Source organism: Dermacentor andersoni, chromosome 3 (genome assembly GCF_023375885.2).
Source record: "Dermacentor andersoni chromosome 3, qqDerAnde1_hic_scaffold, whole genome shotgun sequence".
NCBI classification, from domain to species: Eukaryota; Metazoa; Arthropoda; class Arachnida; order Ixodida; family Ixodidae; genus Dermacentor; species Dermacentor andersoni.
The window spans coordinates 166,043,053-166,115,141 of NC_092816.1; the positions used below are offsets into that span (position 1 = coordinate 166,043,053).

General features: G+C 44.9%; 2 protein-coding genes across 2 annotated transcripts in view; one reads left to right on the forward strand and one right to left on the reverse strand.

Annotated features, from left to right (window-relative positions):
- Positions 1–990, reverse strand: part of LOC126524507 (neprilysin-1-like) — an 80,230-nt gene extending 79,240 nt beyond the window's left edge. The window contains exon 1 of the mRNA XM_050172808.3: positions 860–990. Within this exon, the coding sequence (XP_050028765.1) occupies positions 860–877 (18 nt within the window). The 5' untranslated portion in view covers positions 878–990. The remainder of the gene's footprint in view (positions 1–859) is intronic.
- A 7,918-nt stretch (positions 991–8,908) lies between these two features.
- On the forward strand, positions 8,909–24,559 carry LOC126524505 (uncharacterized). The gene is made up of 5 exons (XM_055067342.1): positions 8,909–9,032; positions 14,493–14,563; positions 18,104–18,217; positions 19,912–19,941; positions 23,882–24,559. Exons 1-5 carry the CDS (start codon positions 8,987–8,989, stop codon positions 24,026–24,028), a joined length of 408 nt encoding a protein of 135 aa, XP_054923317.1. The 5' UTR covers positions 8,909–8,986; the 3' UTR covers positions 24,029–24,559.
- Positions 24,560–72,089: the final 47,530 nt, after the last annotated feature.

Sequence of the window (72,089 nt, forward strand, 5' to 3'; positions counted from 1 at the left end):
TTTTGCCTGATGCCGGCAAAAGATGAACTGCCTCCTAGCACTGACTCGAGTGTAATTACAGCCAAAGATATAAGCAGTCGTTCCTGAACGTAACGAGTTGGAGAGCTGCACGTTTTGCTGAAGCAAAGCGAATGTAAAAAAAAGGCAGCGCACGATTGCTGTTTGGTATCAATGGTCTTTCGCTTAGACAACTAGAGCATAAAAAGATCAATGCAGGCCGCATAATAATGCATATTTAAGCATCTCGAACACACTCAGCTGCCAAAGATAGGCAACATTTCTTCGTATAATAACTAATATACAATATGTCCTCGTCGGCATGATATGTCGCAGATTTCGAAGCGCTAAGCTGTGTTCACAGCACGCGGCGCTATTGGAAACCTTCACCATTTTAAATTTAAAATTATTGCTATACTGCTACTAGTATCTCAAATGGCAAAATGGTAAAAGAGGCCCTCCAACAGGGGACATGCGATTGCAAAAGCATAAAATTAAACTTCCATTCCGTACGAGAAAGCGAAATCCCTTAGCCTACGAAGATGCCCTAGAAGGCTTGATTTCAGTTACCGAAGTAGGCAGTTCGCTTTGGCTATCTGCGAAGCAAATGAATCATCCGCACAAGTTTCAACAAAAAGGCGTGCTGAGAGTTGGTCCGAAGGCAACGCTAGGGATTGGACAAACTGTTGTATGCTCAGTGGCATGGCCAAAGCATCTCGGGCGTGATCGCGACGTAGCGGCACAGCTGCCGAAGCAACCGCGAGAGTGGTGACGGTGATCGTGGAAAAGATCATCGGAGGCTAAAGACAAGCGTCTAAGCGAATAGAGCGTATGAGAGGCCACAGTGGGCTGTGGTACTTACCCCGGAGTAAGGATTCATGGCTGTTTATTGCATTTTTTTCCCGGCCCGCTACTCAAGGGCAGCTGGTTCTGGATACCACGCGCGCATGCCCCGGTCCACGCACGTGACGCACACTTCGTCCTCGCAGCCGTCGACGGCGGGCACGTGTTGAGGCGATGATGATGTTGAGACGAAGAATACGGCTCGACTGACCCGTCTAATTTGTTAGCTGTGCTACCTGCTGCCGCCCGATTCTCGGCCTATGCCCCTTAGTGGTTACGAGCCATAATAGAGGTCTGTCATCATCATCATCAGCAGCTGCAGCTTGCGTCGCAGCTTAGGAACACAAATGAGAAATGTTAGTCGTATTGTCGAAATACATTGTGGGATATCATTGACGTCAGCATACTGTTGGAGAGCCAGAAGCAAACAAAAATACCGACATGACTAAAATTATTACCTCGTTAAATTTCGGAAGGAATCCATTTATATTTTTATTTTATTTCTTCGTCTGAAATTATATATCTAAAATTTCATTATTGCTTTCTTCTCATTTACAATTTTTTTCTTCTCTCGGCCGAGCTCTAACATTCAAAGCTTTATTTTGTTTACAATATAGCTGAAAACGGCTGCACAACCAACGGCTTCTTGAACAAGTGCCGCGCGAGCTACTCATCACGTCTCCAGGTATAAAAGTGTCTGCTGTGGGCTTCATGACTACTAACTGTTAAGCATAGACTGCAGCGTAATCGCAAGAAACAAATAACTAAATTAATTAGTGCTGAGAACAATTAAAAAGAAAAAGAAACCGTGGCGCGCACATGAGAAGACACTAAAGATTCTTGACGTTACACTAACGCGCCCGAGCTTCCACTCTGGCGCACAATTAGAAAACGAAAAAAAAAAAACTTGCTCCTTTTTTCTCCCTCGATAAATTTTTCAAAGAAAAATCAAGCATATTCTTGGGCAATAATTTTATCCAACTTAACTGGTTCGGTATGACTCCTTATCGACCGTCCCAGCGCGTACTGCGTGCTCCAGTTTAAATGAAGTTTTGTAACGCTTATAAACGCGAACTCGAGATAATGCTGTTCCTTGGTTTTGGCGTCACGGTAATATTGCATATTGCTATTAAAAGTTGTGCCCCAATAAATGGTCAGCTTGCTTATTGACTGGAATTCTCAAATTCATGTTTCAGTTATTTACGTCAGAAAATATGTCGAAACAGCAGACGTAAAGACTGTACAGGCTTCACGACTTGTGCACTTCGCGGAACGTCTGCGGCTACCACTGCTTTCCAGATATGTGTCACAAATATATTGAATAAGACAGTATTACACCCCAACCTTTTTATGCAGGGAGCGAGGTAAGCTTTCAGGTATAATAAGAAGGGAAACTTGACAGCAGATCGCTGTAATTTGGCAGAGGAAACTAAAATCATAACTGTTACCAGCCACACAATATTTTAAATTGGAGTGGCTTGAGCACTGAGCGAGATCCGTTTCGCAATTGCAATATGTGATTAACGTAGATTGTCAGCACTGCTGTCATTCTTTTTCGCTGACAATAAGTACATTCCCGTTCGTCAAAAGTCATGCCGCCCTTAGAGCTACAGGATGCCATAGAGCGAAGGCAGTTCTTGCCGCGCTATGCCGTCTTTCCCCTAAGTTTCGTTGCAGCTGTATAGCAGAAACTCTTCCAGAGCAAGAATTCGAATGCTCATTTGCCTAGCAGCTTTAAACCATTGGAAGTTAGTTTTCCTCTTATGGGCATTTTGCTGAACACTAAAGCCAAAGTAAATAAAACGCCGCATAACCTAATCCTTGACACGATGAATAAAAAAATCTCATCGATGAAGGAAACTAGCTAAAGAAACTGATGCCTAGTATTCTCCGTCAACTATTCAGGAACCAGCAATACTCAACATGTTGCATGAACAAATAGAAGCACAAAGCTTGGAACTTTGCTTATTAATCTTAGAGGTATATTTCCAGTTGAAATCCTGCGACTAAATGTAATCAGAAGTTACCTGCATGAATCAAAAGTGTTATTTTACGAAGGCTGTTCTGAGCTTTTTTCAAGCAATAGTGCGAAATGCAAGCTGAAGTGTTACTTATTTCTTCCATATTTCTCAGAAAACGACCCCAGCGCAGCCACCTCTGTATCCCCTGTATCGCTGTCTCGTCTGTGTCACGGTAACTCTTTGGTAGCAATGTGTGGTATAGAGTGTCAAAAATTAAGCTTCATGTTTTTTTTTAAGTTAAGCACTGGGAGGCACGCGAAGACCAGCTTTTCAATTAAGTTATGTGGCCAAGGGTACACAAAGTGAGATGACAATTATCGCTGTCAGCAGCCCAATGAACTAAAATTTAACAATAACCTTTTTGTTCACTGCAGTAGGTGGGTATTTTTTTTATTTAAACTTAGAGACAGTCGTATTTCTACACAGTATAAGACGGAGGAATTCTTCTGGAATATATGTGCTCCCAGATATCCGACTCCAAATTTTAATTGTCGTTCGCATGATTACGCATGCAAGAGAGCGGATATCGGCGCAGAGCTTCTCCCTGATGTGACGCGGATGTTGCATGCGGCGTTTAGTCTGACAACGGGGCGGAGGCATTGGCAAGGACGATAACTGTCCCCCTTCCCCACTCGGCTGGCGAAATAAAAGATCGAAGAACCCGGAACCACTTTCATAACACACGACCGCGGAGTCTGTAATGATGGCGGCAGCTGCCATGCCGCGATAACGGCGCAAGCGAAGAAGCCGGAGGGCAGTGCGCGTGCGTAATGGTGACTAGACGATCAGCCATGGTGCTTGGCTGGGCTTCGCAAATAAAGGGACTGCTGATTTCCAAGCATTGTAAGTTCTATTGAAATCAAGAACAACAAGTGCACGGCACACCGCGTTGTCATATCTTGATTTCGCCAGCCAAGAGGGGAAGGGGAACAGTTACAATCATAGCGTAGGCCTCTGCCCTGTTGTCAGACTACATGCCGCTCACAACAGCCGCGTCACATCAGGGAGGAGCTATGCGCCAATCCTCACTCTCTTGCGTGCGTAATCATGTGAACAACAATTAAAATTTGCAGTCGGATATCTCGGAGCACAGACACGCTAGAACAGTTCTTCCAACTGATGCCGTGTAAAAAACACGACTGCCTCTACTTTTTCAACGCAAACATGCCCACTTACTACAGTCAACAAAAAAAAAGTTAATTATTCAATTTTAGGTAATTAGGCTGCTGACAGCGATAATTATAATCTCACTTTATGTACCTCTGGCTACATAACTTATTCGCAGAAGTAGTCTTCGCGTGCCTACCAGTGTCTAACTTAAAGAAAACCATACATTTAAATTTTGAACACCCGATATATACGTAGCATAACATGAAAGATGTTTACGTATTTGCATGTAGAGGACGAGCGCTGCTTGGTTTTTGCAACTGCGAGGCATTCATTGCGCATGCATTCATTGCGCTGCTTTCTATAGTGGGTGTACCGAAGTGAACTACACCAAAAAGAGTCGCAAGATTTCAAATCCTTATTTATTCACCCAGAAAGAAAAGTTTAGAATATAGGGGTTCAGTGCAAAAAGAAGCTGTAACGAGCATTTGTTTTAAGAAAACAGGAACATTTTTAATACTTTATGAGCAGTTCACATAAGAACTGGGTCGGCATTCAACTCACGTGATCTGCACACTTAATGCAAATATGTTTTGCACCGGCTGTTTGCACGCATGCTGGTAATGTTGCCCCGAACTATTGTTTGTCATGTGGGTAAAGATGGGTGCGTTCTGCTCTATATTCTGCTTTTTTATAGACTCCAACTGAAGGCCAGTTCGCCCTACTTCCCCGTTGCATTAACCATCTGGCCTTGCTTCAAACGGCACTATGGAGAGGCATTTGGTGCGTTCTGAAGCATTCCGCCAGGAAATACCACATAGGTACACCAGTTTTGTTGGCGGTTTTTCATGGATCTATTAATTCTGTTAGCTATGTTTTGTTGTAGCGTGAAACGGAGGCTCCTCTCTCCGTTTTCTATAAAGAATATTAGGTTGTTTGCACGACAATCATCCAATGACATCACATGCCCGATCTGGAATGCATTGCACATACGTGGTGATGTAACATGTAAACAATGAGTGAAAATATTGGATAGCCCAGAGCTAAACGCCTCATGCTACTTTTGACAAGAAGGGCCATAGCGCATAGTTATGATGAGTAGAGCTTCCTGCATCTAACTAAGCGTAAGGTTCTGAGGTCCTGAACAGATTATTAAGAGCGTTTTTTTTTTTTTGTGACGGTGCACTAGAATTTGACATTGAACAGACTTTTAATTTCGGGCTTCCATAAAGCTGAAGCGATATCATATGGCATGCATTTGTCGCGAATGAAATTCGCTTTAGAATGGAACATGACACTGAGAATAGATGGGACGCTGCGCTTGTCCTGTGTGCCTATCTGTAGTGTATTCCCTTAAACAGCGTGCAACTTTGGCGAAAATTTGCTTATTAGCCCAACAAGCTGTTCTAATGATGTACCTACGCTTAGAGGTTCTGAAACGCCAGAGCCACGGCAAAAGCGGGAAATATACACACTGGAGCCAGCGGGCGCCATCAAACGACTGAGGAATGGTATCCAAAAGTATCGCAAGTGAGCGAAGTTGAAGAGCTGCCGAAAGATTACCACGGGGGAAGTACTAGAGAAGTTGATGCAGCATGTGGACCCCGAGTTCTACCAACTATTGGGGAGCCACCTGGCACTCCATTATTGCAAAAGAAGGGAAGGATACGGAGAAGTGTTTCTGGAGCACGTTGGCGTGGTGGCGGTGTGTCCACTGTAGTGAAAGATGAGCTTAATAGCAGTCTATTATGAGAAATATTTCTCTCTATTAACTATCGCATAGATTAGCTGCAGCAATTCTGCTGTGCGTGCCTTATGCTGCACGTAAATGACATAACCTCGATCTCAAAAAAACAGCCTGACAGAAAGTGTGCTGCAAAAAGAAAGCTGCAGACGTTTGAAAATTAGGAAACATTTTCTTAGTGATATTTTATTTTATTTTTTCAAATTCTAATAGTTCCTAAGGCAGTCTCCTAATTAGCCTATCTTTACAATATACCTCGGCACATTTCATTATCTGCATAAACATCACGCAACGTATTGTCTTTATGCAGACAATCATTGATCGCACACTTGCACCCTGCGCGTTTAAAATTATTACGCAACCACGATATACGGATCTTGGGATATTAGCAGCTTTTAGAGCTTACTTGGTTAATCTTGTGCAAGTGCTAATGTTGCTCGACACTCTTGACTTCAGTGGTTTCATTCATATGGCTAAAGTGGGGGAAGGGGGGCTGCTTTCGGGAAAGCCTCGAATAATCTTAATACGCAAACAAAGCCTACTGTGCCAGAAACGAGTGTTCTAGGAAAGTTCAAATGATTTCTGAGCTCAAAACATAGCTCTGACACCGGGCCTATGCTTCAAACAGGTCGCACGAAACTGAACATATGGGCTCTCTCAAAGGAAGCGCATAATGCACGCTCAGCGTGTTAAAGGAATGTCTTCAAGGCCATTCAAAAGAGAATTGTTCTGAGCAGGTTGCCCTGATGCATTTGTAGCAACCGTCCGTCACAATATGTTGTCCCTGCTTCTTGGAAATCCAGTTTCCTCGCCTAACCTCCACGTGGGGTCATTGGCCCCTGCTCTTTCTTGGAAGTGTGTCTATCCGACCACTGCCACTTGGCAAACCTGCTTTTACTCTGGAATAAAGCTATGCGACACTCCGTTTTCAACGTGTCAAAACGTGTATTACTTTCCTCCGCTAAACCGAGCTCCCAAAAAGCCGTGATCTAGGACACTTACGTTTTTTGTTTTTTCAAACACTGGCCACAGGTGGCGCTGCTCCTACTCCTGCTGACGGCGAAGACGCCGCGATTACGTCTCCTGCCATCGCCGAACAGCTTCAGCTTCCCAGATTTTCGCACAAAAATCCTCGAGTTCGGTTTCGGCAAGTAGAGGCCTGTTTTCAACTCCGGCGTATCACTTCACACAAACACAGCATACGAAGACCTGAAACGCACGGTCCTGCAACGCTTCTGGCCATCGCAGCAGAATAGGCTTCGACAGCTCCTCTCCGAGGAACTCGGCGACCAACGACCGTCACAACTCCTGCACCGGTTGCATTAGTTGCTGGGTGGCCACTCGGCAAACGAGAGCCAGCTTCCAATTTTGTGCAAGCTGTTCTTGCGGCGCCTCCCACAATGCAGCCTATTTGAATTACTTTTAAAAACATTTATCCATGTCCCGAAGCTACGCGTTCCCTAATACCTTTGTGCATCATTCTTTCTTGGCCCAACCTCAAGTGACTATGAACCGCCGATCGACACACACTTCTTATACATTTACTGTTTCTTGAAAAAAAAAAAGAGGCTGTGGCTTAGCTAAGGTTAAGCCCAGGATGCGAAGCATACTAGCCTTTATTTTAGTTGTTGAACCACTGTTTAGCCTGGTGAACTGTTGCTTGATTATATTTGGTTCGGCTAGACGAAGAAACAACTCATGCGTTACTCTGCTTCGCCTTCAAGAGTGGAACGCGACAGCGTTCCCGTCGACCCGCCAAGGGGTGTAAGACAATGGGCTACAGCGCAGCGACTACGCGCCCCGCATTGGACGCGGTGAGCGTCGAGCAGCGCAGCGTTCGGCGCGGCAACGAAATGTGCGCCTGAGAAAGCGACGCACGCCTGAGCCTTAGAAACTGCTAGTTTCTAAGGCAACACCGCATTCACTAGAGGCGCTTTTGTATCGCTTTGAAGCATCGTACTCGTGGCTCAGTGGTAGCGTCTCCGTCTCACACTCCGGAGACCCTGGTTCGATTCCCACCCAGCCCATCTTGCAAGAGTTGAGCAAAGCCACCTAGAAACAAGCGCAGCTGCTTGTATACCGCCGCGACGGCGCGAGCGACGGCGCGAGTTGGAGCCCCGTTTCTACTCTGTCGTGACGTCACGGTGTCACGTGTTCATTGAAGGTCACTAAAGGTCATTGAAGGCGACACCGCCGCGCCTGAGGAGCTGGGTTGAGCTCTAGTAATATGCTTCGCATAAAAGAAAGCTCAGTGCTAGTTGCTGTGTCTTATAAATGTGCCATTTATGCCTAGATGATGATAGAACAAACTAGGTGCATTACGAATTTCAATAAGCAACAGCAATATGGGCGTAAGGAATCTTTTAATGATACCTAGATAGCAATGTTACAGCTCTAACTGAAGCTCTACTGGTCTTACATGTTGTATCACGAAACAAAAACAAGTATGAAAATACTATAGCCATACGTGAAGCGTCTGAAAGTTGCAAGTCCAATTGCCTTGACATAAATGCGGCGAGCTGCATAGCATCACCTCACTATTCTTTACATGCAACGGATCTGACGACGTGCACTAATTAGAATACTTGGCTCGGAGCCGAAATACCGTGGAAACACTGTGTAACGTTTTACACTGGCGAAGCCAGACTGGACACGCAACAGCGCAGGTGTGTGCCTCCTCTGTCGCCTTCTGCGTAAAAAATTGAGCTGTTTAATTCCACCATGTATCGATAACAGCTCGCCCAAATGTCGGCTGTCGCAACCGCAGTTGAAAGTAAGTTCGGTGTTTGAACTCCGCTGGAAGTCAAGAATAATTTTTTGCTGACAGAAGGTACAACTGGCCAAAGAATGGAACACGTTCCACAAAGACCAGGCTGTCATAAGCTTAACAGAAACCGACACCTAAAGGAAAATTGAAATTTGATTGACAACCATATCTTCATACAACTGCATAAGGGCCCCAAATGTGTTTATTATGCCCCGAGAAAAACAAAACGAACAAACGACTCTAAGCAGCGTACCATCTTCCCAGTTGAAGATCTTGTTTGTTTGGCAATGAACTTGAAACAAGGACGTAAAGCGCAGCTGCTGCTTTTCTTGTGGCTGGGGTTTTCCAAGCTGGAACAATACATGGTCAACAATAGGAAGGATGATGTCAGCCAAAAATACACTCTGTTTCGGGAGAAGCTTCAGACGCTGGCTAGATTGACAGCAAACACAGCTGCGCGTCCACCCCAGCTATATACGGGCGCAATATGCCTCGAGTTCCGTAACCATGGCTGGTACAGGGTGGGTTCTGCCACTATTCTACCTTATTGGCGGTAAGAGCTCAAATGTAGTCACCAATATTGTATTTATGGTAGGAATATAAGGAAAATCCCACACTTTAGCACAGTTTTAAAACCACATCCCAATTTTCAACGAAGCTGTCTTTCCAGCCGTCGCACTATAGAATTATGTTGCCTGTAATTAAACCACACGCTTTAAAAACTGCCCGCGAATGACCCACACGTTTGAAACCTCGGCAGTATATGACGTTTTCGAGCACATGCTAAACATTTTTTTTCAGAAATGGCACAATGTAGGCGCATGCGCTTAACTTCCTGTGCCGATTTGCCATAAAGTTATCCCATTTTTACAACATTTGATCTAGGGGTCGTTAAGAGTTCCAAGGCAGCGGGCTGAATTTTGCGCCATTCATAGATAAACTTGCAGTGCTCCTGAACACGTGAATAAGCAATTTATCACAAAGGCTGTTATACATCCGCCGACTCTGAACACATCGTCCTGGACATTCGCCTTATATTGGGCAAATATAAAAAAACTCCCTCGCTTAGGTCACGATGGACGCCGGCACACGTAACGCGAACCTGTCATTACGCTTTAAAATTGGGTAAAAAAATGGGGTTTCGGGAACCATTTGGATAGACCCTAATTAGGCCAAAACGCTAAAACTAGACCACAGATTACACTTAACATGCCTAAATGTAGGCTCAGTGTGGTGTTAAGCTCTTTAAGAAGGCTAAGAAGCCTTGAGTAAAACGGGTATATATTACGCTTTTTAGCTCGTCTTAAAGGAATATTTTACAGAATATGAAAGTAAGAGGAAGCTTTAGCTCTGGCGCGACTGCGCGCGGCCTATTCAGATACATGTAAAACGCAGAAACGCTTTTATGAGATAACCCCTGGACCAATTTTAATTCAATTTGTTGTATTTAAGATAGAAACTTATATTTTAGTGGTTGTTGGAAGCGGAATTTAGATTTAGGGCCAGAATGTTGGTAATATGATCTTGAAAAATTCGAAAGTTCGAAAAAAATAGAAGCACGAAGTTTACAAATTAGTCGTTCTGTATCAAGAGCAGATATACTGTAACAGTTACCGTTTCAAGTTGCAAGAACAGATATCGGGGTTCTGTAAACGGCATCCATTAGATCATTTAAAGCGGACAAATTTTATATGTCAATTTATATGTTAAGTGAATTTGTTACGTTGTGCACAAGGGTTCTGAAAATGTTGTATTCCAATAATACTAAATTTTTTTTTTTTTTCAGATTCATGGGTAACATATCAATTTTGTCCGCTTTAGGTGTACTATCAGATGTAATTCACACAATTGTGATATAATTTTTTATTGCTGAATTACAGAGTTTTAAATTTGATAGTTCCGTTTTCAGAAAACTTGCGATTTCGATAATAAGAAAAAGTTGACGACCTCAAAAAAAATTCAAAACAGTCACTATACTTTAAGTTTTTCTTTTAAATGCAACAAACCACGTCAAATTTGGTGCAGTGCTTGCCGAGCAAAACGAATTCTTTTATATGTCTTTAGATTGGAGCACTTGAGATAAAGCTTCCTCCTAAGCCGTACACTTTTAATATCGCAAACTGATTTACCACATTACTTTCCCCGTAGTGACAGAATTTGATCTTCGTGACATTTAGAGTTTCCCAGGGTGTGCAGGCTAAATTCCACGCTGTTCGTAAAGCATGCCTATAACCCTTTGGATCGTCTGCATACAAAGTTTATTGCAAAGGCTATAAAAGAAACACCGCACGCTTTGGCCTTCGCCTATAAATAATTTGTACATTGTCCCTGACTTTCCTAAAATATCAACTGCAAGCCTTGTTTGGTTCACCGAAGGTGCCTAGGAGATAGGTAGTTAATTTCGTATAACTACCGTTTGTGTTGTTTGTTTTCATTTTGAACGCATATTTTCGGTGTTAAGGGTAAATATAAGTACAGCTAAACACGTTTTCCTTCTTTTTTTACAATTATGCGTTTTGGTTAACCATGAGTTGCTGGTAAAATTAAATGACGCAGAATGACAGGCATAACATTGACACATTTGTTTGGCCAAAGTGGAACAGGATTGAGAAACGCGCACACGCAAGTGCAAGCGAGCGATGTATTGCGCTTTAGAAGTAAGGCTTAACGTTGATGCGTATACGCGTCACGACTATGGGGCCTTCGACGCCGGCGCAGTCGTCCGCAGTCCCCAAAACAGTAGCCAGTTTCTCAACGCACCTTGCCTTGTCGACATCCGTTAGCCTTGACGCGTTACAAAGTGGATCGGTGGTCATAGTGCATCCGACGGTTGAAGAAAATGAATACTTTTGCGACTAGAACCGCATTCGGCGATATATGTTTGGGAGACTTGTCTCGACTTCTTTTGGTTTAAGCCAAAAATGCTGAACCGTACGTGTAACGAGAGAAAATGGGAAAAAGAGAAACGAGGGGTCAGTTTCTATTTGGGGAAACTCTTACACGCGCGAGGAACCCTAAAGCTTCACCGTGCATTACGCATAACATATTCCCGGTTTTTACAGATTGTGAACACGATGCCATGTGTGGTTCCTTTAGGACTGTGGGTAACATTACGGATCACGGCCATATAACCCTCTGGAACGCCTGACGAACAATTTTTCTAGAAAGGTTTTAAAGAACTTACCTACAATATACATATACTTTACGTGACCGACAGCATGATTCCTACTTCAGCAAAATCTAAACACGTTAACTTGCACAGTTATCAGAGGAGACCACGGAAACCAGGAAAAGCAACGACATGTCTCTACACCGCGTAAAAATTGGGAGATAACAAATATTCCATAATTATTTATAAAGCACCATGTTGCACCTATAGACTTCAAACTTTCGCAATGCACCACCCATAGCGTGGCCCCCTTATCTTTAAGTATTAAATTACTGTTGTCTTTGGTCTGCTACGAGCAGTGGGAAACTTTATAAACCTTTCATAAAGCATCATTATACAGGCCGTAAACGAAGGTTTAGTTTACCGCATATTGCGCATTTTTTCGAAATACAAATTTCATGGGCGATATTTCATTTTTTTTTTGAAAACCTTGAAAATTTGCATATTTTGCTTTTGATCATTTGCAGTCGCACAAATAACATCGCTGAAAAATTAACGGCTAACTGTGCGTCAATGCTGGCCTTCCGATCAAATTTTCGCGTGAATGGTCCTCACGGCAGCCATGAGTATGTGGCTGACCACCAAGCTGCACCATCATTTTTCTAACGCTACACAAGGGCACATGTATTCTTAGCCCACCTGTATTCTAAGCTTGATATCGTCACAGCCTAGTAGGAGACGGGAAAGCCGGTGTCGAGGACGTGTAAAAGCACTTTATCAGCGCAGTCAACGCGACGTCGTTGTCGTCTCTGTTTTCCTACTCGCGCGCTACTTCCGCGTCGTTTTCATCGCCTGGCACATACCCGCGGCGACCATAGAGGATGTGGCAATATATCTATCTAGTCAAACACTATCTGCGAATCCAAAAGACTCTGTTAGCACCAAAAAATTTGTTCCGGAATAGACTACACACATTAAAAATTTCATCTGGTGCTTCCAAAACTCGAAAACTCACACAAGTACAATAAACTACTACCTTTTGACGTTGTTTTTTTAAATACCTTGAGAAATTGACACAATATATCAAAGTATTCAGTAATGCCGTGTAAAATTTGCCAATAATTTTCCGCCGAAGCTTTACTCATTATTGTCTTATGGCCGCAACTACAAGTATATTTTTGAATTGCGGAAACTACAGTGCAACTCATTTATACTCTTTGACTAGATTGGCAACAGTTTTCTGAGCTGCAACTTCATTTGTTGTCCCAGCCCTGCAACTCGCGTATAATAGCAGCAACCAGAAGCATGGTCCAACATAGAACGCCTTTACGGAAAAGGGGACGAAGCACCAGCAACAGTATTCCGCATGCAGGGCGGCAGCTTTTGTGCTGCTTCGAAGAGAATAAAACCGGCTCCTGTTCGATCTATTATCAACCCGAAGCACGACCTCAAGCTGCAGCTGTTGTATTGCTAGGCTTAACCTAGAGCTGGCTCCTCTTGGGTCCATCATGAGTAAGCTTCGCTGTATTCGGTTTAAACCGAAAAGAGCCAAAAAGGCCTCCATCAATAAATGTCTAGATGATTAAGTTTTATACGAAGAACACAGATTTTCGAAAGACTATTCAAAGATGACTGCTAAAAGGGATTGAGTCCACCGAATAATGTATAGAAGCTCACTTGTTTGGTTTGGTGTTGAAATCGTTAATCCGAATGTCAGGAGACTGAGGTGCCGAGTTTTTTCGCACACAATGAGCAGCTTTCTACGCTGTTGCTCCGTGCCAGGAATGATATGCCGGAACTCATGGATTATTTTTGAAAATAGCAAAGCTGCGCGGATGGGAGCAGTGTTGACCGCCTTTGATTCTGGAGGCTTCATGCAGCGCACTGTATACCCGGCTGCGCATTGACGCTACTAGCTTTATCTGTTTCGGACGCCAATGTGCAAAGGGAATTTCTATGGTAGGAGTAGTTATTGCAGAGCAGCATGCTGTCATCAGTGACATGAATCTCGTGAATTATTCCTTTACCTACTACAATTAGCTGTAATGCGCGCTGTAGGGTTGTACTTGTGATGACCCACCGGCATTGTAAATCTTACACCTGAATAATGTTGCTTTCAGAATACTGGAGACGTTTTCGTGTGATTTAAGTCCCTGTTTATAGCGTGATACCAATCAAAACACGAAAAATAAACTCCGAAGTTTGGATAGCTGGAAAGTAAGAAAGAATAAGCGCCGATGAGCACCAAGTTCTTCAAAAAGTTTAGTAAACGCCAGAACACATAGACCAAGTTCGTCAAAAAGTAAACACCGAAAACGTGGAACACTAGTTATGAGACCGGCAGGTCTCATAACGGATCCAAGGAGAGCCGGCTTTAATAAGTTCACTGTAACAACACGATAGCTGCAGCATGACGATGTGCATTCGAGCGTTTTGCACATTTGCGTCGAAGAAGCTCCGGTTAGCTTATGTGCGTTTGGGACCTGCTGTTCCCACTCCGTTACGTGGTCAGAACTCGCAAATAGCTATCGGAGGTGCATGTACCCTTAGCAAATTCAGGTATTGGTGCATCGTCTCACAAAACAATATGGCTGACCCGCTGTTATAATGATTATTCATTTAAATTGTTCATATCATATATGTGGTAGAGTTGCGCAGTATTGGTCTATTTTAGTAAACAGCATTCAGAATTTTAAGATGACCTGGAGGCCACTATACTTTCCCCAAGTGCTAAAGGAGGATATATTTGGGATGCTCAAGATGCTTATTTTGTTGTTTGGGCTGCTTTGGGACGCAATGTGTCTGGGACCAGGGGCGGTGTAGCACACGCTCCTGAGCGACTTCATTTGTGAACCGTCCGTGCGGCATATAAGAGATGCTAAGTACTTTGCCTTTTCTTTTCAGTTGTGATGCCCGAGGTGCACCACTTCTCTAGAAGCCCTTGGCTTTGCCATCGATTCATGTCACTGGTACCTGTGAGTGACATATTTCGCTCATCAGCTCAAATCGTGAGCGAGAGAGTGTGCTAGGTGGAATTGGTGACATCCACCGCGGATGATATCTTTGCTTTAACCAAACCATATACCGACATATATTGAAGATGTTCGAAACACATTTCGTAAGGTATAAAGTATTATTAGTTGATCTTGAAATACGTTGTTGGTGGCCTTTTCAGAAGCGGCTGGTTACACAGCTTGCGCTCGGTGGCGTGTATGCTAGTATACTCTTATGTAGTACATATGTCAGAGTTCGCAAATATATATTTATTTTTCAAAATGTCTTGATGACACACATCGACAAGAACACAACAGTAATAGCCTGCAGGAAAAATGTCAACTGGGAACGGCAGAAACCTGGTACTGGTGGAACGTTGCTTGAAAAAAAAAATAACACTTATGGGTAGCAATTGACAGCTCATAAAGAAAAACGACGTGTTGGCAGGCTTCAGAACGATTTAATGTTCCTGGGCTTCATTAGTGTGCCCCGAAAGCAAGGCACAAAAGCACTTTTGCATTCCGCCGCAATTAGTGTATAGCAGCTGCGCTGGGTTTTCAAACCCGTGATATCTGCTAAGCAGTAGATCGGAGTATCCACTAAGCCGTTCAGAATGTCCAGTAGAGCCAACACACAGAATGGGCGTGACGACATGGAGCAAAAAAATTGACAACGACAATAAAACAAAAAAAAAACGGAACAAGTTCACCTCAGGCATCCAACCATCGCAAGGCGACCTCCTCTGACGCCGTTCTCTATCCCCATCTACTTTTGGAATATTGGGAAATGCGCGACTCGGCCGTGGAAATCTGGGAACAGCACACCGTACGTGACTCCGTTTGTGGTTGGTTTAAGAGTCGCTGGCCGCTGCATTTGCCGCCCGCTTTTTGCTCGACGTACTTGATGCCCGAGATTCACGGCCTCGGTACCTATAAAATATTGTTTGCGTTGCAACGGCAACAATATCTCCCGAACGTGCACACGATTAGCCACCCTATTACAACCTCCGAGCGGACATGCGAGCGGCGCTGAAGACATGGGGACGACGAAACTGTCACAGCCATGCTGTATGGCTGGACAACGCCGCTTTCCATCGCCAGCTTGGGTGCTTTTCCCAAGATCGCTCCGTTCTAAACTCTATGATTTCCTCCGCTTCCTCCTAGTTCTTTTTTGTTCATTCCTGCGCGAGGAGCACATGTTTTAACCATGTTGAAAACGAAGAAACTCAATTTCGGGATTTTACTTGCGAAAACAAGATATGAGTATGACGCACACCGTAGTGGGGGACTCTAAAGTAATTCTGACCAGCCCGGGTTCTTTAACATTTTCATAAATCTGGGAACACGAGCGTTTCAGCAATTCACCCACATCAATGTACAGCCCGCCGCGTCCGCGTTTGAACCCGCGACATCGAGCAGAGCAGCGTAAGGCTTTAGCTACTAGGATGCCGCTGTGGGTCGGGCCAAAGTTTTCATTGGCTGTGTGTTGAGAAGTGGAGAATGGATCAAGCCGTGCGACATGCCCAACTTTTCCCACTCTTACCAACTTGTCGTTATGGCCACGGCCGCTTGACATCGAGATACAGAGAAGAATATTTAGTGCGAATAACAGCTGGGATGTTTCACGGATAAGCGTGTCTCGGGCCTGCTACTGCACACTTTGGTGACCGGGAAGGGGAAAACAGAAAAGTGGAAGGAAATGATGAATGACGATGAACAAAGTGCTTCAAGTATCTCTCAAGGCCCTCGCACGTAATTATGATATTGCAGCCTGTGTTACCTTGCAGTTCTTCGTCTAATTACTATCGCGATTACGAGAAGCCACCCCTTTAAGGGCCTAAGGCATTTATAGAAACACTAAAGAGAAACCTAACTTGTTCTCTACCGAGAGATTACCCTTATACATTGCTACAATTGTCATTCTTACCGTTAGAAGAAGGTTGATAATTAAGCCATAAAATACGAAGCAACAAAGGACTGCTGGCCATGCCGCCTCGAAGTTTCCGCACAAGCTAGCTAAAGGCACGTTCACACCGAAGGCGGAGCGGACAAGCGGCCAAGCGGATCCGGCCAAGTGGCCGCGGATTTTCCGCTTTGCGGAAAATACGCGGCCGCTTGGCCGGATCGCGCCCGGACCGATTTTTTCCGCGCGGACAAGTTGGCCGCTTTGGCCGCAGCCAATCAGAGCCCGACGCTGAGGAAGCGCTGGTGAACGAATGTAAACAAATGCATTTCTCTGGGCTTTTCGCTTATGTTCTTGAAAAGCGTAAAAAAGGCAAGTTGGGCCAGTTGGTTGGGATTCATAGTAAGGTTTGTTAGAGCGCAACACAAGACAAGGACAAAAGAAGGTATAAAACGACGACACGGCACCGTGTCGTCGCTTTATACTTTTTTTTGGCCCTTGTCTTGTGTTGTCGCTTTTCAATATTTGTAACAGCGCTACGCAAGGGGCGAGTAAAATGCCAACGATCTCGTCTTCTTCGTCTGAGCTCATCATTTTGCAGAAGTAGATAGCGGACGGGAGCGCGCCAACCCACGACGAAAAAAATATCGAAAGTGCGCGTACAAACAGAAAGTGCCGCGAGATGGCGGCACGTCCCTGACATTGCTAAAGAAATTGCGAGATGCCCCGCCTTCCGTGCGACGCGGGACGCCAGGCAAGCTTGTCCGGTCTGAACAGGCGTACGCGCTCACCGCCTCGCCGCGTTGAAAATCCGCTTGGCCGCTTAGACGCGCCGCTTTCGGTGTGAATGTGCCTTAAGACGTCATGGATTCTGCTAGCGTGTGCTCGCACCTACGTAACATTTTACAGGAGAAGATGGACTGTAATACTATGTAAGAGCCGCATGCAGAACTAAATAAGTTTCACGAAATTTTATATAGCCACAGCAGCGGATATACGAAGGAAATATTTTCAGTTTTCTCACGGCAAATTGACAAACCTGCGCAGGGCTTTCGACAGATAATCCAGAAAGTAAAACTTTTACTTATATTTTGTCTTCGGATAATGAACCTGTGACAGCGAAATTCTCTAATATACAGTTTAGAAAGATTAATTTATCACTCCAACGAATTTTAGTATTTATCTTTAAGCTCTCCTTAAGACCACTACCTATTTAGTTTAAAAACAAATAAGGAAATGCGCATTTCATATCCACTGACACAATGTGCGAAATGGAAGCATTTCCATTCTAAAAGGAATTTCAGGGGCCGAATCCACTAAGCTTATCCTTCGTAAGCGCACTTTGCATCCTGCTGCCTCCTTCGCTTACGGAAGTCTAGCTTCAGCACTGGCTGAAAAAATGCTGTGATGGATAATTATATTGTAAGAGCTTTTGTTTGTTTTATGTATACGGGCCCAGATTATTGCATACTGAAAAGATATTGCACGCCACATTATCCACTCAAGACTCGCGAAAGAACATACGTTTAGTTGAACATCAGAGCTTTCATTCTAGAGGTGCAATTTTCTAATCTTTTCAAAGTCGCTTATATCTCAAACGTAAATTTTCTCTGTTGCAGACATTTTACGCAAGACAGTGCACTTTTCCGTGCCGCCTGCTTTCCGAAGATGCTCATTTCCGTAGCACACCTCCAATAATTTTTCGGATGGAGCAGGACGGGACGCCTTGCACTGTGGGTGATATTCTTCCATCTCTAGCAAAACAAAACATGAATGAATGAATATTTCAACCAGTGGCGGAAGAAAATTTCCTGATATATATGCGACGAGGTAGCCATATTTGTTCTCGACGTAGCTTCAAAGAATCGCTTTTCATCTGTTAGAATCATTGCAACAGCGTACGCTGTAGTCATAGAAAGTGGATGGGTTGCAAACAAGGAAGAAATTGAAACGAGAGCCTCACATTCGAACACCTTCGCCTCCATGTGGATGCTAAAGTTTAGAGCACCAGAACTCAACGTCAGACTAGAGTAATTGCTTTTATTGTGAGAATAACTATCTCGGCCTAAATGTGCATCACAACCACTTGTCACTGCTAAAGTAACGCATACTGTGCGACAGTGTTTTAAGAGAAGTGACGCGTACGTCCGTCTTCTTTCTTTATTTTTCTTGTTTCTTTTTGGAATTTGCCGGACAAAAGGCTCGTACAAAAAGACTACAGCTACCTTGTGAAATCACGAGCTAATATCCCGCGAAATCACTGGTTTCGAGCGCCTGCGCGAGTAACTTTTACGAGGCCCGTAACTAATACAGATAATTTTAATTTTAGCTATCGTCTCAGGCCGACGGCAGCCTGGACTAGGGACACGGCACCGCCCTCGGACGATTCCACTGTCGGCTCATTTCTATAAATAAAGTTTATTCCGCCTGCTCCCCTTACCGTCCATAACATACCCTCGATATCCTCTGTTGTAAAGTCGCTGCCACATCCGAGTCTGCCATTACACACGTCAAGCATTCTGCGAGCGTAATGAAACACGTGTAAAACGCTTACAATAGCCTGAAATATTTTTTTTTTCTAGAAAGCCAGTAATTACCTTCCGCATTTGAAACTTGCAAGGCCAGAGAATATTGCTATGAAAATTGAAAGTCACTGCCGTGTTTCTCTCCAGTTGTCCCCAATATTCTATTTATTCCCATAAACATAAAACTTTTTTCGCCCACACCAGCAATACCATATTACCTACTTGGCCCTTATGTAAAATTGGTGACCCATCCTGTTTTCAAAGGGCACCTGGGAAACCTGCTTGCAACATCTTCATGTGCTTATGCACTAGCAGCTTTGCTTTAATATACCGCACATCTGTACCAGTACAGAAAACGATAAAAGTATGGTAATGTAATAATAGGCAGTACAAAATACTTAAAGACAAAACTTAAACAAACCAAAGTAAGATGTTTTTTTTTTCAGTGAATATATCTATTTCTTATTTAACTAGAATACTTCGCGATATATTTACAAAAGTATACAATTATCGAGAAACAGGGCTTGCCCAAGGAGGTTCAACAGGAGAGAAGAAAGAATGGTCACTGAGATTACTAAGATTTATTGAAAACTTGTAGTTTTCATAAATACGCGGTCGTGACAGGGATGTGTAGTATTCTACTTGTCGTTGACCCGTGACACTTGCAGTTTCTTCTTACAGTTATGTCGTATAATGCAGTCGTCTGTGTTTTATGGGTGAAGTGACATATTCTTCGCTTTCCCTACCTTACTATCTGCTTCACTTCTACGTAGAGCTCAAATTTTATGCACTAGTCTAAACTGGAAAAGCAGTTATTGATGTCACTACCTTCACAATACCAAGTTTTAAAAGGTGTTAGTGTCAGTGTGCAACATCGTAGAACTGTTTCTTTCTTTTTTCAGACCTTCAGCGAATTCACCGGGGAGCACCAGGTAATTACGTGGTTTTTACCATTGAGATTCTTTGTCACAAGTTGTAATGGTATTCATGCGACGTTGGCTTTTCTTAGTAAGTCTCATTTGAGAGCGTATGTTGCGTATGTAGGCGCGCTCTCCTCAACACTCCTGCTAGTTTCTGCGTCGCGAAGAGCCTCTGTCTGTCTGTCTGAAAAACATTTATTTAGATAGGTTTTGCATCAACACTAGGTGGGCTCCCCCTTACGGGAGCCCATTGGCGTCGGCCGCCGCCCGGGCCCGCTCGACCAAGGCCCGTTGGGCCGTCAGGTCAGAGCAGCCGAGCAGGGCTGCCTCCCAGTCCTCCCGGGAAGGGTTGGATAGGGGGGTTAGATTTGGGGTTTTTTGACATGCCCATACCATGTGAAAAATGTCTGAGGACTTTTCCCCACAGTGCGGGCACTCCCCCGTGCAAGCGGGGTCAAAATATTTTAAGGCTGCCGGGCACAGCAGAGTTTTGGTATAAAGGCGAAGGAGAATGCGCTCCTCCGCCTTTGTGAGGCCCTTACAGGGCTTGGGATAGATGGCATGGCCAGATTGGTAGAGCTGAACGATCTCTTTGAAAGTATAGGCGGGATTGGGTTCGGGGTCCGGATCGGTGGGGGACGAAGGTGATGCCCGGAAAGTGAGCGCGCGGGCGACGGCATCGGCCGTCTCGTTTCCTTCGAGGCCCGTGTGAGCGGGAGTCCAGATAATCGTACGGTGCGAGGGGGCACCGAGATAGTCGCTGTTTTGCAAAATTTTGTAGGCGAGGTACGGTATGTGCCCCTGCTCAATATTGCGGCAAGCACCCCTCGAGTCGGTGATGATGACCCGCGAGTGTTGATCTGCGGCGGCTAGCGCGATGGCAACCACCTCCGCGTGTGTAATGTTGTGTGCACGGAAAGTGAGTCCGTTTACTGCTGTGTTTTGGTGGACGACTGCGGCCGTGTACCAACCCCCATGGTTTCCGCCCGCGCGAGGCGTCTGCCACTATGGTCCTCTCGTATCATGTTGACCGGAAGAGGGCGCACGTGCAGGGCATACCTCCACTGTGATGGGATATGTACGTGTTCTTCCGTATGTATTGAATGATGGATGTGTAGTCGGGCAAGGAGGCGGCGACCCGACGGCGTTTTAGAGAGTCTCGTGTATTGGTTCATCAAGTGTGCCTCTCGCAGCTCTTTAAAGGTGTTCACCATCCCCAGGCCCAAGAGGCGCAGGTTGGAGGTACTGACCGGGAGGTCGAGGGCACGCTTGTAGATTTTACGGAGAATGACTTCGAGTGCATTCTCGTCAAGTTTGCGTAGGTGGAGGTATGGAGCCGAGTAAAGGACTCGACTGGTTACAAATGCATGCGCCAGCCGCAAGGCGTCTTTGCATCGTAACCCCCCGCGCTTGTTCGAAACCCGGCGGACCATCCGGCCCACCTGGTCCCCCACCTTACGCAATTTGGCCAATGTTGTGTCAGCTTTGCGATTTTTGTGAATAAAGAGCCCCAGTACTCGGATCTCGTCGTGTTCGGGTATGGGTCCACTGTTAAGGGAGAGGTCGATTTTGGTGGTGCACTTTGGTGAGGGGCGTATGTGCACAAATTCAGATTTGGACGGGGAGCACTGAAGACCGCATCGACGGGCATAGTTGTCTACGATGTCCGCCGCTTGCTGCAGGTTGGCCTCCATTTCTCCTACCGAGCCGTGTTTAGCCCAGATGGTGATGTCGTCGGCATACAGCGCGTGCTGGATGCCATCGATCCTCGCCAGCTGAGCGGGAAGTCTCATCATCGCCAAATTGAATAGGAGGGGCGAGAGGACCGCTCTCTGCGGGGTCCCTCGCGTGCCTAATTGGTATGGGCCGTGTTCGCTGTCCTGAATCCGAATGTATGATTGTCGGTCAGTGAGAAATTGCCTAATGTGGTTAAAGGTGTTTCGGCCGCAATCTGTTTGGGAAAGATGTGTTAGAATAATTTCGTGGGTCACGTTGTCGAAGGCCCCCTTCAAATCCAAAGCGAGTACTACTTTGTCACTTAGGGGATATTCGATCGGGTCCAGAATTTCTCGGTCAAGTTGAAGCAAGACATCCTGTGCGGACCGGTGTGGGCGAAATCCGAACATGGTGTCTGCGAAAACATTTTTGTTCTCCAGAAACTCAGACAGCCTGTCGCGCACCATCGTCTCCATTAATTTTCCCACACAAGAAGTAAGGGAGATGGGGCGGAGGCTGTCTATGTTGATGGCTTTACCAGCTTTGGGAATGAAGGTGACCAGAGCGGTCTTCCAGTCAATTGGGAGGGGTGTTTCCCCGATCCAAATGGAGTTCATGTAAGCGAGGAGTGTGGAGTAGGCAGAGTCGGGAAGGTTGGCAAGTAATTTGACTGTAATTTTATCCCGTCCCGGTGCCGTTCCTCGCTTCATTTTTGCTAGGCCCGCCTTCAGGTCGTGCAGCTGGAACGGTTGGTCCATCTCCGCGTTCTCGGAACCTGCATACGAGTACGCGGGCCCTCGGGGGTCCTGCTGAGTACAGAGGTATTGATCTCGGAGTTTGCATGCCAATTTTGAAGTGTCTCCATCGAAGCAGTGAATGGCTCGTTGGAGATGTTTTTGTGTTTCTGCTCGAGTTTGGGTTCGCGAAGAGCCGCCGTTATAGAACAACAGTGAATTGAAATAACACTTGGATAGGTCGGTATTACATGTGTCCACTTAACCATAGCTGTAGGCATGATCCGAACATATGGTCAATCACGTGACCTAAGGTTGCCTGCCTGCAACTCTGTAATTTTCCATGACCGCCAGTCCTACGGCCTCAGATTAAAATATGTAAAAACTCGCTAGCTTTCGTAAAATGTTAAACGCAAGCAAAAAAAGCTACCAGAATTGTAAGTGTGGAGGTCAGTAAATGTAGGAATTACTATACCATTTTGCAGATTAATGCTAAATCTTCCGCGGATGGATAGCACATGTATATTTATGTGCTCGTCAAAATTAATGCGAGCGCCTTCGAAATCATATCAGCAGGTAACAGTAATGTGTACGGAGATTTAGCGCACATTTTCGAATTTATGTGCAGCGGAGCTTTCCTAAGACAGTCAATTATATGGAATACAACTGAAGGCGATGCTCACAATTGTCTGTATTTGCTGGAATTTAGCGTGCAACCTCCCGCAATGTTTATGCACCGCACGGGTCCCGACTTTAATGCTATGCAGTGTTTACGCTCACGTATGCACTACACCGGACACGAGTCCTGCCGAACAGCAAAGCAGTTCTCGTGGATGCACACTGTGAAACACCGACGCAGTCCCGCTACGATGACGAAGCAGCTATTTGATGTCTGTGGAGGGAAGGAATGTAAGGCGCGGTGCTGGCGGAGAGAAGCATGGCACATACGTAAACGTAATTAGGGAGTCTATACCCCTCGTGTCCCAGCGGCCAGAGGGAACACTGCCCAAAACTGGACTCATACCCCGTGGCACATACTTAACTGCCCAAGAACTGTCTAGTATAAATATACGAAAATCGCAAAAATCAAAGCCTTGCGTTTTATGCCATGTCCTAGCTGGTTCATTAAAAGGTGTTTCTACTTTGGGGATACCCGCGAGGAGACGTCATAATACGCAGTCACAGTCGCGCTCACTGGGATTATTTGGTGGGGAACAATTCCCACGCTATAAGAGCTGGAGCACCCCGCGGCAACTTTGACAATGTACGCTACGACTTCTCCACATTTGAACCTGCTGGCACCGGGTCACGTACTATGAACATTAGTTTTCACAAAGTATAGTTTGGCAAGTAGGCGAACTCCGGTATAAAATAAAAGTTCCAGTGCAGCACATCACAAATATTTCGTTTAGGGCCTATGGGCTGCGCATGGGGACAGGAGGGGGATTGCATGTGGAAGCTTATGTTATTTTTTATGTAGCATATTTTCTTTGTTTCCACAGGTTGGTCACTGCATTAGTGGCACCTGCGTGTCACTGCAAGCTCACCATGCGCTGAAGCGGCAGAAGCGGTCTTTGCTTCTCGCTCTCACAGCAGTTCGCGCGGTAAAGAGGCTTAAACAAGCGATTGGCAGTCGCGGACAAGTGTAATATCTGGACGTAAAGACAGGCGCTCCCAGTGATGGTAAAAGTGAAAATAAATTACGTGCAATTTACAAAATGACAAATACTTTAGCGCAGGAGAGGAGGCGGATACAGCTTCAATAGCGAAGCAGATTGGATTCATAGATAAGCTGAACAATTGCTATCCGAATGTAATTGTATGTACAGACAGTAACTGTACGTAACTGTGCAGACACCACAATGATAAAAATAACTTTTGCACAGAAAGGCTCGCATTCATGCAGAAACAATATGCAGTCCGGGACACGGAGATGAGATAAAGAAAGGGAGATTAGAGATAAGGACCAGGAGATTAGACAGGGAGATGTCGGTGCCAAGGAAAACTTGGTTCAATTTTCCCTTTGACATTACGTGTACTGGGTGATTAAGTTCTTTGAAAGCCGAAGATGAACACAGCAGATAAACCACCACAGTGACTTCCATGGAGGTGGAGTAGCAGCAGCTTTGTCATAGTAACGAAGGCATTACAATAAAACTTTCGAAATGCTTATCAGTATACTTTATGCCTCTGTGTTTCTGGTTTAACCTGCATGCATTGTTACATTTCTATAACTGACAATTTGAACTTCCCTTACCTTGCGGCTTTCCGCATAAGTCATTTGTCATATGCTGGGTACCTGGACTTGAGAGTTATCAACTTACCTTCCCCAGCTCTTAAACCTTGCAGCCTTCTGGTTGGCTCTCATCGTAGATCGACCACGCAGGAAGGACAGGTCAATGAGAATTTTTCGTCTCATAGAACGTCTACTGCCTCACAGTTCTTTTTAGAACTGATTTACTAAACCTAGAAGTATTTGAAATGACTTCACATCAACTCTTATACAAGGAAATGAGCAAAAAGAACGAGGTAAAAACAGGAGCCAACGTAATGACAAGTGGACTTTTCATTCTGAAGGCAACATAATTATTCCTCGGCACAGTATATATATATATATATATATATATATATATAGGGTTCTTCTAAAGGGGAGGCGGGGTAATTGGGTGGGGTAGGCAACGACTGAAAGTGTGTTAGCGGCAAGGGTATAGAACTGAAAAGAAAGGTGTGTTATTCAACGTCGGTGGAGGAATTTGAGGAAGCGTCGTGTGTCAGCCGGTTGAAGTGCCGGCGACTGACACACGGCTGGCGACACGGCTGTTCTTTTTTTTTTTTTTCGTTGAAGGGGTGGGGATTATCTGCTCCACTGGAGGTTAGTGAGCTATCGTCTGAGAGAGAATGAAAGAAGCGACAGAAAATGGCGCTCATGGCTGGAAAAAAAATTACTAGGATGGAACAAATATATAAATAAAAGAAAAACAAGGCAGAGATGACAGAAAAGAAAAAAAAAGAACTAAACGCTAGAGCAAGCCAATGAAAAAAAGAAACTAAGTGCTGTTGTCTATGGCTTAAAACTTAGCATAGCGAATAGTTTCTAAAGCTGCCGTTGCAACGTTTATGCATATTACTCTCAATGTCCTGAACTCATGGATGAGGTATGATTCTCTGTATTTTCCCTCTCGCGGAGAACGGTAATTTGACTGTAGGATGTAGTGTTTAAGTTCATCAAAGTTATGACCTGGTTGGTTGAAATGCTCGGCGACGGCTTTGGGAAGCTTTCTAGCTGTGTCTGAGCGATGTCCTTTAATGTTCATTTTCATTGATTGTTCCGTTTCACCGATATATTGTTTCTTACAGAAGGAACGTTCAGGTATGTAAATCCCATCGAAACTAGTCCAAGTAAAACAAGTTTTCACTTCGACTGCATAACTACTTGCGGGGCTTTTAAGTTTACTCTCACTTTGAAGATGCCTGCAGATTTAGCACCTGGAGCGACAACATGCTTTTATTGCGGGAGAATGACGCTGGCTTCCTTTATCGTACACTAAGCTGTCTTTAAGGTTTGTGTTGCGGCGATAGGTCACCCTTGGTATGCCATGTATGCCAACATTTTCATGGGACAGCTTGAAGCAGAATAGTTAAAACGCCACACCTACCTGCATTTCATCGACGACCATGGGAACAGGGCACAGGTGCGCTAACAGACCTAATTAGCCATTTCAACAGCTTTCACCCGGCTAGTAAATTTACTGCTCACCACCCTCCCAGTGAAACAAACTTCCTGTTTTCTATGTACACGACGGGTCTACATAGAAAACGGAAAACTGAGAACGACACTTTACCGGATGCCTGCGGATAGCCAGCAATATTTCGACTAGCACAGTCATCATCCCCTACACTGCACGCAAGGAATTTTTGTCGGACAAGCGAAATGAGTAAGAAGAATCTGCAGTGAAGACAAGAATTATATCCACCACCTAAATGATCAAAAGTAACGCTGGCAGAAAGAAACTATCCACAAGTTCCTCTCGACGGAGCTTATGACGTCGCGTCAAGATTGGTGAGGCGGTAGGAATTCGTTAAGAAACAGCCTAAACCACAATCTGAAAAACCACCAGCCTTTACAACAAAATGTTGTGATGCCCTCTCAAACATAAACAAGATCCTACGAAAACACCACCCGATATTATCAAGTAACGAGCGTCTGAGAAAAGCATTCCCAGTGGTACAAAGGGTGACCTATCGCCGTAACAGAAACTTTAAAGATATGTTAGTGCACACAAAGGTCAGCCAACACCATTCCTCCGTAATAAAAGCATGAAGTCGCCCCAGATGCAAAACTGCAGGCACCTTGAAAGTGACATTAAAATTAAGCGCACCGCACATAGTTATACACGCGAAGTGAAAACTAGCTTAACTTGCAGTAGTTCCTATGTGATTTATACAATTGAATGTTCCTTCTGCAATGAACAATATATCGATGAAACGGGATAAGCAATGAATGTCATGTTAAACGGACATCGCGCCGACACAGCTAAAAGGCTTCCCAAAGCCGTCGCCGAGTATGTCAAGCAAGATGATCATGACTGGTGAACTGAAACTCTACATCCTACAATCAAATGCCCGCGAGACAGAAAATACAGAGAATGGTACCTCATCCATAAGTTCAAGACATTATCTCTAGGTTAAATTTCAAAGGATAGACATCACTTAGTTATTTCTGATTCAGTTGCTTAGTGTTTTGTTTTTCTTTTCTTTCCTTTCTGCCCATCTTTTTTTGTTTATATATTTATTGAACTGTAGCGATCTTTTTTCCACGAGCGCCACTTTCTGCCGGTTCTTGTATCTCTCTTAAACGACAGCTCCCGCATTTCTAGCGGAGCAAATAATCTCCACTCCTCCTCCTCCCACCCCGAGCCGGTAATCCAGGCCCCTTCACGAAAAAACACACGGCGTCTCCTCAAATTCCTCCACGACAATGAATAACACAGCTTTCTTTTAAACTTTGCAACCCCGCCACTAACACACCCTCGGTCGTTGCCTTGCCCACCCGCCTTAACCCTTTGCCGTTTAGAAGAGCCCTACCTGTATATACAATACTAGCATATGTGGTCCACCCTATATATACTAGTATACCTATATATACTAGCATATGTGGCCTTGAAAAGACCACTTGTCGAAACGTTGGCTGCCGCTTTTACACGGCCCTCGTTTTGACCATCGTTTTGAATTTCCCTCTCCCGTCTTCCCCGTGTATTCCCTTATACAAGAAAGAAGCTTGTGGTACACTCTTTCGGAGATTGGCATACACAATCAAATAACAAAATGGGAGGCAGAAACACTTGGTAAGTCACTCGAGAGGGTATATTTTCCAACCTTTATTTATTTATTCCTGGAAAAATATCAGTCAATTTCGACGCGGGTATTAATTTCATATTCACGAAACGTGCCTACATGCTCATTGGCACTAACGTGTAGAACACCGTGGCTTCTTGACCGCTGGTCAACAAATGAAACATTGATTTTAGTACATTTGTGTTTACCACCAATATTTCACACAAGTTTGCTGGTAAGTGGGGAGGGGGGGTAGAGGCTGTAGGCGCGTTGTCTTGGGCGTGATCCGAATCATCCACGCTTGAAGGACTCTGCTTTTTCCCTTGAATGTTGAACAAAGCGAAGGAGGAAGTATGGAAAAAGTGAAGAACATCCAGATAGCGTAAGGGTCTATAATAATAATAATACTTTATTGATGACTTGAGAATCATACAATGGAAGAATCGGGCCTGCCAAAGCCGCAGTGGGCTTGAACGGCAGTACCTGGCAGACAGCGATAGAGCCATCAGTAACACGCTATTACATTGTAGACAACAGTGGGAAACACACACACACATGACAGGCTTCCGATCACGCATTAATGTGTCTAAGAGCCTTTCTGAGACCATATTTCGTCTTCACATCTTGTATGCTTTGGGGAAGTAAATTAAACAATGCTGGGACATAATAGTTACGGAGTCTTCGACCATATCTCGTCTTACCGCGGGGTGTAACATACGGATTCTTTGGTCTCAGGCAACGAACAGGCACATAAGGAATTTTATACTGGCTTATCCAAAACTGCTTTAAGGCAACAGTTTCTAGCAGTAAAGAATTGAAATCTGGTAAAGACAAAGTTTTGAACACATCAGATTTGGAGGGGGGGGGGACATCATAAGCAACATGCTTCAGTATAGATTGAGGCACTAATCTGATAAACAGCAGATACTCAAAGATTGAGATGTAGGTGTGTGAATTGACTTGGAAGCAGCAAATACCGCCACGAATGGTGGAAATACAAGAACTGGAATAAGAAAAAGCCAGCAAGAGGCGAGGAACGATATCTCGGCGGAGGACTGCTGTTTTATTCATGCAAAGCGTCTCACCTGCTGACAAATCTGCGCTGGCATCGCAGCAAACATGCCACTGATATTAGAACGAATTTGCTTTCACCGCAAACCCCGTTAGGATAAAGCGTCTTTTTTATGTATGCAATGCGCTGAAGCAGTCTCCGAGAAAGGGTTTGGTAGCCTTGTGCTGCGCCACACCTGCTGTCGAGGAAAGGGCATTATCATGGAGACGGACGCCTGATTTCCTGTAAGTATTCATGAGGCGCCTACACAAGCACCTCGTAAGATGGCCTATACATTAGGTGTAGTTCTTTTGCTACTTGACTCCACCGTCCATCACTACTAAGCGCACGCTTTAAGTCGGGTGTGACGGCAAGAACCTGACTGCATCTGGAGTCGCACTTAGCCACCGGTATTTACGGCCCTGCGGTGAACCTCATTCAAGTTCTGAAGGGCTTCGTTACCCTCGTGTCGAGCGTGTCTAATGCATCAAATAGAATGAGAGAAAGGAGCTAGAAAACATTTTGTCGGAGCATAAAGACATTCCAGTAAGAAATAAGGGTATGCTACGTGCGACAAAGGCATTTGTATACGTTTGAATGAACGGGTCGAAATATATTCAAGGCAAGACCACTGTCATACACAATGAAACAAGGTGATAGTATTGGTGTCTCTTGAAGTTCGGCATGCGTTCTCCTGCTGCTCACTTCAATTGGTCTATACTGACTGCGTGAGCGTACATGAAATATGGATTCGTTGCAATATGTGGCGAATAAAAGATAACGGTGGACACACCTTATAAGGGAACAGTTTGCTGTCTAGGCAGTCTATGATCTTGCTTGTAACTTGACGCAAGACGAACGTCTAGAGCAAGCCATATTTAAAGGCGTCCGTACGAATTCCCCCTGGGTGAAATATACCCACAGCGAACGACCAGTACACCCCACCCCCTTCCCTGAAGAAGGCTGATTGGTTTAGCGGTTTTGCATCTTCAAATTTTTACAGCGAAGCTCTATATGGCTCGCCGATTGGTCCGTCCGTCGCCTGTCGCCGGCACAAACCCATGCGCACGCAGGAAAAAAGGAGAAAGGCGTGCGATTGGCTGCGCCAGTAATGACGTCATTGCTCTCCATCGCAGCCGAGCGCGCGCAGCATTTTCTCTCCAGCACTGAAATGGGTAGGCCACGCGTCAGCTGCCTGATCCTGAGGAGCAGGCAGCTTTCGATCAGCAACGCAGCGAGCAGAAGCTGAACGAGCTCGTCTACTACGTGCCGATGCTGCAGCCCAGGCACAAGAACGGCTCGTGCAGCCGAACATAAGCAGCAACTGCGCACCGAGGATCCGGCAGCCTACCAAGCCATCGTTTAATTAACCGTCTGGATTATGGCAGTGGTAAAAACCGGGGCCGCACGTTTCAGTTTGCTCCTTAGCCATGGGCACGGAGTCCTTGGGCGGTGATTTTTTTTATTAGTACAATGGGTATATGCAACTGGTTATAAAAGCCGCACTTGGGGATCAACCGGTATATGAGTGTACGTTGACTTCGTCCTGTAAAGGTGATACTGGAAAGAAATTTCTAGAAGGTTCTGCGGCGCTTCTTAGAAGTAGGTACGAAACTACCGACAGAAGTGCTTCTTCAGGAGACCACAAGCTTCTCATCTGGGACATAAGAGCCGCAAGCAGAGACAGGGATCATTCGGAAAAGTTCTGTATTATGGGATGAATCCTTAAAGCTATAAAACGTTAGTGAGCTACTTCCTTACCTTTGTTTTGATAATAATTTATCTCCCTCGCTTCTTCTCATTAATGTTATGCTGGCTACATCAATATACGAAATTCCAGAACATGACATTGGGTAATCGTCGCCTGAACTGCATGAGATATTTCAGAAATATAGGAAAGCATTTCGGCCAACCAGAATTGTGGCACACTGACTATAACAAAGCAATGCGCTTTGAGTGCGGCGTGACAGCGCATTACCATAGGACCGTGAGGAATAAGTGAAGCCGAGCCTAAAACACTGCATTAGTGCCCATTGAGCACCAAGAAGCAAGAAAAAAGGCTGCAACCGCGCGATGCTGTTAAGCATGTTCGCAAGGGAGACTAGAAGCATGGCTTCGAAGAGCACGCGCTATAGTGCGGCCCAAATTCCGATCAAGAAATTGAAATTACCAGCCAAGCGCGCAATGAAACAACCCCACTCAAGACAAGAAACCCACAGAAAGCGAATCTTTATACGAGTGAGGTTCCGCAAGACACCACCACTATAATAGTAAGACCCAAGACCGCAGCGTCGATTCTGTCGATTCTAGACACAGTGCTAGACGTCTGTCTCAAAAGAGAGCACCATAGCAAAACATTGATAACTATTCGCAAACAGCTTCACGCAAACTTCATTGCATCGTATATTCCTGCCGACGTAGCAACAGAAAAATTTCTAAAGATAGAAAATCTTGGTCATAACCCAGTTAAAGCTTACACGTCACTGCAATAGAAGACGCGGTCAAAGGTGTCATTTATCGTTTGAGCACATAACTTATAGACGAAGGCGTTCGAGCTTCGATTCTCCGCCTGCAAATCTGGGTAAAAGATTTGAATACATACCGTCTTAATAAAATAAAGCAGATGTATAGATGGATGGAAAGCATTATTAAAAGTCCTGAGATACGATGTCATGTAAAAATAAAGTATATTTCGGTTCAAATGCAACCTGTTCGGCCATCGCCCATTTTATGTTCGCACTGTCAAAGGATTCGTCACAAAGCACACGTTTGCCCGCACGAAGCAGGATATGGCAGATACAGAGGGATGCAGAGGAACGCAAAGGAATGCACACTGCAGGTGAAATCTGGACAGCTATGCAACCGCGCTCCCTACATTGCCAAGGCGAACATGTTACGGGAGTTTCAAGGTGTCCACACAACAAGCCCGAACTGCTCATCTACCGCAAACAAGATACGCAGCTGTCACTCACATGCAGGCAGTCAAATTCTAGAACTAAGACTGAGACAGACGTGCTTCAACAAATCGCCATTGGATGCCGCGGAACCAGAGAAAGAAGATAAGACAGATGTTCAAAAATTACCAGAGAAAGTTATAGATTCGCAGGCCCACTCAAAATGCAGCAGAAAGAAAATACAACAGGTTTGACGTGCGTTTGCCCAAATGTACGTCCACACAGCTGAGAAGGAAGCACACGGAGGAGAAATCTCACCGCATGGTTCATACACTGGGGATAAAAGAAACTCTCTACAAGCAGCACTGTGGGAAATAACGACCAAACACGGAGCCGGACAACAATTTGCCCACTGCTACCTTATCACATCCAGTGAGAGATGTAACCGAGGTTAAGCAAATGTGAAGGTGGGTCACGCCACCCATACGATATTCAAAGGCAGGAGCTGCAACTGCTATTGGAGCATATACAGAATGTTATCATAACTATGCACCAAACGATAAGCAAACTGGCAGCTCTTATTCAAGCGCTAGAGAGACAGGCACAACCCCGCGCGCTTTTCCAGTGGGTCTCGAAGGAACAGGAGGTGAATCAGGGTTAGTCGGTCATCTGTAACCTTATCTTCCGACCACTGTACCAGCTTCAACATGAATGACGCTCAAGATACCGTTCATCGCTCATCACAATTGTTGCAGTGCAGCTGTCAGAATATCACTCTCAAACATGCAGAACTGTGCCTACGTCTTCAACCTAACAGAAAGAATTGCCGTGATTATCCCTCAATGTATGGACGCCCGACCAATAATGTTGTTGTCTGGCTATAACAAATACCTCCAACACAGTACACTACGCAAACTGAATAGCCGCTTAGCAGCTTCAAAGGTCAGTGCTAGAGGCTTAGCTGGCATCTTCTTCGGCAGTGCTAAGATCGGCACGCAACATTTGGACAGCATTCCCCCCCCCCCCCCCCCCCGCTCCGCCCCGTGACATCGTTCTAGTTGCTCTAACGTTACAAGGTTCTGACTTATACTTGCTTCAATTTAAATATAGCCGCTTATTCAGACTGCAGAAGCAATGAGTTTGAAGTTGAGACTAGAACGGATGTCCCACTAAACATACAATTGTAGCTGGCACTGGGTAACTCTGGGTTATCTTCGACGGAACTTGCGTAAATCCCCTGCTACAGTTCGTAAATTAGCATATCAGACTTTTGTTCGCCCACAGTTAGAATTTGCGTCATCAGTATGGTCACCACATCAAAATTATTTAGTTGATATGCTAGAAAAAATTCAGAACAGGGCATCGCGCTTCATCACAAGTAACTACGACAGAACTTGCAGCGTGACCAAGATCAAAGCAGATATTTCGCTCCAGCCACTTGAAACTCGTCGCACGATAAGTCTTCTTTGCCTTTTCCATAGATACGTCCATGGTAATAGAGCTCATGTGTTGCCGCTTGAAGTACCAGCGCGCACGTCACGTCGCCTTAACAATAGCCATAGTTTCATGCGCATATTCGGTAATACACTGTCATTTAACGCATCAGCACTGCCACGTGTCATAACCGTATGGAACAGCCTTCCTGATAACATTGCGAGCATAACAGATCGTGACGCTTTTCGCGAAGAATTGCTGAATTTCCTGTAGAAACATTGTATAAGGATGTTATTGACCTGCTTTCCTTCGCTGTTTTTCACACTTGTATTTTTATATTTTTGTGAGCATGAGTATATTACTGTGTTTACGCTCTCTAAAGCTTAGCCTAGACAAACATTTATTGAACTTCGCTTTACTTATCTTGTGAATGCATGTATAGATATTTATATTCTCCACTCCTGTACTGCTTTACTTATCTTGTGAAAGCCTGTATTGATGTTTATATTATTTACTCCTGTTGTAACACTTACTTTGTGTCCCCCCTTACCCAATGCCCTTAAATGGGCCTGTAAGGTATTTTAAATAAATAAATAAATAAATAAATACACGCGGGGCTACCGAATAGACACAGAGCTTTGCCGCGCCCTTATAGATACTACGAAAAATAGCGACTTCCACATCGCCATTCTCACTGCCGTCTGTGAAAAAAAAAACAGCCCTGTACGCAGGCCTGCAAGACAGCACATTATATTTGACGTCGATATCGCAATATTTCCGCTTACGTTTTAAGCGACAAGACAATAGAAGCGCATGTCAGCACCAACCAATTCTGTTGAGCATAAAGATTATTATTTCGCCTACTGAAGCACTACGGCCGCAGACACGACAAAGTGGTACGTGGATGGCACATGTTCTTTCCTGGCCAATCTAAAAAAATTTGCAGAGCCTTCCTCAAGGTGAATTGTCGAATATATGCGTAGCGTTATATGGCTGTCGGTAAGATGCGCGAAATGTTTGTGCGTCGTACTGATGTTGGGGGGGGGGGGGGTTAAGATTATGCATTATTTATTTATATATATATAGCAGAGAGATGCAGATATGTACATTGCGGAACATGTTCATTCCGCAACAAGCCAACTGCCATATAAGGTTACGCATACCTCCGATAGTTCCCGTTCAGGGAGGTTCCGCTGAATCTGCTTGCGCGATGACCTGCGTGGCATAACGAACGCATTAATACCATCATGGGCACCGCACGCATGACAGTTGTGTGGGTATACGGGCACGTATATACCAACTAGCCCGCCAACATGTTTTTACGCGTTTACGTATATAACGGACGAGCATCGCATAATGTCATTTTGCGTTCCCTTTAGCCACCTTCCACCCTTCAGCCACCTTCCATCCTTTTTGTCGCGGTGCCTGATGCCGTTTGATATCGCCCTTTTAGCATAGGATTAGGCAATTCTGGCCTAGGTTCAGCGCTTCCTTTTTGCGTATGACGTATGGAGAATGGCGAAAGCGGATGGGCTCGTCGAATGTATTGCGCCAGCGCGCCTATTGTTATCGCGGACAATGGATCCTTTGGGAACGTACTCCGGAGGACAGCTATCAAGCCCGCACACAATGGGCTTAAGCTGCACATTCACGTTCTGTATTGAGAAAAGGGTTTTCTGGCATCATTCAAAGTTTTCAGACCCGCTCGCCATGTCTATATGGCGAGTGGTTCTCAAATTTCGATCTAAAATGTTAAATTTTCCCGTCTAAAATATATCAGTGTAAAATTTCTAAATTCCAATGCGTAGCACTGAAGCAGAAAAAGTGAGGGCTACAAAGGTGACCAGACTACAAAGGTGACCAGGCTACAAAGCGAGGTTACAAAGTCGGGCTAGAAAAGGTGCATTTAGACCCACTCGCCATGTCTACATGGTGAGTGGGTCTCCCAGTGGGTGAACTTGAAATTTGCGCCTGGGGAGGTGACCCAACTGAATTTTGGGGTGGGCCAACCTCAATTTCGGGATGAACCTACTTGAAATTTGGGGTTGGCACAAATGAAATGTGGGGTTGTGCCAACTTGAAATATGGGTGTGGACCAACTTGAGATTTTGGGTTGGCCCAATGTCCAATTGAGCATTGCTGAGCGTCCTTCGAGTTATGATCATCTCTCGAGCAAGCGAGCACGTTGACGCGCTTAGCACGTTTTCATTGGGCCTTACCGAGGCGCAGCCAGAACGCAGGTGAGATCCTGCATGGACAAGGAAAGCGCGCATAAAACAGGCCTTTGAGAGCGACATCGAAGGTGACATGGCATCGCGGCGATGCACTGTCCCCTCACCCAACGCCTCCTGCGCTACTGCGGCAGCGGGTGTTCCTGTTCACCCACTCTTCTACGTCAAGGCGAGCTCGGGCCAGGGGTTCCCATAATTCTGAAGCTTCTTTTTTTCGGGTGTGTGTAGCGCTCCAGCTGTTTAGTCGTCGAGTACCAGCCACCTTGAGCTTAACCTTCTTCTTCTAGTTTTAAATGTGTATGAAGGGCTTACAGAAGAATGTGGATGGAAAACGGTGATCTAAGCTAAGGTTGTCGCCTGTTTTATAGCGTTCATTGTCATCGCTGACGAACGTCACTCGAGAAATGTGCTCGCTACCCACGCAGGAGCAAATAAATGGTTACACTGCGCCGACTAACTTGCAGGGGCAAGCTGTGTCACTATAGAAGTACTTCAGTGTAATTAAAATTATCTTGCAAAGGTCAGCACAACAGCATAAGACTACGTAATACTGTTTTGCCAATTATTTCTAGCCACCCTTCCATCTGACGTTGCAGAGCGCATTTTGGCTCATTGCTGTTAAAGCAGTGAATACATCAACGCACCGCAGCGAACACCTCGTTTCCTGAGAATGGCGCCAAACATCTTTCGCGATGCGCTTAACCCGTTGGGCAGGAACAAACTTGAAAAAAAAGTTATGGGGTTTTACGTGCCAAAACTACGATTTAATGATGAGGCACGCTGTAGTGGGGGACTCCGGAAACTTGGACCACCTGGGGTTTTTTAATGTGCACCTAAATCTAACTATACGGGTGTTCGCGCATTTCGCCCCCATCAAAATGCGGCTGCCGTGGCCGGGTTTAGGAACAAAATTGGAATGTATGTGATCAACAGAGCGGGAAACCGAAGACGCAGCCAGACTAACACAGTATTAAAGCACGGACGCAGTAGCTGAATGCCAAATGGTGCAGTTCATCATCGAAAAAGGGTCAACAAGTAATTATCAGTGCTCCCTGATAAAGGAACACCAATGACGAGTAACCAATGCCGTACACGTACGTGCACGCATTGATGACTTTAGCAGACGATGCCAGGCGCAATTGACGCTAAGCATGGTGACGACGGCACCTCCGCTCGATTTCGCAGGGAATAGTGTCCTGGAATATTACGTATATACTGTTCTTAAAACATGCAACAAAAATTAAACCTTAAAAATAAGAACTGAGCACAGCAGGTCGCCCGACATCAGCAATTTGCCTTCACGTAGCGAGTGCGCGCCCAGCGGGGCAGCGGAGTGACCCCTCTGACGTCACACGCGAGAGGGCGCCCCTCAAAGGTCTCGGGCCTAATACATGGCTCATTGACCCTTCCCGCAAAAACTACTGCTCTCGTAAGTTTTAGAATGTTCGCCGCTATTCGTGTCGCGCGCGCAATTCATTACAAGAGGTTCGGCGACAAAACAGACCCCAGACAGAATGAGCTACAAGAACAGAAAATATTATCAGACATGCAGCCGTGTCTTGCGCTCAGCGATAACGCTAAACATCTGTTAGCCGGCGAGACGTGGTCACCAAAAAAAAGATAAGTACACGCGTCACTGCTCTCCTCTTATGCATCGAAATATATTCAAGTTTCAAGTTTATTAAAATGGTGTTGCACACATTTGTTTTTGTTACAAAATAAATGGAATACAGTAGGTCCCAAATAGAAACTTTTTGAAGGACCTCCTGTTAACACGTACAAAACATAACATAAGGTTTGAAACAGCAAAATAACACAAAGCAACATATGAAAAAAAAAAGCTCTAGTGCCTTCCGCTGTGTGAGGAAGGATGAGCACCGAAGTTGTTTACGTGGCCCCCTAATGGCGAACTGCACCTCCGCGGCGCGTCGGTCCGGCATTGCACTATATTCGGGATTCTGTTTCTACACACGGAAACAATTCTGGGGGAACTATCCCTTAACAGCCTAGCTGCAATTCGTTGTAAAAGGGGTTACGTATTTGTGTTCCGTAATTTATTATTTACTTATGATGACGGACGCGGGAGTAGCGGGAGTAGCGCGTTCGCACGGTAGCGCCGAGAAGGGCCAACAAGCCATGCTGCGGAAAAATATCACGACGCTGGACTCAACAGTCACGATAGTTTTGTTAACACACGGACACGATCCTCGGGGAACTAGCCCTTAGTAGCTTCGCTGTAAAAGCATTGTCCCAATGCTGTAAACAGAACACGACATCGAAAATAAATGGACTCGTAGTATAAAAACGAAATAACGAAGCAACAAATGAGAAGAGTGTCAACGTTTATTAGCATGCCTGGAATGCCTTGAATCAACACGTGAATGACTTCAGGTGCGGCGCGGCGCCGCTGTAATTGCTTAATGGCACCGACACAACGGAAATAACGTTGCCGTAGTTTTTCACTGTGTGCACATCGGCATAATCATCATAATTCTGATCACCAGCCTATTTCTATGTCCGCTGCCGGACGAAGCCCTTCCGTGCGATCTTCAATTACCATTGTCTTGCGCTTATTCCAACTTGCGCCTGCAAGTTTGACTATGTTTATCACCCTAACTAATCTTCTGCAGTTCTAGACTGCGCTTTCCTTATCTTGGTACCGATTCTGTAACTAAAATGGTCCACCGATTATCTGCCCTGCGCATTACACGGTGAGCCTATAGCCTCATTTATTTCCCTTAATGTCATTTAGAATATCAGCTATCCCCATTTGCTCTGTGATGGACACCGCTTTCTTCCTGTGTCTCAACGTTCCACGTAAAATGTTTCGTTCCATCGCTCCTTGCGCGGTCCTTAACTTCTTCTCATGCTTCTGCGTTAACCTTGACGATTCTGCCTCATACGATACTACTTGAAGATTGTATGAGTTTAAAGCCATTACCCTTGTTCGTAAAAAAACATTATGTGAAAGATTACACGTTACATACGACGAAAGTGGAACAGAAATTGTACGCATTGACAACAGTTTCAAAGTATCCAAAAATGCTGTTGACGTGTTGATAGTAATGAAGCATAGCATGCGACATAGAGACAAGATTAAGCTAGAGAAACGCGAAGGATCGCTTCATAATTTTTGTATATTATAATTTACAGAACACTGCAGCACAAATTGACACGATGCACTGTAAAAGCAACTTTATTCAACCTTGTCTTCCCATACAGGCAGTCTACACTTGCGTTCAGCACTTATTGATGGATATATAAATATTTATACTGTTCAAGAATATTATGTAACTGCATATCGAAGCATGAGAACACAAAACGGATACTACTGAAGACACAGCAATGAAAACATTGGTTGTAGGCAATAACAAAAAGGGAAACTTATAGCAGCTGACATAAAGCAGTTCTCATCACTCAAAAATGCGCAAAATGTAAGATAAAATTGTACAAGGGATGCCGTGTATGTAGAAATATTGAACGCTCACCTACGAACACCTTCCGATCTGAAACACTGATGCAATCGCAAATCGATGCACACGTTCCGAGTGAGAAGCAGTAAAACTGAAGGCATCGACAAAGAATTCAATAGAACATTCTAAAGTACAGCCAGCAAACAGCACCTGGAAAGAATGCCGGGTCACCGCTGGACGACGGTGACTCCTTCGTTAAAATCTCACCGAGCCCGGCACGACTCTTGGATCATTTCGTGTCTTCGTCAGCTGTGCAAGCAACAGAGCACAAACAAAAGCTCATCAGAAATTGTTGATCTTCTTTGTTGCCCCCTTGTTGGTGCACTTGGAAGCATTTAGCTGCATATAATGTGGCCCAAAAATTGTTCGCATTTTACATAAAAGACGGTTTTCCTCGACGTGGGCCTCTCCGGGTGGTCCCTAGGTTTTTCCCAATTGCTCCTGTAGTTAAAACCGTTCAAGGACCACGCGTGCCTCATCACTAGATGCGGTCTGTCTTCAGGCATTGAGAAAGCGAGTCGTTGACTACCATTATCACTTTCGCCTGGTAAGTGAGGAACCAAAATAAACTGGCCGCACGCAAGAGTTTGGTCCGTGAGAATTTTACAGATTGTCCCCTGGTTCTTTTCCTTCTCATTAAATATATTGTAAGCAATAATAACGTACTTCATCGTTTTCATTTGTACATGCGTAGCCACCATCTTCTTCCCTGTTCTTCTACTTCTTCGCGCATGAGCTGGGGCGGTTCCTTTTTTGGAATAAAAAGCGCTTGACAGCTTGGTCGGTCTCGGTCGTATAAAGTGGTGGAGGTACGTCAAGACCCCGACGGACGTGCTCTCGCGTTCCCGTCCTCCCTGGAACTACGTTCCGGTCACCGCCTGCGCCCGGCTACCCCTACAATGATGCATACTTCCAACCCCAGCTCTTCCGCGCCTCTATCCCTCCCACACAGACGACTCCGCCTGCGGTGCCCTCTTGGACAGTGACGAGCCTCAACGTGATCGTCTGTCTTTGCGGGACTCCACGGTAATGACGTCGACGATTGGATCGACCACTACGACCACGTGAGTTCTTGCAATAAGTGAAACGACACCCAGAAATTGAGGCACGTCGCATTCTACTTGACCGGTGTTGGAAAGACGTGGTATTTCAACCACGAATCCGACATCGCGGATTGGTCCACGTTTGCCTCCAAGCTGCGGCAAATCTTCGCTTCCTCGTCTAGCCGTGCAGAAGTCGCCAAACAGAAGCTGGGCACTCGCCTACAACTTCCACAAGAGTCCTACACCTCATATATAGAGGTAGTCTTGGCTCTGTGCCGGCGGCTGAACCCTAGCATGACGGAAGCCGAACGCGTTCGACACCTATTAAAAGGCAATGGGTCTGTCGCGTTCAATGCCTTAATCATGCAAAATCCGGCTTCTGTCCAAGACATCTCTTCCACGTGTCAGTGTCTGGACGAGCTGCAGTCTCTTTGTCTTCAACATGACAGCAGTGATCCTGAGGTTCCCCATTCTTCAGATCTACGTGCTCTTATCCGCACCATCATCCGCGAAGAGCTTCAAACACAATACCTGAGATGTTCACCTGCTGTCTGTGCCCCAACCCCAACCTTCGACTTGCGCGAGGTCGTAAAGCAAGAGTTGACAGCGATGACTACACCCACGATGCATCTTGCTCCGGTAGCGCGTCCCACACCTACCTACGCGGATGTTGCTTCCCTACCCACCCCTACCATGACTTCCGTGCCTACTGACGTTACCTATGACCATTTGGATTCGATGGGATCGAGAGCACTTGCTGCGCCATCCTACCCTCAGTGGCGTCCACCTCATCCGGTTTGTTTTTACTGTGGTATACGCGACCATATATCTCGCTTCTGCCGCCGTCGCCAGAAGGATAAAAGACGAGGCTATGCTGAGCAAGAGAGAGACCGCACTCGCCGATCAGACGCCTACTATCCCGGATCGTACTCATTCCCTCAGCAGCGTTCTCCGTCTATACCAGCTGCTCCCAATATGCCTCATAGTTCCCGTTCGGCCGGATGTCATTCTTCTTCGCCTCACTGGCGCTCTACATCACCACTTCGCCGCACTTCCCATCTTGCTGACCAGCACTCAGAAAACTAACTGTTTCAGTTTTTGGAGAGGAAACTGCTTCCTATTGGTCTCCAAAATTCCTCCTCTTCGCCCGGCCAACATGCTTTATGTAACTGTTGAAGGTGTTGACGCGTCAGCTCTCATCGATACTGGTGCCGCCGTTTCTGTCCTTCGTAGTGATCTGTATTCATGGCTCCGAAAAGTAAGAACGCCTTATCATGGACCTATTTTGCGTGGTGCTAATAATGCATTCATCCACCCCGACGCAGTGTACTGCTCGTGTTCTCATCGACGGCATTCGCCACCACATTGAGTTAATCATCCTTCCAATGTGTATTCATGAACTTCTACTAGGTTGGGGCAAAATGACATTAATTAATTGGGTTTAACATGCCAAAACCACCACATGATGATGAGACACGCCGTAGTGGGGGCTTCGGAGGTATAGACCACCTGGGGATCTTTAACGTGCTCCCAATGCATGGGACACAAGCGCGTTTTGCATTTTGCCCCAATTGAAATGCGGCCACTGCAGCCTAGATTTGATCCCGCGACCTTGTGCTTAGCAGCCCAGCATCATAGCCACTAAGCTTCCATGGCAAGTCTCTTTGAAGAGATAGGGAAAGTGAAAAACATCAGGGGGCAAATCTTACTGCGCGCCCTTAGTGTTTTCGTTTGCTCGCTGTCGCTAGAAGAGAGGCGTAGACGAATGCAGCCATGGCGCTGGCGCTGCCTTCGGCTGTTTCGGCTGCCCCAGAGTAGCTAAAGGAAGCTACTCTTGCCATGGCGTATCTCTGTGCGATGCTATCAAAGATTATTAGCAGCGTTTCATATTGAGAAAAGTGGTAAGTTCTTGCAGACGCGGTGCCTGCGCAGTTTCTCGCCGCCCTGCTTCTTTTGGAGAGCAGAGGACGCTCCGCAGCGGAAGGACCCAGTGCATTCGTGCGATCGCGTTCCTGGTCGACTGACGCCAGCTGTAGCCTTCAGCTCTATGCCAGCATAGAGGGTGATATTTTCTAAGTCTTATGCAATTTTTAAATATCGCCTGTTGCAGACAACCTAATTGCAGTCCTAGAGGTGGATTGTTCAGGGAGGCGGACATCACCTGCATGAAAAATTGAAACGCATATTTATAATTAACACAAATCCATAATTAACTTCCTAATTAATTACGTCACCTCACATATTGGAATTTACTAACTGTAGCTGGTGAGTTGGCAGGATGCATCCACTGGAAATGAATTCCCGGGGGGACACCAGTCTCGAGATATTATTTCCCAAAGTGAAGAACGAAATACATGGGCGTTCCAGTTAATCTTATGCTTCAATGTTTAACAGAGCGTTTTGCTAAAAAAGTAAGCGGACCAACTGTGCATTTTTACGGCGAGTTTGAGGGAGCATATCTCGAAACTGGTGTCATTCTGGAAATGCGTTTCTATTGGATACGCGTGGCAAACTCACCAGCTACAATTCGAAAATTCCCTCGTGTGCCATGAAGTAACGAATTAAGAACTTAATGAGTGAGTTTCTGTTACTTAGCTGTGTATGTGGTTCACTTTTCGTGCTAGTAGCGTCCGCCTCTCTTAACAGTCCAGCTAATGGATTGACATTATGTCATCTGCAACAGGCGACTTTCTAAAATTTCCATAAATTTTAAAAATGATCACCCCGTGATCATTTTTAAACCTCGCACAGTTAGGAGAACATAGCAACATTCTGACCAATGTCCCGTCTAATGATAATCTCGTGTTGCACTGCCAAGGATGTGACTACTCTCTTCGGTTCACTTCGGTAGACAGATACTCAAATTTACTCTAAAAGCAACTCTGAGATGACAAGAATAATCATAGCCGAAGACCGTATCTACAATTTCATTGGCTGACATGCTTGAGCACAGGTCAGTGCACCAGTAGAGTACACATACCGTTGCTATATGAGGGACTTCAATAGCTACGCATGCCTGGAAAATTGATTGTCATACCAAACGTATTGCAATAGTTACTTGGTTGTTGGTTTATAAAAAATCACCGGCCATTCCAGTCGGTGAAGATGGTCGAAAAGCGAATCTGTTTTAGTTACACCGAGTGTTGCACAATGCAACTTCGCAAGCAGTCCATAGTGTAAATCTTTTGTTTCACCATTCTTTCAACTCATTTTGGCTGTGCGTGCTTTGCGTGCTCAGCATGCGTTAGGAGTGCTTCTTTTTTGTGTGGTTCTCCCAATGTTTTTTCTTTCTTTTTGTGCGTGAGGCAGGCCCTACGACGACAAGCTCGTTCACGAGCCAGCTCTCGCTGACGCTCGCCGTAGGCAGCTTCTTCCTCAAGAGTACGCACTACTCGTGGTTCTTCCCATTGTTGTAGCTGGGATGGAATGTGCGCTACCACTAATCCAGAGCCCCGTATACTGGGTGCAAGGCCCACTACTGGAGATGCAGGCGCTGCAATCGTTTTGAAGATTGGTCGTGCCCGTTTGACGATTGACGTGGCTGCTGGTACTTCTTGCGCCAGCAAGAAATGCCGGCAGCCACGTGCTCCTAGTAACGTGTTTCAGTCGCTGGGAATTGTTCGTTGGCTGCAAAGCGCCAGCATAACATTTGCTTTTTCGTGGCAGGGCTGAACCAATTGTCGACAAATTCGATACCGATCTGTCTCGATCGGCGAAAATACACCATGTGACAACCGTATAAGGTTCACGCGTAAAAAAAAAAACATTCTCGCAGTGGGAAAGGGGTCACTCCAACCCCTTTCCTCCGGTTGAGCTCTTCTTTTCCCTTCCTAGTAGGTCACGTGGTCCATGTTTAGCGAATTTCGACAACAACCCTATTGCAAAACCCAGTGCCACTGGGACCCAGTGCGCCGGATTATGGGCCCAGTGCAGCGCGCTGGATGCTGGGGCGCTGGGAAGGCGCAGCGTGCTGGGAGGCACTGGCTACTCGCGCGAAAAACAGCTCTAGCGCGTTAAATATGCGGTGCCAGGACGCCGTATATATTTTTTTGAATGCAGAAAGCAACAAAGAGCGTTTTAGTGCAATAAAAAAAAGGAAAAGAAAACTGCTCTAACCAGGATTGGAACGTCCGACCTAGACATCTTAAGCCCGGCACTTTACCGCTACGCCACACCAGCAGACAGGAATAGTTGGATAATTTGCCATATCAAAGCCGAGAAGCAGTTTGTTTCGCAAAGCTACGCCTCGTACAGGCATGGCTGATGCGCTATCGCTCAGCAAATAAAACTCACGCCTGTAACAGAAAGAAAAGGTTTCTGTCCTTATTCAGTAGTATGCTTGGAAGTGCCACAACACCGATTTTCGCTTGCGATTGCTATTTTAACTTCGAAAAAAAGTTCTAAATGAACCGCTGACCCCTGACGGTGTATGGGCTGTTACTGCCGATTTCGATAGCCGTTTCTTGTTCTTCACGCAAAGGATATGCAACGTTTCCTTAGTTCAGTGATGCCTTTCAGTCAACACGCCTGTCTAGTCATATATCTTCGTCAGAGAAGCGCAGGCTAGTGCTGGGAGCCTTCGGCGATAGCGCATATACCTGTGTTTATGACGGGTCACATCGGCGGTCATCGCTTCTTGTGCTGGCACTGTAGACATGAAAAAATTGTCTATTTATGAACACCGATGCGAAAGCTGAAAATAGAGTGATTTATACATGTTAGAGTTCTTGATTCCTGAGCCTAGACGCGCCGATAGCGTGAGGACGGACTCGGCGGATACGCTAGGCCTAAGCTTCGGTGGGGACCGATCTCGGCTCGCGTCTATAGCTGGCGAAAGCTAAAATGTGTGTATTTGAGCCTCACAACTTTTTTTAGTACAATAGGGAAAGTGGAAGTGCACGAATCACCTCAGCTTTGTTATCGGTGCGATAATATCACTCGGCGATAGGCTTCGAACTCGGGGTCCGTTCGCGCGTCTGAACGACTTCTGCATTTCATGTCCACTCCACAACACTGCCACAACGGCGACAACTACCAGTCATACGTTACGTTCGAACTACTAAAAAACGCGGCGTCCTCTGCGTTTACGTGGTTTCGTTCAAGAATTTACCTATCCGCCCAGACGAAAGGGAAATTGAAAAGAAAAATGAAAGTGATTTTCAGTTTCAAATGTGCATGAATAAACAGGGCAGCTCACGTATCTTTATTCGAAGCGGTGACACGAAATAGGGTTTTATAACCCCAAGATATAGCGTTATTTAGGATAAGAGACTAGTATCAAGCGATGAAATTGTATAAAGCATTTAATATTCAGCAGCGCTCGTCCTTGCGTGCTGGAACCAGCCCGGCACAAACACAACCAGCGCAGTTTCCAGTGCGAACCAGCGAACTGCAGCGAGAACCAGCGCCTGTACAGCACAAACCAGTGCGGCCCAGCGTCATCGCAGTGGAACCAGCGTCTCTTCCAGTGTGACCCAGCTCGTATCCAGCGTTCTCACTGGTGTCCCAGTGAGTCCCAGCGAGTGCCAGCGTACCCAGTGCGACCCAGCGCCAAAAGCGCGCTGGTTTCACACTGGAAGACGCTGGTTTTTGCAATAGGGAACGGCACAGGGTCCGCATAAACAACTTCACTATAACAAAATAGTTGGGATCGTCTTTCCAAAACCATGTTTATCCGTGGTTTGACCGCTTTCTAGAATTTCCTTTCCAGTAACTTTTAACGAAATCTGCGTTTACTCTGGCATTGTGACGTGGGCAGGCTAAGGTAAACGTACAGCTGTTACCGAAATAAGAATTTGTTACCGAAAACAAGCTCTGTGTGCCTGTATTTGGTGCATGGCTGCATGTTTCCGTGCTACAACACGCTTCTTTCCTATTCAATGTGATTGACCAGCAAGTGCTAGTTTCCATCCCCGTCGCAATGTTGCGCCACAGAAGAACAGGCTGAAGTATGTAACAGAAATCTGAGACGTCCTATATAAACCACGAAAATATTGTTCCTTCAAAATTAGTCACGTTAACGTCAGTGAAACAAACGCCCGGGCCTTCAATATGCAGAATACAGCCTCCTCACTCATTACACCAGTAAAAGGAGGGATTGAATGCAAGAAGAAATTGAAATAAAGAACTAGATGACATGAATTACACCGGAACTGAACAGCCAAAGAGTGACTGTCGCGCCCCTGGTAAACACCCATCTATGAGTGACATGACTGCTTATGCCCCACCGTTGGGCACCGTGCACCGCACTCTAAGCTAGCGCATTCGCGACCAGAAAAGAATAGTCACATGATGCTCACCCGACGCTGACGTGCAAGCAGTCACATAATTCATGGAAGGGTGTCGACCGAGGGGATGACATTTGCGCTCTTCGCATGTTGTTTCGACTTTATGTAGGAAATCGTTCGGCGATAATTACGCAGCAAAAATGCGCAGCGTCAACATTTTTTTTCTGGAAACGACTATGAGCTCCTCGGATAGCACGAATCAAGTCTCCAATCTCGACAAATAGCATGGCTCATTTGTTGAGAAACTCAATTGACCTAGATTACATAATTACATCTGTAATAATAATTTATTTTAAAATGTGTGCTCTCTAACAAAGGTAATCAACGGGAAATCGTTTATTTATCTCAGCTTTCCTAATTTTGTTAAATTTTGAACGCTTTTCGTGAAAAATCCGGTATATTATATTAACATCAATACGTTTACTGTAGGTAATTCTACAGTTTTACAATTGTTGCTGAGTTAAAGCTTACTAGACAAGATTTCGGCAATTTAATAAATCAACTCCATGAAGTATGGCTAGTTCTTGTGGATATCCACCACAGCTCCCAATGGTGAAACAGGTGCTGCGATGTGTGTCGTCGTATAATAGAGTGTTTCCTTTGGTCCATCGCTGCGTTATTGCCCAACAAATGTAACCCACTTTGTGCACCCCGACAGATAACACTGTCTCTGAAATGTATTTAGCCATAGTTTCTCGTTTATGTCCCCCTGTTGGATGAAAACGCCATTAAAAACACTCGTCTTCAGAAATATCTTCTCAGCGATGCCCCTCTAGCAGGCTCTGTATTAGGTCTGATGAAAAATAAAGCATTCAACAAGCATTCAACAAGCATTCAACAATAAGCACCAGCACATGCCACCTGCCACCAGCACCTCCATGTCGGGTCGTCAAATCAAGCGATTGGAAGAATTATCATCAAATTTATTGCCTTTCATAATCTGTTTAACTCGGCTGTCGTGTTGTTAAGCCAATACTACTAGTCTGCATGATAATCGCAGCAAATCAGCCAGTTTGCGTTGGCACGTGAAGAGTTTGCATGCTGCTTTGGTCTAATGGGTAGAACATCGGGCTCTTGTGCTGAGGAAATCTGGTTAAAAGCCACTGTCGGGCAATGAGAAGCCTATACACGGAATGTAGCGGCAAATGAAAAGCCTATGTAGAGAAGAAAACCAGATGCTACTGCAAAGCACACGAGCTAATCGATCAATCAAATATTTGCCATAAATCCCGTCCATACTCAGCCAGGTATGTTTTTCAATTGTACACGATGCTGTCAGTCATACGCCTGCCTAGAATAAATGCCACGCAATACACCACTTGTCTTTTCGTTTGGTCCAGAGACAAAATGTATATTTCTTCGCTCTGTGATTTGTTTGCAATGGAATCTTGTAGATACGTGAACAATGGCTACAAAACAAATTGCCGTAGAAGGTAGCGCTTATGCATCCGTGCAAGGCTGCAATCTCGTTCACAGCTTGTTCTGGCGTGGGCTTTATCGAAAAATTTCTTCTAGTGCGGCAATGCATGCCGGTCGGTATATTCTTGCGGTGTTCGTCTCCACAATTGGTAAGCAAATATATGTCAGTCTTAATAAGGTACGTTAAACTAAGCTTTCCTTGCCTCCCAATTCGCCTATCCCGCTACTGGTGGTGCTCCTGTCTCGCCCGGCAGCCCTCACATAGAACGGCACTGCTATCTTCGCTATCCATAGTAGTGATCAGTATTTACGTTGTAAAATCATCGCGGTGGATTTAATCATTCGTCACCCATCATTAGAGTTAGTCTCGCTTCGTCATCCGATGTCTTCGTGCCTTCACTGCCATGCCGTCGTCGGCATACATTCATCGTCATCATTCTAGCGTCGTCATACCTATGTCTTCAAACTGCTGTCATCATGCCGTTGTCGTTGTCTTATTGTCAATCTTTCTGGCTGCTGATTGGCTGGTACCAGTAATCGTGCAAGCAAACGCCGAATACTGTGCGAATGGAGGCGGCCCGTGGCGGCAGGTTATGCACGTAAGCGAAGACGTCAGCTCCAGCGCAGGCAGAGACGCCATTGGCATGTCGTCGTCGGCATGACAGCTCCTTACCTGCAGTCTAAAATTTATTTGCAGAAGAAGAATGAATTAGAATATTACATAGGGAGCCTTGAAATTCCGAGGTCCTCTATAATGATGCGCTGCAGTCACATCGGGCCGTTAATTGCTTGGCTATTGTTCTGCTTAACGATGGGGGAAAACGTGACTGCATTACGATGTTTTCAAAACTTGTTACGCTGGCCACAACGTCACCTCATCTTGAGAAGACATTAAAAGGAACAACAATAAACCGGATGCCCACGGTTTTCGGAATCAAATGTATTTAGAAATAAAAATTTATCGAACCACTTTGAACAAAAAAAAAAGGGTTAGCATAAGCCTTGGGATAAACATCTGCAAATGAAAGGCTCTAAAAAGCTATCCACGTTAAAAAATAAATCTGGCCTATTTAGAAGGAAGACATAAAAGAGTGATAAAGTACGTGCTGTGATAATAGACAGTTTTAGTTACACGTACGTAGAGGCTTTGCGTACGTAGAGCTTCTACGTGTCAGCAGTGCGCATGCGTAAAACGTAGCGCGCGCGCGCGCGTCTCACGGACGTACGTGAGATTCAATTCTTTGCGTGCGTTTCTTGCGCACGTAGACAGCTTCGCGTGGGAGTTCCGCGAGATCACGAACAAGCGATAGCGGGCCGCGCGCGCGCGGACGGCTTGCATCGAAACACGACGACAGGATTGAATTGGCTACCGCCGTGTTCACATTTCCCGATAGATGCGGCTACGGGGTCGCTATTGACGTGCGTCGCGTACGTCTAGCTAAAAGCGTTTCAGATGGCGTGCACGTAAGGTACGTAGGCTTTTCACGTTTGCGTACGTGAAGCCTCTACGTACGTGTAACTAAAACTGTCTAATGTCACAACGATGTGGGTGATGCACACTCAAGCAAACGATGATGGCAGCAGGGAAAAAACCTGCGGCAGTGCTTTAGAACAGTGGTACAGACAAGATGCGAGATGCCTGAGCGAATCCCGAAAGCCGCGCACTCGGGTGACGGTTGCGGTACGTTCCCAATAAAGCCGGATTAGTTGATTAAAGTTTACATTGAAGGGAACTTCTGGTTTGCCAGTGGGCGCCTGGAGGATCACCGCGGGGGGTAGCTGCATGAAAAGCAGGTGCCAAAAGTGAGAGTAAGTCATCGCCGATGTGCTGCCATGCCACATTGTCTGGTTTGGCCGACAGACCCTTTTCGGAGTAGAGGACACTAGCGCCTGGAGCAGCAGTCAAGAGGCGCTGCGTCCGACAAAACTGGTCTTGACATTTTTAAGGGGTAGCGGTTTCACCTAGTGGTTCTAGACGTACAATACCTAAGCCTGTGCATTATCACATAGTTGCGGTGCGTGCGCCCAACATGCACACATATGGCACGTGTATATAGGGTGTTTCAGCGAACACCTTCAAAAATGTTTAGAAGTTGCCTGTGGCAGATATCACAATTCTAATTCATGAGCTGGTCCACTCAATGTGGCGGACAATAACTGCGTAATAAATTGAGATGCAAAATCGGCTAGGTAATAAAAATCAACTAATTAAGTTTTTAACGAATTACATTATGACCCATTGCCATTTACAAATTATAACCGAGGAGTTCACAAGGCGGATCCACTAGGAAGAAATTTTGAATATGACACCACTTTCGAGATATAAATTCCCGAACTTTGCGGAGAAATGCATTAGCGTTCCAATTAATTTGTTAACAAAACGTCGTTTCATGCACTGAAGCACACAACTAAGTGGAACGGCGATGTATTTCTCAGCAAAGTTCAGGAATTTATATATCGAAACTGGTGTCGCCCTGAGAATTCGTTCTAAATGGATCCGCCTTGCGAAGTCCACTGCTAGAATTTGTAAATTGCAACATGGGTCATAAGATAATTAGCTAAAACATTAAGTTGTGAATTCTTGTTAATCAGTCAATATAGCATTTAAATTTTTTGTGCAAGTAGTGCCCGCCGCTTCGAGTTCACCGGCTCATCAAGTAGAATTGAGCTATCCGCCACAGGCAACCTTTAAAAAATGTTGAGAATGCTCACTGAAACGCCCTGTATAGTGTTCTCCGTACACTGTCGTCGCCAGCCAACCTCTTTTTCTCTCTCTCTCTGTCATTTTCATTTTCTTTCGCTCTTTCCCCTACTAACAGTAGCAAGCCATACACAAAGCTCCTCCGGTCGACATATGCGTTTCTCTCATTAAAATCTTCTCTCTCTCTCTCTCTCTCATACTCTAAGCAAGAAAAAATCTGTGGTTTGTCCGTTCTTGTGCCTCTTTCTGAAAGCGTCAGCTGACGGCCTGGCTGAGAACGCAAAGTCCTGAGCTCACACGCTATACATAGTGAACGTTGAATTGGGCTAATTAGTATTGACTTATATTTACTACAGCGTAAAATACCAAGGCGAAGAGGAGACAAAACTACAAGGAAGGCGTGTAAACAAACATCAATGTGAACGTGAACACAATGGTAAATCAAAACACTTGCGCCTCGCCGCTCATGGTAAAAGCTGTAAGTGCCAAACGCAGTTAAACCGAACACAAGTACTGTTTCCTCACAAAGATATGATAGCAAGGTAGCTTATAAAGACCATATATAAAGAAAGTGAAAGCTGGTGCGTTGACAAAGACTTTGCTCCCTTAGATATACATTGCGTTACCAGGTTTCGGTTATATTACGATGCTATGGTGTACTGTTAGATAGTGGTTTGATGGCGTGTTGTCTTGGAGAGAATGCACGCAAACAAGATTGGTGTTTCTGCAGAAACGCTTGTTCAAAAAAAAAAAGAAAGAATAACGTCAGTTGAATGTAAGCGCATGATCCTCTCGTTTGGTGCCTCCGCTTCGTCTTCGTGTTGTGTACTGTAGCTATTATGAATCTATAAATTGTACTCATTGCCGCTCTTTAGAAACAGAAAGAACAATGGCGAAACGAGTGTGCGCCGCCCGGAAACGTTGTAGCTAACGGGCAAATGGTACTTAAAGTTTGCACAGTGTTAGGACCTCCTCGTGAGCAATAAGGTGACAGGGCATGTTTCATTATTAGTGTTACCCCACCTGCACCTCTGAGGTGTCGGAATGTTGCAAGTGCTGAAGTATATATAGGCAGGAAGGTTTAGCCCAGTCACATTCCGGCTTTGTTATACCTTTCCCCTGAAGCAACACGTCAGCAGCCATTTCAAGAGTTCCCGCCAACGCACAACGAATGCTACGCATGACAATGGTAGCAGATCGCCGCACTCTAAACCTTAAAATTAAAAGAATTATGACAGTGCCGTAGCAATGTCCCCCCCCCCCCCCCCCCCCATGCACAGGAAGCAAAAACTAACGCTGGTATGAACGAACTGAAGCAATCACAATTCATACGTTCAATATAAAACAAGGAGAAATACCCTTGCTGCAGCAGTAACAAACAAATGGAATCGTTGCTTTGAGAAGGTAGCTGTTAGAATGACATTAATGTCATGCGAAGCGCAACTGAGTACGACGGGACGAGGCATAAATGTAAGCTATCTGTTAAGCACGCCATCGGCATCGCTCATACCTACCAGAAACAACGTACGTTCGGCCCGCCTCCCTGGCGGGCCTCTAATACAATCCGACGCGAAGTGATCTATACAAGGCTGGTTTCAGGAATAGCGAAAGTAGCTTACGATGCATTTTAACTTGCCATTGTTCCAGGGGTTCTCTACCGAAGCCAAGCATATTATCAAACTCCATTGTATTGTCAGAGACTGGTTTCTCCTCTAATAGTAAGTATGTAAATCATGACCTATCGCTCACACCAGCACGCGCAGTTACATGGTGGGACCGAGTGTCCCAATGCTGAATTCTAGGCTCTTTGTCTGTGCTCTTTTGCATCGTAACTATTTCGAAGATACACCTAGGGAGAATCCCACATATGCTGTTGTCATCGGTACGAAAAACAATTGTCGTGCCATGATGAAATTTCGCAGCCCCCTTTTCTAATCTCCATAAGCAAACCCAATTGCGCACTAAACAGTACTTGGAATCACAATGTATGCCGAAGAAATATAAAAAAAAAAAACAGTTTCGTTCACATATAATGCAATTTAATAGGCCCTGTTTAAACCAAAAACATCCATCGCGCAAATTTCTCAAGGTTGCGTTCGTGAATACCTCCATGGCGGGGCTGCACGGACGTAATAATAACTGTTACTTTTTCTGCTTTCTTTTACAGACTACAGTTCTCACTGCGTGCACATATCCATGTGTATTATTGTCTCCAGAAGGAATACCAAACATCGTTGTACTGCCGGAACCCGACGGAACTCCTTGTAAGGTTAGTAAAATCCCCTAAACTGCACTCAAAGCTTCTTACAAACGGATAGTGTTCGCGAGGCAACAATGCTCATAAAGGAAATCAGTTGCGAGAAGCGCTGCGATGATGGCAGACATCTGACAAGTGTGTTTTTATACATGTAGACACATAAGTTATGTTTATATTCAGGCAGGTATGCACAAACCAATGAGGGAGAGATGTACGTGAAAGGAAAAGGGAAAGTGTTGATTCTCCGGACGTTCAGTAAACAGCATGCAACCGTACAGTTTGGTGCAACTCATGAGCACCAAAGTCCAGGTGATGTCCTTTGCGCAAAATACATGCTACATTAAAATAATTCCAGCAGACTCCACCGCTCACCATCACTACTAGCCCTGAGCAGCTCCAATACGCGGCATTCCTTTAAGCGGCATGTGATACCCAGAAAATGTACATCGGAAGGAAGACGAAGAAGAAAGAAATAATCAACGCGCAAGAATGTTCTTTGCCTGTGCCCAACCTGAGCGTTCGTTTCTACCGTTCTTGCTTTTTGTTTCTGAAGTTGCGATTGCGGAAAGTTCCAAAAAAGAGAACTACTGTTTATGACGCTCTTTGCGCGTGTTTTCTCCCCAGGTAAATTGAGAATGGCATTAGCTCGTTTGTTTGCTTACGGTAAGTGGCAAAGTGGTTGTTATTTCTTGAATAAGCATCATGAAAGAAAAAGAAGAGTGGTTGTTCACCAGCGGTAGAGTACCACATCGGAGTGCCCTTGATTCAAAACCATCTTCTTTCAGTCCCAGGGCTTTAGTACCATTGAGTATCAGGGTCGGCTCTTCTAGACCCCAGTCTTCAAAGCTGCTTATGTTCTCGGTCGCGGTGGAAGAATATAAACGGCGTATAAACGGCGCGGCAGCGCCGTGAAAATAGCGTCTCTGCAACTCGCTGTAGTCTCTGGGGTTCAGTCGGTAGATGGCTCGAGCAGTTCGGGACATATGGGCGCCCGTCTTATACAATGACCTAATGGTAAAATGAGAGCACATGGTCGCTTTGCATGCGCTTTCCCAGTAATGTGTCGAGCTTAAGGAGAAAAAAGTGGTTTGGCCCACGTTGTAATACGTGGTACAAGTGGCGCTAGGAGAATTGCCTGGTTCTTTTTTTGTTTTTGTTTTTGCACATAATTACGATGGTCGACTGGAGAGGGCGTAAAATCACGAGGAAAGATCGATTCCTTGAGCCGACAAACTATGCGAAAAGTATTTCAAGTACTAAGTAACGTTCAATGCATGGACATCGCAGCACAATCTACTTTACTGTTACAATGCGTAAATGTATTTCCACATGTTTAACCGCACCACAAAAATGTTTTCTTCTAAATGTTCTGCGTCTTTCTCTGTAGTGTCCGCACATTGCGTGCATCTGCAAACACTAAGGGTATCTGTAGTCACTAAACACCTGCACTCTCGTAGGCACGGCCGAAACAACCAAGAGATTTGGTGTATTTAGATCGTCGCATCGAATCACATAAGTTCAATTCGAACACTGTTGATACTACTAAGTTATCGTGAATACAATCTTTCGCATGGATAAGGTAAATGCCTGAACGGGTTAATTTCATTGGTATGCGTGCACAACTTTGTAACTCCCTTACCAACTCTGCGGGCAACCTTTGCAATATTTAAAAAGTTAGAAACGAAGGTGGCTAGTTAAACGAAAATTCACAGCTTGGTTGAGTACGGTCATTTAATTATTCACAACTAAATTGCGAATGCCTCGTACAACAGCGAGCGTAATTTTCCCTGCATGCAATTATGCTGCTCCACGATACATAGAAGGTAGATTACGAGCGTATTCCTGAAAATCAATAAATCCCGTTCGGACTCCTTCGGTGTTTTGAACTGCGGGAGCGGCTATTTAACGCAAGATGTGAAACTGCCATGGATTTCGTTGTAACAATCGCTAAAAAAATAAGAAAGGAAGGCATCCCCGCATAAGAAACTGCACGAACCACACTTTGCTTCGTCTTGCAGAAACACAAAGTCACGCCAGAGACAATTCACGTGTGGCATATGCGTGTTACACTGACATGTGTTAGAATATGTGTTTCTGGGGAGGGGGAAACACTGTCCCCGGTACTGTCATGTGACTAAGCGTCTAGCATTGGCGGTTGGCTACTTCGAATGTTGGTTTCTAGCTTGATTTCCTGGTCGTTCTTATAACATTAGGCAATAATTTAACGCCGAGTGAGCCGGCCGCCTGCATATCTACTTCTGATGCCAAATTTACACGCGCCTGCATTCGCTTCAACGTTTTTCTCAGCATAAATAGTTCGAAATCGGCTGCCTAAAAGAAAGAAATCATACGGAAACAAGCTTCATAACGCGTTTGGTTACTTATTATACTTGGGCGTGCTTTCATAATGCACACATGCCAAGCCGGTGGGACTTGGCGGTTTGTCACTTCGGCCATTCAGCATTGACGCGTGCGTTGGGTTCGTGAATTAGGTCACGGTCAGCCAACATTCAGGAGCCGTGGCACTTGAAGGGTTGGGCATGAGCCAGGTCGACGCCGCTGTCGTTTATTTTGCTTTTATCTGTTAAGAATACCATTAGAAGTATTTTACTTGACGAGAAAATAGCTCGTTTCTTTCGCTTAATTCTTTGTGTTGGGTTGTAAGGGTGGCGCAAGCTGATTTTAGTTCTTCGAAGGAATTCTTGATGACTGACATTATATTTTTGAGGGTGCTTTTGCTTTAGTGCTTCGAATTCTGCTTTATTTTGTCGTGCTAGTCCTTTTTTAACTTAACTAAAGCCCCAAACATTTCCATAATTCTTTATCCAAAGAAGCTGCCGAAATAATCTAGGTGTCTTTTACTTTTTTCTTTTACAATTGAAGCAGCCTTCGGGGCCATGGTCCGCAGGCGACCTGATGACCGAGCCACGGCCGGAAAGTGCGAGAAGTGAAGCAGTACTTGTAGTAACGTACCTTCGCAAACAACAGCCTCTATGTAAGGGTACGTTCACCTAGGCCAGTTATTGACATGGGACCTCAATATGCGGCATAAAGTTAAGAGGCCGGAAGACAGCGGTGTGGATTAGCGAGTACATTGCGGTAGCCGATATTCTAGCTGCCATTTGGAGGAAAAACATTCATTCGGCATCCCGGCTCTGCGGAAGTACATTTCCAGCGAAGCCGTTGAAAACCACCGCTACAACTTCTTTGTGTGTGGGGGGAAAAGGGTGGAGAGGGTATGCAATGCTTTATGGCTTTAGAGTAATCGTAGCGATGCTATCTTAGAAAACCAGCAGTAATGGGAGTAATGGACAGCACGCCGCCGTCCATAGTGGTGCTGCAGCACCACCGAAATTAGCTGCTAGGCTGGTTATTTTATATACGAAAGGCTATAGCGACATAACTTTCCACGTCGCAAGCTGCCGTCGCCGCGGCATCCTGCTCAGCAGTAAGTTTTATCGGGAAACGTACGCAGGGAGCGCTACCTGCTTCGCATTCTTATCAGGAGCGCCTTATCGTGAAGTATGTAGTTCTGAAACTTGTTTGCAGCTTGTTCTTCATTGAAACGTGTGCCGTTCCGTGTGTTGTAAGCCTGATTACAAAGAATGTAGGCACTGTTTGCTTCACTTTGCTAAGTTTTCGTAGCTTCTGCTATACGGAGGCATGAACCAATGCATTTTTATTTGCTTAAAGAGGTATGAGCCATTGATAAGTCACTGCTTGGAGCCTCTACCTTACGGGGGTGTGAGCCATTGCTATGCCCTGCGAAGCCGCCGGGATCGGCGCACCATTGTTTTCTGTCGACATTACGCCACGAATAAATCGCGATATCTTAGACATCCTAGACTCCGCTGTAAAAAGGAGCTGGACAGGTCAGGTAAACGCGTTGGACAGAAAACTAACGAGCCACTACAGTTACATGACTTGCGCCAAAGGAAGGAAATGCAATACAGGGCGGCAGAGAATTAGGCAATGCCACGAAATTAGGAAGCTTTCAACTAGTAGCTGGCACACGAAAGGGTTAATGGAGGCTCGCTGGTAGAGGCATCCGTTCTGCCGTAGACAAAATACGCTCGTGATGATGGCATGTAGTAAGTATGAGCGCCTTTAGATTGCCGCTAGCAAGAAGACAAACAGTAAACGTTATTGCACCCCCAAGAGTGCTGATTTCTACCCATTCTAATTACCTTCCATTAAGGCTGCAAAATAATTTACCATACAGGATAGAGAGCTTTTTTGTGAGGGAATCCATAGTAGGAACCTGTGATGTAATTCTGACCACTAAGTTCGCTTGGAAATATCTGCCCATACAGTTTGACAATTATAACCATGAAAGTTTATTTCATGAAATTATCGTGTTGCCTGTTGCGGTTATGATCATGTTAGCCTGTTCCAAAATGTAACCAAGAAATCAAACTACATTGGCCCCCTCAACGGTACGATCTCAATCCATAAGTGTAATGGTGTTAGCCATAGCCCGAACTAGCATCCATAAGGGCCGAAAATTTTCTGATTGGCGGGAACCCAAGATCACCATCTAATTGGATCTAGCACAGGCAGAAGGACAGGAACGTTGGATTCATGTTATTATTGCGTAAGGAAATTAAAACCCAGTGCTCTGTCGCCGTTTTTATTTCGCGCAGCAATAACATGAACTTGTACCAACTCTCCTGACTCTGAATCCTTCTAACCAACGTAGAAGACACATGATACAGCACGCAGCAATGTGGGGTGTCTTGGGTCCCTTCAATGTTCGTTAAAAGGATTCAGAGTCAGGAGGATTTGTGCAAGTTCATGTTGTGGCTGCGCGAATAAAAACGGCGACCGAGAGCTCGATATTCTATTAAAGCTATTCACGTTGAATGCCTGCCTTTAAGCGAACTCAACCCAAAATATTTGTGTGTTCGGAAACGCCAATAGAAAGTTATTTTGCTCCAAAAGGCACCATTGCTGCGCAGGGTCATCGGTTACCAATCCGTGGACTATGCAGCAGGCCACGTTTCGTACGTGCGAACATGCAGTGATGAAAACAATGATGCCTTGCTAATAGCCGATTGGATGAAATTCTTTTGAGTCCATTTTAAGTAACTTCGTGGTTCATTTAGAAAGCACATTTGCGGCGTGCCGACCAAAGACAACGAGTCGGCCGCAAGCAAACATAGTGGTTGCGAGGCGATGGCTGTGACCATTGTTTTAAATGCATCGTCATCGGCTGATATAAGGTCCTCGCCTACGCAGTCTTTCAAAAGCAAATAAGCTGACAAAATATCAACAATCTTTGGGTACTATTTAGGGTTGTAACCCATGTACCGCATTATTCGGTACATCGCTTCAGCGGTCAAATTATCTTGGCATAAGTAGTAGCCCGGACCCTTCTCTTGAACACATCTCGTTTGCTGACGATTTACGTTCTGTATGCATGCAACAGTATTTATTCATCAACGAGGTTCATTGGCGCAAATTCCAGGTATGGCGCAAGGCCGCCCGCATTATTTATACTTTCGAATCATGTGGGACGGCAATAAAATCAGGGTGCACAAGCACGTAGTAACATCCTAGTTTCCAGTTCTAGGACCCTTTATTTTGAACCCTGTAAAAATAAAATCATGACAGTTATCTGAACTAAATTGAAAAAATTGATTATTTATTTCGCACCACGCTCCACAGCGTATCCATTGAAGAATTTGCTTCTAAGTCCACACTTCAAATGTTGATGAAGTAATTGATTTTTTTAATAAGGAATTCGCATCCCGATCATGCATAGTCGCAAAAAATATATACTATCAGTTTCTCAAAACAATAATCAACATCACCGATTTCGTGGCATTCTAGCAGTGTGAACCTAACGCCGAATTCACAAAGTCCTTCGTTCGTAATTGTTCTTTGCCATTGGCTGGCCACTATCGGTAACATTTCATTTCATTTCATTTATTTACTCTCAAGGCCGTACAGGGATTAGATAGAGGAGTGGCAATAGAAAAAGAAAAAAAGGCTAATGAGGCAGCACATGGTCACATATAGCTGACTTAAACACATCATGATCAGTGATAGTGACGATGGAGGCGTGTAGGCCATTCCAGTCTTGGCTTGTTTTCGGGATGAAGGCTTCGAGGTATACACTGCTTTTACAATGAGGCACCCCAACCTTCATTCGATCATCAATACGGAATGATAAATGGCTCGGAGGCGAAAGAAGTCATCTTTAAGTCATTATTAGTGTAATATATATTATGAAACAGGCATAAGCGAGAATTTCGACGTCTAGTAGAAAGGAGAGGTAGGTCAAGCTTCTGCTTCATGCGAGAAACGCTGGCTAAGCGATAGTTGTTAGAGAGAATAAACCTAACTGAGCGGTTTAGAACCGATTATAGTATACGTGTCCCATATCGATGAAGCGTACTCGAGTTTAGAACGCACGAGTGTTTTATATCGTAGTAGTTTCAACGGAACGGGAGCGAGGCGGAAATTCTGCCGAAGAAAACCAAGGGAACTGTTGGCTTTGTTAATAACATGGTGAATATGTTTCTGCCATGACAGGTTATAAGTGATATGGACGCCTAGATACTTGCAGCTGCCGACGAACTGAATAGGGTAACCGTTAAGATCATAGCCCTGAGAAATGCACTGGTTAATCTTTCGAGACACCCTCATTGCTTTACATTTGTTCATGTTTAGTTTCATAAGCCATGTGTCACACCAAGACGAAATTTTATTTAGGCCAGATTGAAGAACGGAGAAGTCAGACTCATTAGAAATAACGCGGTACAGAACGCAGTCGCCTGCGAAGAGCCTTATGTTAGAAGTAACAGAATCAGGCAGGTCATTATTATAAATTAGAAGCAGAAAAGACCCAAGGACTGATCCCTGAGGAACACAGGATGTTACATTGCATGATTGACAGTCAAGATCATTAAGAGAAACGTACTGTGTTCTATTCTGCAAGAAACATTCAATCCACTTAAGCAAACCACCATCAAGATGGAATGTGTTAAGTTTCAGTAATAGTAGTCGCTGTGAGACGGTATCGAAGTTTTCGTGAAGTCAAGGAAGACGCAGTCAATAACTGAAGCTGGATCTAAAGCGGAAGACAAATCATTAATAAACGGTAATAATTGAGTCTCACAAGAATAATTTTTACGAAAAACATGCTGCTGTGACGCAAAAAAATGATGAGACTCGAGAAAATCAATCATGTTGAAGTAGATTATGTGCTCTAATAGCTTGCATCGAATAGAAGTTAAAGACATCGGCCGGTAGTTCAAGGGGTTATTTATATCACTATACTTGTGGACTGGAATCACGCTCGCCGTCTTCCAGTTGTCCGGAATGTTGAACTCTGCAAAGACTGTATAAAAATGCATGACAAGAAAGCAGATGAATACGCTACAGTACTCTTAAGGAATTTGTAATTTATAGTATGAACGCCTGCCGATGAGGAAAGTTTAGCTTTATTAATCAAACTGTATATGCCATCAAAGTCTATCGAAATCAGCTCCATCTCAGTGTACGTCAAGGCACGTGCGGACAGTGAAGTATCTGCTAGAGTGTCAGAAAAAGATAGCGAGAATGTGTTGTTAAAAACTGCTGAGCAAAGCTCATGGGGGACAGGAAATCCATCGTCAATTTTTAGAACAATTTATTTAGGTTTGCGTGCGTTGATAACGTTCCAAAACTTATTAGGATTAGTCATGAGCAGATGAAGTAGCGTTTCAGAAAAAAAAGTAATTCTTGACTGAGCGGATGGCCACTTTATATTCAGATGCGATAGCTACGTAGGCAGCTTTTGCTTTGGTTTCCCCAGACAGCTTGAAGCGTCGAAAATTGCGTTTGTTCTTGTTAAGAAGCTGTTTTAAACACGAGTTAAATCAAGGAGCCCGATTGCATGAAGATAATAGGCGAGTCGGAATATATTTTTCAGTTAGTGTTTCACCTTTGTTTTTGAAAAGGAGCCAGTTTTCTGCGATAGTCCTTTCCCAGAACTGTGAAAAAAAGAAATCGGCAAAACTTTGTAATTCCTTATTGATCGAGGAAAAACCTGCTCGACTGTAGTCACGAATTTTCTCGCAGTATTTTAGACACTGGGGCGAGCGTAAGGTGATCGCAAAATGATTCACGGACTGATCGCTTAAACCATGAATAATTAATAATGAAGAAATTGAATCAGAATATGTGGTGAAGACGAGGTCAAGGATCTTGGCAGAAATATCAGTGACACGGGTAGGCACTTTAACAAACTGGGTGAGGCCAAAGGTCGAACATATATCAAGAAAGGTTGAACGTTGGGATGAGGATAGAGTCACTGATGGGAAGTCAACAGTCCAGTCAATGCCAGGGAAATTGAAATTATCGAGCAAGAATAATGGCGCTGCTGAAGATATTTACCAACGATTTGGTTGAGACAGTCAAATAGTTCATTGCGAAATGTGGATGCACTATCGGGTGGTCGATAGCAACCCGCAAATATCACGTCTTTGTTATTTATGTGAATACAACTGCACAAGAAAGTCTGCGAAGGCACATGTATATCAAAAGAGGTGATATCAGATGAAAGAGCGATCAAGGTCCTACCACGACATCGTCCTATTCGGTCATTTCTATAAATATTGTAAGCCTTACTGCATGCCAAAAGTTCAGAATTTTCAATTTTATCTGAAAGCCAGGTCGCGACGAAAACAACAATATCTGCATTACACGTGTCGATCAGCGCAGACAAGGCATCGCGCTTATTCATGATGGAGCGGATGTTAGTGAACAGCACAGAGTAATCGTTGTCCTGCTTATTTTGTGCCGCCGTGCGATGCTAAATTGGAACGGGGTTCTCGCAGGGAAATTTATCGCGCTGCTGCCTACATTACCGCTGGCAGTAGCAATACTGTTCTGCTGAAGTTTATAAACAGTATCGGTTTTAGAGCAATACAGGTAATACGTTTTGTTGATGAACAATTTGTTGTACCTGAGATAATACAATTGACCGGAAGACTTCTCAAATGCAATTAACTTATTCCTGGTCATTCTAGTTCCCCGACAGAAATCTTCTTGAATGGATACCCCGGATCCTATCAGTTTCTTCTTTTGTGTTGATAAGTTTTGCTTTACTTTAAATGATGCCAGTTTCACTACCACTGGTCGACATTTGTTATTTATAAAGGCACCTAAGCGATGCGCACGCGCACCCTCTTCGGGTAATTGCAGCGCGAAAAATTGGACAAGAATTGAACGAAGTTTCTTTTCTGTTTCCGTCCAAGTTTCAGAGGCATTATCGGCGATACCATAGAAAATCAAGTTACCTCTCTTTGACCTATCCTCGAAATCATCCAGACGAGATTGCACGGATGCATTCCCACCTTTCAGGGTCTCGGTAATAATGCCTCTGATATGAGCAGGTTCCTGCCGAGTTTCAAGCGCAGCAACTGTGTGCTCTACGGACGCTACTCTGGCATTCATGCTTGTACCATGCTCCTCAAGTAATTTTTGGTTAGCTTTCACTTCATTAAGAGTTGAGATTAGCTCAGCGTGACGCGCGTCCATTTCAGTAGCAAGAGTGTTAATGGCCGCGAGAACCAGGTTAGTGCTACTACTGGCATCAGGACCAGGGTTAAGCTCGATGTCTCCGGACATCACAAGCAACTTTGTAACATGTACGGCGTCGGTAAATAAACACCTCAAAATGTCCGGGGATCGGACGAGCAGCAAAGCGCGATTGCTAGAGCGCTTACAGTAAAGGGAAGTCGTGTTACCAACCTGGATTTAAAAGAAGAACGGTCTCAGCAAGGACTGTGCCATTGCTGCTATCCCACGCCCACTGACGAGGGTCGTCATCGGTGGCCTATATATATGCGCACCACAGGGTGACGCATGCGTGGAAGCCGTTGGTTTGATGAAGCGATCAGGTGTGATGATTCCACTGACATTTCCAGCGTGCGCAGACGAAGAAGGGAACAGCAAACCGCTGCTGGATTTAAAAGAAGAACGGTCTCAGCAAGGACTGCGCCATTGCTGCCATCCCATGCCCACTCTACCTTATGTCCATCCCTATCACTGGCTGGAATATTATCTTACGAACAATCATAGCGTTAGACCTTTTATGTGAATACGAGCCATAGCTTTTAGGCTAGCCACAAGTTAGCTGAGGCACTGAGTATACGCCACATCATTTTCATTTAGGGTCCATCTGTGTTTGTGTAGTGTGCGTGTGGAAGAGGAGGGGGGTACGAAGGGTGAGAGACATAATCTCGAGTGGCATAGTCATAGCCGACTGGCACTGTGCTGCCTTATCATCTCAGACCACCTGCGCGTCTGCCGCATTTCCATCTATGGGAGCAGAATTCAAATACGCTGGTATACGGATATTTAGGGGAGTGCTCAAGAAAGTGGGTTTGCTGAAATTATTTTCGAACACCACACTTCGGCTGCTTTCACAGCCAATGACTTCCAATTGGAAGTGCTACTAACTGACTTCTATTTTGTTTTATTTGCTTTACTAATCATTTCACGCGGCTAGAAGCGCAAGCCACTCGAACAGAAGCCTTTGCCACCCTCCACGTTTGTGCCCCAGATGCCACTTGGCTCGCCCTTTCCCTCCCTGAAGGAATGTAGGGATGACGGCAGGGCACTTCATTTGCTGGCTCGTGATCTATAAAACTTATCTCGCATAGCTTTTGTAGCTATTAAATAGCCCCAAGCTTAGCTCTCCTTGCCGAATGAAGTGAACTTAGGTTAACAAAACAGTTCTTTTCTCTCTCTCTCTCTCTCTCTCTTGAGCAGAATGCAAGGAATAGTGATGTATAGTTTATGTGTCTTTTTTGCACCCACGGCTGTAGTGTTGTGCTAATGGCTAATTGTTAGATACTTTGCGTCTTATGCAATATTAACGAAACATTTCGACAACTATAGTGAAATCTAGTAACTTGGAGCTGCCTAAGCTACGGCACGTCATGATTTCAGAGGTATAGACAATCAGGAGTAGCGCCGTCTTCCCGCGCATCCAGGGGGCCAAGTGTTGGAGAAATAATTATACGTAGCAGAAATGCTGTACATTGCTTTGCGATTGGCGATAAGTGTGTCTGTGCACTCGCAACAATTAACAACAGGCATAGTCCTCCTGTTCTAAAAGTTTCGAAACATTTGTTCTTTTTGCGCAATTTTAGGTGGGCCGCTGCAGAGGAGGTGCTTGTCTCGAACCTCGGAACTATGGAACTGCGAGAACCTTCGCACATGCCTATTACATCCGTGAGGGTGGTGGTCGCCATGTTCCTGATGTCAGAACGCGTAGTCATAGCAGCAGAGGAGCTCGTGGCGTTATAAGCGCAGGCAGCGCGAGTGCGAGCCTCACGGAGAAAATTATAGCCGCACCGACTGAGGACCAATTTTATTTTGGTAGGGGTAGAACAAGCGCAACGAGCATGATATCCAGCGGAGAAGGCAGGCTGCCTTCAAGACGTATAAAAAGATTGCGCCAAAAACGCAGAGCAAGAAGGGGCAGCTATACAATTATTTTGTTAGACGATAGGCCACCAAGGCAGAAAGTTAGAAATCGCGGAAAGTGCTTACGTAAAAAGCGGAAGAAATCCCATACTACTAATAATGATCACTCCGCTGGCAGTGGCTCAAATTCTACAGGTAAGCGCAGGCGGTTGAAACTACCACCCGGTGCTGGTGTTATGTTAGGCATGGCCGGTGCCAGCACCGGCATACAGCTCGCGGCTGTTGGTGCACAAGCAGGCATCAGGAGTCACGCCGCAAAAGCGTCTGCCAAAGTTAATGATTCTACAAGCCGAGGTGATGGCACACCAAGTGAAGGTGGGGATGATGATAATGAAGACAGCGGCAACAATTCTGAGCATAAAGCCACTGACTCTGGTTCAAGTGGACAAAAGAATTCCACGACGGACAAAAAGGCTGACGATTCCGGGAAAGATGGCGCAAGCGCTGACGGTGCGAAGTCAGACGACAAAGCGCATGCAGACAAGAAAGCGACTGGAAAGAGTTCTGGCAAATAACGTGACAGAAAGACCGGGGTCTGCAAAGGTGAGTAAATTAGCGACGCTACAGTCGCGGCAGTGATTCTGGTAGCAACGCATAAAATAACCGATTTAAAAAGAGTTTTTCGTGGCACTTCTAACTTTGTCATTGAAAAATAGAGGCTGAAGCCACGAACCACATAGCACTGATGCAATAAGTAGTAGCAAAAGATCTTGCGTTGTCGACAGCAGCACAGTCGACTGAAGCCTTGGCATTATCCCTGAAACTTGCAGCTGTCGTAAACCTGTATGAACGGCTAACCTATGAACTCCGCGGTATACAGGAATAGAATGATGCCACTTGCTTATTCCATGAAATCGAATAGGAATGAAATTGAAAGCTGTTCTCCGCGACCGTGCTTGACGCGTAGCAATGGCGCTGAAGCAAAATACGGTGGCACATGGCGAGTATTGGAAAGCCCGAGCGCCACTTCTTGCCTGTACAGCATCATTTGGCTCAACGGAAGGCTTCGCGCGGCATATATATTGTAAAAGAAAAGCTCTGTTCTTTGAACGTAGCAGCTTCTTTTCGTTAATGGTAGCACCCTTAATTAAGAAGACTGCCGCAGAACCAATCTTTCAGGGCTCTAGGGTTAAAGCATAAATTGGTAGTAAAAGTGAAATGTGTCAGTGATTTCTTTACGTGGATGTCAATCTGTAATTAGTTGTCGTTAGCACTCAACGTCGAAAAAGAGAAAGTTCCTTATTGCCTTGCCTTGCGGTAACGACATATATAATTTATAAGTCGGCATATTTTGCTCGTTTTAGAAATCATGACTTGAACACCACCATTATTTCCACGTACATTTTATTGAAACAAATGTAAAACGACACAGCGGTTTGCAGGAAGCTGCTAAAATTTTCACAAATTATTTCAACAGTCAAACATGTAGTTTGTCACGTTATAAGAGCAAAGAAGACATCATAATTAAGCGATTTCTTCAACTCTGAACTCATTATTGTGACAGCAGCACTCTCTCTCTCTCTGCGAAGACCAGCATCTTATTTGTTTCGGTTGTCTGCTTCTTCCTGTAGTAAACGTGCTTACTCACTGTGGGAAACTAGACAGGAATCTCACGGTAATGGGAAGGTCTGTTAGAGGAGAAGAGTACGGTCAGATAAAAACTTAGATTGTAAAGTAAATATTAAAAAAATTAAGTATATTATACATTTTGAGAGGTAAATATAAGTGTGTCTATTGCTGAAAGAATAGCAAATAATAGAAGTGTTGTGACCTCTTCTATTCAATAGGCAATTTCTCTCCTGTGTGATCGTAATGCATGATGTGGACCTGGAAGTATGCACTTGAACAGACTATAACACTGTCCTATTCACCCTGTTAAAATACGTCATATTGTCACGTAGTAGTGATGGTGAAAAAATGCAGTAGAGTTTGAACAGGCTAAACTCAATGAACGGCGATAGCGGCGAACGCAGTCGGCGATCGGCGAAATTTCGATCTGGCGATCAAGCACGTCGGCTTTTATGCATGAATCATCGAAGCTTTCAGAGCAATCGATGGTGCCCGCGTGTCTTCCAGAAAATTCTACACAACTCCCGTCACACATGCAATCAGATTGCACAAGCTTCGGTGACAAAAGGACCGTCGATAACATTCTAGAAACTTCCGATACATGCGTGTGCGTCCCGCGCCTAGTCATAACACTTGTGAGACGGTGAAAAGCGCTCACAAGAAAAAGATAAACACGCACATGGGTCAATTTTAGTTAGTTGAAATGCGTTGTAATATAGAACCTTTTATTAGCAGTTGTTGATCAAAAACATTTTCGTAATCTTTTTTTCATTTGTTCGCGTCGGCTCAATGTTTTACTATTTATGCGCATTTGATTGGCATACTGTGGGTCAATCACGCTCTGTGTAAAACAGACACATTTCCTTATTTTCGTCATTCAGTAGAACAACCTCTATGTAATTATCTCGCCGACGTATGACGTTAAATTTTGAATTCCCCTCACACCATTTCTTAAGTTCAGGCTTTGCGTAAATCAATACTTAGGCTGCAGGAAAGGAGGCAGTAGCCTTGTTAAATATTTCGTAGATTGAGGGCACGACAAGTGATTTTGAACGTCCCGCCTGGATCCTTCAAATGGACTCCGAGGCAAACACATCTACTACAACTGATGCCACGAGCGAAAGCCGTAGTGCCATCAAGGAGATTTGAGATTCTATTTCCTCTATATAGCTACAGTACTACTATATTGAATACGTGGCGTCTGCGAACAATGCGAGCTACTGTGCAAACTAGGTGGCGTTAACGCTGCGATGTTGGTGCTGATATTGACGCTGTAGACGCTTTTGACGTTGTTTTCCGCCAACAACGGCCCATTCTCCATTAGGGGTATGTGCCGTGCTTGAGGCCTATCATCATCATTGCCATGCCGTTCTTGGGCTGCCGACGCTGTTTTCACGAGCATGATATTGTATAATTGCCCACAAAGTCACCTCCATATTTTTCAAGAAGAATTTCTATGCAGTGCACGTAAGGTATAATCGTCGTCCATTCCAGTATTGCTCGTTGTGGCTTCCGAAATATGTGCACAGATGCTACTGCTCTCAGAGTCTGTGTGGAGAGCCAGATCTTGCACTAATCGCCCAGACTGTTGGTGTATTCTTTATAGTATGATTTGCATGGCAGTTAGTAGAGAAAAAGAAACTGTGTCATCACTCTACGGTTATCGTGCTCGACTTATAAATAGACATTGCGTCGCTGGCACGTATTCAAATCTCAGTGGAGGCAGTTGCGGAGAAGCTTTTATTTTTTTGTTCCTGTTGTTGCAAGGAAGAACCTGGGGATGACGAGGTGACCTGAAAAGAAAAAATATAACTGCCGAAATGTGTCGTCGATGATCACAACGGCCGTCGTCAGCTTAACAGAATAGACGGACTGGACAGATGGACGGGACGGAAGGATCCGGCAAGTTCAGTTTGGCGCACCTAACTGATGTCGCACTAAGAAATTTAGCAGAGCAAGGTGACAGACAAAGGACATACAGAAGGGTCACAGAAACACGTGCTCGACCTTAGCATCGCCACATAAATCTCCTAAGCCAGGTATCGAAAATAGCAAATCTACAGACGTACTATGATAATTGAAAGAGCGAGAAGAAAATGAAATAACAGTTCGTTCATCCTTGAGAATAACATGCAGGTTCCTGGATTGAGTATCGTGAGTACCCCAGTGAAAATAAAGGAAGGGCGACAAAGTAAGCACGATTTGAAAAATACCCAAGTAGGTTTAGTATAAATGTATGAATGAGCGTAAGCTAACAGCACAAGGTAATCTCTAACAAGCAATAGAAAGCACTAAGCAGGATGTGGAAACGAATACTGCATAAGACCCAAAAAACAAAGATCATTAGGATAAACCGTGTATTGCCTAAAAAGTACAAATGCATTGCATTACGTAATGGCAGGGCGTTGATAAAGGGCAGCCATATATATTATTGGTTGGTAATCACCGAATTGGCACTGAAGTGAAGCAAACTCACTTCTCGTGGCGATGGGGACCAAGAAGGGCATTCCAGACCAGTGGGGTCTGTGAGAGAAAATAAAAATAGGCAAAACTGCCCATGGTGAGTAGACAGTCCCCATGCGGGTCATGGCAGTACGGCAATGCGATACTTGGTGTGTTGAAATTTCCCTGCTTCGTCCTTCCTGTGCCCTCGTTTCCCAATATTGAAATACGAACTATTGCAACCGTTGATCCTATTCTTTTATAAGTGTGAGGTCATGCTTGCAAATAGGCAAGTGATTTGAGTTGCTACTGGGCCACTAGCACACTTCTGCTGCCAAAAAGGGGGTACTAGTTCAACAACTCAAGGAATTACTGGAATAACTTTCGACATACGAGAATGGCACGAGATAGTGCAACTGTGTCGAACGACACGTATACAAGCGTAATTTCGCTTGATAATTGTGTATGTACGGGGCTCGATGAACGCGAAGGTTTTTTTTTTTTTTTTGAGCGATATGGTCGAGGGCAACCGAACACAATTGAGAAACAGAAAAGGTCTCTGACCGCGCTGCTGTAAGATGGAACACTGTCGTTTTCGTCGCTAAATCTTCTGCACTGTGCTGTGAATGTTTATTTTCCTTTGTTTAAAGTTCCACAGAGAATTTTCTCTTAAAAGCTTGTCGAATACAAAAATCACTTACGTGCTACCCATAAATAACGACTATCCTTGCTCTGCCTACCTTGTTCCATCTCAAAGCATAACGCAAGATTTTATTCCATGCAGAATTAGTCTCTAATGACTCAGTGAAAATAATTTAAGCTGTTTTCAACGCAGTACTCTTTAACGTTTTTCTCAATGAAAGGGTATTTTATATTAATTGTTTTTTGCCCACCTTAAATTAATTACCTTGGGAGAATCAGCTATTGTGTTCGCAGCGCTTGTGGCAATAAATTCTTGCAGAACCTAGTGTCCTATTTTTTGCGCAACGTGCAATCTTCCTAGCGAGATCCTTTCTTTAGATTTTCAGACACACATTGCGGATGTAAGCGACCCTGGAAACCTAGGTGTAAGTGTCTTCCTCAGGCATACACTTATTCATGTGGTAGAACGAGTGGGAGCATCACTTTACTTCTGGGATTAACATACACTCGTAGCAGCCACGTACCCAGGATTTTGTTTCAGAGGGGGGGAGGGGGAGGCCTACCCAAGGTAACTTTTCTATGCAAATGAGGGGGGTACCTTTACTAGTACAAATGTGAATAATGCCCACCATTCGCAATAAATATGCTTAGACCGACAAAACAGAAATGAAATAAAGTGTACTTTACAGGTACGCCTGTGCGATACACCTCTTCTTTACGTGGCAAGCAAAGAACCACGTCAAATGGACTCGCGCAGGAAAGAAGCGCAGGAAGAACACTGCTAAGAACAAGTAAAGAAGCGAAAGTGTAAACTAAAGATTACTTTAGTGGCACAGAACTTAAAAAAGACAGCAGTTGGCAACGAAGGCACACGCACCGCGCAGAGTTGTGTTACTCCACCAGCCAATCACAGAAGCAAACAAAATCGTCGTCATTCGGCCTTTTCAAGATGGCGTTGTACTTGATTCCTCCGGAGCGTCTGCTGTTCTGGAAGAGTCTTTTCATCGGCGGAAGCAATGAGGTGTGCAACAAACAAGGACAAAATGTATGGAGTCTGAGCATTTCGCTCTTCAAAAGTCTGCGGTGCAGTTCGTTTCACTGCTGAACCTGTTTTACTCATGAAACTTCACTGCTACCTGAAGTGAAACTTCACAACAAATTATTGTAGCGTAGCAAGCATGTTATTTCAGTTCAATAAAGTATTAGGCATTCACAATTCCACCATAATAGGTGAGATAAAAGGTATAAAATTACGCGCTAATAATTTTATTTTTGCACTTACCGCCTTATTTGGGTAACAGAAAAAGTTTGAATACGAATAACTTGCAGCCTCAGGGCGGAGGAACAGTGGCTGGCGGTTATGAGGACGTGGGCGGGGCTTCATTGCAGACTTAAGTTGTGTCCGGCTATAGTAGCGTTTTTTCGAATTACCTCTGGAAGAATTATACAGAAATACGTATTTGTGGAACAATCACAGTTCTTTTAGATCCTTCGTTTACTGCTCTAACAAGTTAAGTGCCACAACCCACTCGCATTGCTATTTGGCAAGTTACGTAACGATGCGTGGCCGCCAGTCGCGTGCAACCACGTATGGCGTAGGAAGCTGCGATTATAGACGTACTACGCCCACCGCTAAAGGTTAGAAAAACACCTACATAAGCACAGCAAAGTGGCTACGTAAGGCGGCTGGAATGATAACTGTAGAAGTGTCATTCAGGACAAGCCTAATTGTCCTGCACTTCCTGCGGGGTTTCCTCTACTTCCTTTTTAAATAAAAAGATGTTGATCCTTAAATATTTTTGTAAACAACGGTTAAATTTGTCAATTTTTGCTTTTCCTGTCTGTTTGGCTGTTGCATTGTCTCTCTCCCTTAGTAGACCGCTTAATTTCTCAAATCCTTGCGACTCTTGTTTCCAGTTGGCAATTTTGCACAAAAAGAGTTGTACAATTAGGGAAAAACCAGACGAGTTAACGGGTGACAGTCATATTGCCTATGAGTTTAAGAGTTATTGCAGGGTTTGATGATGGACGTTGTCTCGCATTGTTTTATTTTCCACCTTATCTAATCCATATGGCGGCTATATGGTTCCGAGGATCTGTCAACGTCGCGGCGAGTCGTCACTCAAGAAAATAATGAAACAAAAACCAAAATTAAACGCAATTGGCATTTTCTTCGTCCGCAAATCGTTCCACGTGCATACAGACCAGCTGACCACGAACTGAATCCCTTTCCTGGTCCCTGGATCAGTCTAAACGAAGAAGGTTGAACTAACGAAGCAACAACGATGCGCGTGACCGTTTAATAGACGGTGTCAACTGAATGCATCTGGAGTTAATCGCGCGGGCACCGACTTGATCAGGAAACTGGCCTTCACATCCCAGGAGACGCCTGTAACTACCGCCATCCAAAAGGAAGGAAAAAGGCAACAAAATGTCGACCGTCGAATAGCTGTCAAGTCTCAACAACTGATTTCGCGCCTCTTTAGGAATGTGTGTGAGAAGTGGTGGCGTGGGTGGGGAGGGGGGGTATGTGTCTTAATTTCGGGGGGGGGGGGGGGAGGGCCGGGTCCCCCCGGGCCCCCCCCCTTGAGTACGTGCCTGACTCGGTATATTTTTTTTACGTCTTGCGGAAAAGAATTTGCGTTGTATGTTTCTGACTTCGTGGTCACATAACATGGCCATTGTCTTTCACTGTTTGACTGAAAAAACAAACGACTGTTTCAAACGCACAAGTTTCATTGTAAGACGCCAGAAATGTTTTCTTGGAGTCCTCATAGGCTGAGTATGTGGAATTGATTTGGAAGTTCTTTTTTTCTCTTGTTCCAGAGATTAGCCACTGTAAAAGTGTCTTAGGCGTACCTATGCACGCTAACCCTGGAATGGAGCGGTGAAAGAGATTCATCGTCCATTCGGTCGCTTCGACTCCTCAAGAAAGAAGATTTGTTATATAAGGAAATCAAATAAAGTCAAGTAATGGAGTAGAATAAAAGTGACCTCTCCCAAAGGTCATAAAACGCATGGTGCCGCAAATGCACCATGCGCTGTTAAAAGTCTGAATCACTGACCTGCAAGGTGTTCATTGTACAGATGTTGAAATGCATGGGGTTTGGCCTGCCATGGCACGTTAGCATGATTCCGCCGGAGAGGGCAAACTTTCCCGAGGATATTCCTTCTTCCGTTGTCAGTGCCGTGACGCCATACATTGTGTATAGCGTTGCATGTGCGTTTATTTCAGGAGCTTTAGTTTCTCCTATCCCACCTGGCCACAGCAACATACGGGAGAGCACGGTCCAGATAACAGAGCGCAACAAAACACGGAGACTAAGGCAAACCTGCCCACACGGTGCCTTTGCCACGGTACGAAACCTACAGAGCAACACGTGTGAGAGCACATAACTAGACCGTATTATAGAGCACGCTACACAGAACCATAACAAGGTCGCCATTGT

What these genes read in the sequence shown, in the direction of transcription:
- LOC126524505 (XM_055067342.1), top strand. Translation starts at nt 8,987, where the DNA reads ATGGCTGGTACAGGGTGGGTTCTGCCACTATTCTACCTTATTGGCG. An exon ending in ACTATTCTACCTTATTGGCG is followed by an intron (nt 9,033 to 14,492) that starts GTAAGAGCTCAA and finishes TTTTCTTTTCAG; the next exon opens with TTGTGATGCCCGAGGTGCAC. An exon ending in AATTCACCGGGGAGCACCAG is followed by an intron (nt 19,942 to 23,881) that starts GTAATTACGTGG and finishes TTGTTTCCACAG; the next exon opens with GTTGGTCACTGCATTAGTGG.